Below are 68,296 nucleotides of genomic sequence, written 5' to 3'. Positions count from 1 at the left end.
TATATATATATATATATATATATATATATATATACTATTTTAGTATACGTGTGTTGCACGCGTGTCTCGTGTCAAATAATAAAATTATATGTAAACCTGTGCGAACTAAACTTTACTTGAGTCAGAATCTTTCGAAAATAATCTCTTTATCTCCGTAAGACAGCTTTCTTTTGATTAGTGAGTTCTTGAGATTTTCCTTTAAGAGATGCAATATGAAATTGTATAAGAATCATATGAAGATGAGAGCTTACTTCTGGAGAAATTCAGTCTCATGCCCATCGAGATTATAGATAAGATGACTCCAGAGCTTTTATTTGCTCTGCAATTTTTAGACCTAATTCTTATATAGTAACATATATTAACAATAATACACATGATGAGTTGAATATTTTAAGAGCCGTATATTCTAAGATTCATATATTTCATGTATTTTAGAACTCTTTATTTTTTCCATATTTATTTTATATTTTTTTCATATATTTTAGAAATTCTTAATTTAATAAAGGAAAAATGCGAAAAGACAATTTTGTCTATTGCAATATATTTTAATGAAGGGCAAAAAGTTCAAATCACTTTTCTAAGGGCCTTCAGGCTTTTAATATATATATATATATATATATATATATATATATATATATATATATATATATAACATAAATAAGGATAAAACAATAACTTAGTGTATCCTCATTGGGTTATCGGTTTAACCGATAACTCAATAAGCTAAAACCGAAACCGAACCGTTTACCCAATAAATTTTCTTATAAAAATAATAAAAAATCACTAACGCAATAACCCAATACCAATAATTCAATAGCATATTTATCGGTTTGGTTTATCGGTCGGTTCAATTTTTGCACATCCCTACCCGTGAGGGCACTTGATAGGCAGGTTTGAAGGCTAAGAAATAAAGAGGTAGCGTTTGTAAAGGTTCTTTGGAGAAACAAATTGGTTGAAGAGGCCACTTGGGAAGCTGAAGCAGACATGATGACCAAATATCCTCATCTCTTTTATTCCAACTCTGTTCCTACCGAAGGTAAGTAGTTATTTTTCAGCCAAAACTCTTTCTCTTTAAGTCTATTTAAGTATTTTTAAGTCATATATTATGCTGTGAGCAATTGGATCCTTGTGATATGTATAAGTTTGGCTATAAGTTTGGTGTAGAGGTGTTGATTATTTTCCAAATCCTAGGTGAATCACATTCGAGGACGAATGTTTCCAAGGGGGAGATATTGTAATACCCCGTGTTTGAAAGCCACTGCACAACATACGACTCAAGTTTACGAGTCATGAAGCTAACTTATATCTTCACCATACGAGTAGTATGTTGGACTCGTATCGATTGGTGGTCAATTTTTTTGTAAGTTCAGTTGAAGGGATTTTTGGTCTTTTCCCCTTATATAACTCCCAATCCACGACCTATAACTGCAAAGAGACGTTATTTTCCTTCACCCTTCAGTCAATTAACAATATCTTCTCTCATCCCATCTCCAAGAGTGACAAGATTAGGGTTTTCTCACAAATTATCTCTCAAGTCTCAAAGTTTTAAGTCTTTTTCATAAGTGAAGCAATTCCAGGTATGTGGGGGGCATTGAACAAGGTTAATCCTCCAACCCCAAAGCATGATTTTTAAGATTGAATTTACATGTTTTATATTAAGGTTCATCCCTCAAATTCTCATATATTGAAGCAAATTATTATCTTGTGATTTAAAGGCTAAAGATGATTAAAGATTTCATGTATTCATGTTTTGAATTTTAAGATTGATATTGTGATTTGAGTTTCATTACTTTGATGTGGATTCTAATGAAAGATTTCTAAATGGGTGTTGAGCCTGTTATTTTGTTATGAGTGTTATTAAAGAAAGTAAGAGTTTCAAGATTCAAGAAGAAACATTAAGTTTACAAGAAAGTTTAAGCTTTTAAAGTTCCACTCATATAAAATATAGCATGATTCAAGAAAACTTGGTCTTTGCTGTGTTTATCTTGATTATGATTTAAAGTAAAGAGAAGCATAACTGGTTTTCAGTATACAAATTCTTATGTTATTTTAAGGCGGATTTCTTAAGTATGAGCATAAATATATTCTGGGAGTAGTATTTAGCACCAAAAAGAGAATGCGGGTGAGCTTATCCAAAATTTCTGTAAACTAAGAGCCACCGTAGGTTCAGCTTTTTCCCAATATGGATGAAGTATAGTGATCACTTAAGTTAAGGTTCTATTCCAATGGCAAGGGTAGAACAGCTCTTCCCAACGTGGGTAAGTCGTTGGACTCTATGATTGCTCACATAGTTTATGTTGGTTAGAAGAATCTCCTATAAGAAAGAAATAAAAGTAAAAAATTTAGAAACTAAGTGTTGTGGCTTACTAAGCTTATTCATATGCTTTGTTATACATGTTTTATGATCATGCAGTCTTTATTTTACTCAAGTCCAAGGTGAATTACTTACGCTTAACATGCATTACTTGAAAGTGTACGTATATATTCAGTCCTTATTTTATCTGTCCATTCACCCCCACATACTCAGTACATTCCAATAGTACTTACCCACATATATGTCTATGTGCTACATTGTCTTATAATGTAGGTTCTGGTGCTCGTTTCCAGCAGGACGGTTGGTCACAGGCATCATCCCTTGTATCTCGACTGTTGGTGAGGCCTTATAGTTCGAGGACCCAGTTTATCAGACTCATGTTTATAGTTAAAAGTTATTTTAGATCTTCGATTTTTACTTATGTTCGAGTCAGCTGGAGTCTGTATCAGTGGCTCTCTAGTTAGTAGAAGAGGTTCGTCTGACCGTGTATGTTTTAAGTTCAAGAAATTTGTTTACAGTTTTCAAAGTTAAAGATTTACATTACAATATGGATATGTTACCTTCAATTTATATACATGTTAGTTCACTTTTCATGAGAGTTTTGAGCTGAATAGATACCATGGGTTAGCTTGGGACTATTCATAGTCTTAAGCACCGTGTGGCGTCTAGGGGGTACTTACGGGGCATTACACATCTACGTGACAATTCGCGTGTGATTGCCATATAAATGCCACGTTGATGACACATAGATTCAAGACATAATAATTATCGAAGTACTTTAATGTATTAAAAATAAACATAGATTCAAATATTATGAATTGAGCGACCTTTCAGACTAAAACAACTACTTCGTTAACGTTTGACAATTTTCTTATAAGTAGATTTTTAAAAATTATTTTTAAATATCTATTTGATCAAAAAATTTGATTAGATTAAATTATTTTCACTTAAACTTATAAGATTAAATAAGTAGACATACATCCTACGTAACATCTACGTGACAATTCATGTGAGATTGTCATATAAATTTCACGTACATGCCACATAGATTCAGAGCATAGTAATCATCAAAGTGCTTAAAAGAGTTAAAAATAAGTATAAAATTCAAATATTCTCGAATAGAGAGATCTTTCAAGCTAAAACGTCATATTTAGCTAGTGTTTGACCATATATTTTAAATATAGATTTTTGAAATTTATTTTTAAATATTAGTTTGACTATGAAATTTCACCAGATTTTGAAAATAAGATCTTCAAATATTTTTAAATTTCAAAAGACATCCAAATTAGTTTTTATCTATTGAAAAGAATCAAATAATTGTAGGTAATGTATCATTTTGTTATAATAATAAGACATAATGCATAAACGTGTCTTTTAACTTGGCCTTTAGTAACATTTTTGTCTTCAAACATTGAATGGGCGCAAGTAGGTGTTTAAACTTGTATAAAGTTGAACAAATAGACACGTATATCCTACTTGACAATTCGCGTGAGATTGCCATATAAATACCACGTAGATGCCACATAGATCCAGGGTATAATCATCATCGAAGTACTTCAATGACTTAAAAATAAGCATAGATCCAAATTGAGTGACCTTTCAATCTAAAACAACTACTTTGTTAGCGTTTTACAATTTTTTTTAGAAGTAAATTTTTTAAAATCATCTTTAAATATCTATTTGATCCTAAAATTTGATCAGATTTTAAAAATATGATGTACAAATATTATCAAATTTCCAAAATTAAAGAATCAAATAATATTAGGTAATATATGTTTCTATTATAATAATAAGACTTAATACATAAATGTGCCCTTTAATCTGGTCCCTACTGATATTTGTATTCTTCAATTTTGAGTCTGCACAAGTAGATATTTAAATTTGTATAAAGTTGAATAAAGAAACACATATATTTTACATGACAATTCGTGTGAGATTACTATATAAATGCCATGTAGATGCCACATAGATCTAGGGCATAGTAATCATTGAAGTGCTTGAAGGAGTTAAAAATAAGCATAAATCCAAATATTCTCAAATAGAGCGACTTTTCAAGCTAAAACAGCTATTTAGCTAGTGTATGATCATATATTTGATAACGCTCAATCTACAGCTCTCGTGGGAGTGTAAAGCGGTCGTTAGCAAATATAGAACCCAACCTGGGTTGGGTATCGATCCCACAGAGAATAGCTTGGCCAACAAGCAAGAGAAATTACTAGACTTTTAGTGCAAGTCTCGTAGGAAAGGGGGGATTGTAGTATGTAACCAAAACAAGAATGTAAGAACTGAAAATAGCAAAATAAAGAGAGATTGTCACGTGTGTTGTAAACAATGAGAATTGAGGCGTTGGGGTTATGTCCACCTTCTGAGGTATACGTCTCTATTGGCTATGAGTGTGTAGAGTCTTGACATGTAATTGCTTATAGAGAATTGTAGTCGATGGTAAATCCAAGCGTCTCTCGACCTAAACAAGGACTATTTCACTTTAACTCTCTCGAGCTTAAAGCGTGACTAACGGTACGAATTCTCCAAGAAGTTAGTCCAGGTACGGCACTAGCTTTTTAATAGGAAAGGGTGTCCTACTACCTTGACATTATCTCTTTTCCAGACAAATAACTTTTCTCTCGAACAAGTCAGATGTTAGACTGGCGTTGGTCTATGCGTCTTCTTTTCTAGACAAATAACCTTTCTCTCGAACAGGTTAGATGTTAGAATGGCGTGTTCTTGTGTTTGAACCGCAAAGAATGTAGATTTAAGATGAAGAGAATAATGATATAAGCAATATACTTGTCTTGAACTCACAAACTCATAGCTATAGATAGTAACTCATTCGGCTTCCATAACCCCAACTAAGAGATTTAGTTACCCGTGAATGCGAAGGATATCACGTTTTGCATGGTGGATGGCGTGAATAGTAGGTGTTTGGCGTGTGGTTTTAGTGATTCCGTAGCAAGTAACGATTCTCTTGTTGTGGAATTTAAGAGTAGAAGAATGAAGAATTGAGAATGGGTTGTAGGAAGATGTCTTAATTGTAAGGAGATGAATGAATTGTCAGAATGTCTCCCCCCCCTTTAAAATCTCTAACATGATAGGGTATTTATAATACTCCTATCCTACTCCTACTAAACTAATAAAATAAATAACCAAATCCTAATATACTAATGAAATCCTTGACCCAATTGTACTAGGGTAAGGTTACAAAATTATAATCCAAATAGAATGATGAAACACATAACCTAATTGCACTATGTTAATGTATTATGGCAAAAATCCAGCTTTGTGTCTGTAAGTCCCAAAGTCTTCAGAAATGCTGTTTTAGCCCGGGACAGATTTTCCATGCAGCAGATTTAGTCCTTTATGCGTCCAGCTCCTTTCCATCTCGTTTGTGAGCTTTCTTTTGCGTCAAGTAAGCCATAAATTGCTGTATTTTGCATCATTTATACCTGAAACTTTCCTAATCACATTTGTTAGCTCATTTACAGGAAAAAGGACTAAAAGTGTACGAAATAGATAATTAGTTCTCGAAACTAGGCTAAAATATGGGCAAAATATATTGATATAGGCGCGTAATTTCGCCTATCATCAATATTTTAAATATAAAATTTTAAAATTTATTTTTAAATATTAGCTTGATCATAAAATTTCATCTTCAAGTATTTTCAAATATCACCTAAACTAGTTTTTATCTATTGAAAAGAATCAAACAATAGCAGGTAATATATGTTTTTGTTTTAATAAGGTAAAATATATAAATTTGCTCTTTAACTTGACCACTACTGATATTTATACCATTTAACTTTGACTGTACACAAGTAGACACTTAAACTTGTTTAAAGTTGAACAAGTAGCACGTAATTCGTGTGAGATTGCCATATAAATGCCACGTAGATACCACATAGATTTAGGCCATAGTAATCATCAGAGTGCTTTAATGAGTTAAAGATAAACATAAATTCAAATATTCTTGAATATAACAACCTTTCAAACTAAAACGACTACTTCGTTAGCATTTGACCATCTTTTTGAAAGTAGAATTTAAAAAATTATTTTTAAATATATATATTTGACCATAAAATTTAATCAGATTTTAAAAATGTAATGTTTAAATATTAATAAATTCTCAAAATGAGATTAAATCAGTTTTTATCTATTGTAAAGAATCAAATTATATTAGGTAATATATGTTTTTGTTATAATAATATGTATAATACATAAATGTGTCCTTTAATTTCATCTCTATTGACATTTATGTCCTTCAATTTCGAGCTTGCATAAGTAGACTTTTAAACTTGTACAAAATTGTACAAGTAGATGCGTACATCCTACGTTTACATGATAATTTATGTGAGATTGACATATAAATGCCATATAGATACTGCATAAATTCAGGGCATAGCCATCATCAAAGTGCTTCAAGGAATTCCAAATAAGCATAAATTCAAATATTTTCGAATTCACATGAGATTGCCATGTAAATGCCACGTAGCTGCCACATACATCTAGGACATAGTAATCATCGAAGTGCTTCAAGGAGTTAAAAAAAAGCATAGATAGAATAATCTTGAATAGAGTGACCTTCCAAACTAAAACAACTACTTATTTAGCGTTTGACCATTTTCTTTAAAAGTAGATTTTTAAAATCCATCTTAATTTGACTCTATAATTTGATTAGATTTTTAAACTATGATATTCAAATATTATCAAATTTCCAAAATGATATTCAAATTTTTATCTATTGAAAAGAATCAAATTATATTACGCAATACTCCCATTAGTTTTATTTTACTTACCTTCCATATGAAATATAGTTGTTTCAATTTCTTTTTCTAATTTATGAAATTAAGAGAATTTTATTATATTTTTTCTATCCCTACTATTATATAATTATATAATATAAATGTAGTTAAATTTAGAGGTTCAAAACATCATTAATAAAATTAGATTGGTGAAATACACCATTAAAATTTCTTAAAAGATACTAAGCCAATAAAAGTGAAGTAAAATATATGACGAATGACTTCATATTTCAAAAGGGTATTCATAATGTTTTAGAAAAAGTACATCAAACTCAAATATCATTCCAAACACAACACTATCTTGATCTTTAACTCCAACAACTCCATAAATTTACTTCCATAAATTATAAACAAAATGAAAAATATGTGTAATCTATGACTAAACTATATTACATCATATATATTTATTTTTTATTATAATAATATCCTAGTTTGATACAGCCACTAAGATTAAAAAAAAATAAAAATTAATGATAAATCAGAAAAAAGAAAAATTCCATCTTCAACCTCCATTTTCTCTCTCTCCATACTTTTATTTTCTTCTTTCTCCAAACACACTAAACTTCACTTCTCTCTACACACCCAAAAACAAGAATACCACCAAATTCCTCTAACCTTCCTGTTATTCAATTTTTCTTCCTATATATAACGAAAACCCTATTCCTCTTTTTTCATTTTTTCTCTCTTTTTCTTTACTCTTCCCTTCTCTCTCTTCACTTTTTTTTTTTCTTTTCCCAAATGGGTCTTTATCAATAAACCCATAGATCATCAATTTACGTTTTTTAACAAAAAGGGGTTGTTTTAATTTATCTATATTATATAATTCTACTGTTTTGTTGAATTTTAAGGTTGTTCTCTTTTTTTTTTGTGTGTGGGCTTGTTCAATGGCAGCTGGTGCTAAGGAAGTGTCCGGTGAGACAGCAACTACAATAGTAGTTGTTGAAACTCCTATAATACCCAATAATTCGGAGGAGTCTAATGAGGTTAAGGATTCTTGTTCTGATTCTATTTCGAATGGGAAATCGGAGTATGAAATTCAAGATTTTGTTGATATGTTGAAGAAACTCAAGCTGAATCCTGAAGCCAAGGAGTTTTTTCCTTCCTCTTATAATAATAATAATTATAATAACCGTGTTGGTGTTGGTGTTGGTGTTGGTGTTGGTATTGGTGATCAGATGGTGCTTGCTAACTTTGTACCAGCTGCTAACAAGATGATGATGACCACTCTGGGTGTTGTTGATGGTTTTGGAAGTAATCGAAGGGTATTGATTTTCATTTTTCTTGATTCTGAGTAAAATTGTTTATCAATTTTTTCTAAAAAAAAAAAAGCTCGGTGCACTAACGCAAGTGCTATGCACGGTATTCGGGAAAGGGCCCACCACAAGTGTGTATCGTACGCAGCCTTACCTTGCATTTGATTCGTGTGTGTTTGTTTTCTTGTGTGCATAAAGTGTATCTCAATAATTTTTGTGCCAACTAACAAGCTAACAGGATTCGGGGTGTTGTTGTTGGTTTTGGAATTAACAGAAGGGTATGGATTTTCATTTTTATTGATTCTGATTAAAATTGTTTTTTTTTTTTAAAAATGATTCTTGAAAATGAAAATTGATGTTTTTTTTGACTGTTTTGTGTTGTGGGTCGGTTCATGATGTGACAATTAGTTCACAGTTTCAACGTGGTAATCTGTGCGTGTTTGTTTTCTTGTGTGCATCAAGTGCATCTCAATAATTTTGTGCCAGCTGACAAGCTAACAACACTTTTGAGTGTTGATGGTTTAGGAAATAATAGAAAGGTATATGTTTTCATTTTTCTTGATTCTGATTAAAATTATTTATTAATTTTTCACTATTCTTGAAAACGAAAATTGATGTGTTTGACTGTTTTGTGTTGTGGGAGGGTTCATGATGTAATAATTAAGTTCAAGAATTCGATGTGGCGAATTTGTAGTTTTGCTATACTAGAACTGATTGTGATGGAATCCATAGTGGTTTTGTGGTAATCTGTGTGTATGTTCGTTTTCTTGTTTGCATCAAATGCGTCTCAATAATTTTGTGCCTGTTAACAAGACTTTTATGTTTTGATGGTTTCAGAAATGACAGAAGGGCATTGGTTCATTTTTCTTAATTCTGATAAAAATTATTTATTAATCTTTTATGTTTCTTAAAAAAGAAAACTGATGTTTTTGACTATTTTGTTATTGTGGATCGGTTCATGACTTAACAATTTAGTAGTTTTGCCATACTGGGACTAATTGTGATGGAATCCATAGTGGTTTTTTGAGGTAATTTGTGTGTGTGTTCGTTTTCTTGTGTGTATCAAATGCGTCTCATTAATTTTTTGCCAGCTAACAAGCTAACAAGAATATGGGTGTTGATGGTTTTGGAAATACTAGAAGGATATAGATTTTCATTTTATAGATTTTCATTTTTCTTAATTCTGATTAAAAATTCTCCATTAATTTTTATGATGATTGAAAATTTGATTTTTTTGCTTGTTTTGTTATTGTGGGTTGGTTCATGACGAAACAATTTAGTAGTTCTGTCATACTGGAACTTATTGTGATGGATTCCATTATTGTTTTTTTGTGGTAATCTCTGTGTGTGTTTGTTTTCTTGTGTGCAAGTTTTCCTTTTCAAGCATTTTCTTGTTTTTATTACTTGGTGAGGTGTGTGTTTAAGCATTAGGTCGTTTGTTGAATTGCTGTAATTTATGAAATATTACTGTGGTTCCAACTTTTGGTTTGGAAACTATAATATTTCTTTGTTAAGAAATGAACTTTGGACCTTTTCAGTAATTTGTTTAGGTGTTGATCTTACGAAGGAATATAATTAATGTTGAATGGACTGAATGTATTTACCGGTTTTTGCAGTTATCAATAAAATCTTCGAAGGTTTATGGTAAAAAATCTTATGTATTTTTACATCTGGTTTATTAGTTGGGGATTCGTGGCATTCCGTTCATTAAGAGTGAAAGTATGACATTCAGATAGTTGAATGGGATCATTGGGTTTTTGTCATTACAGATACTTAGGTGGTACAAGGTGGATGGGTATAACTGGTACAATACATGACATGAAAATTTGTCGTACTAAATATGAATATGAACGTGTGGTTTGGAACTTTCAATTACTTTGGTTTTTTAGATGATACTTAATTAGAACCTTTTGCTGTATGTGGGTGAAATACATTATTATTTTGTTGTTTTCGTATGCTTGAATCCATGTTTTAGTCAGTTCATCTAAATACAAATATCTTCGTAGAAGATAAATTGCTTTGTGATTGCTTAGAATGCTTCTAGAGCTTAAACCTTCCTTACTGGTCGGTCCAAGCATCTCTATATGCTTTGACTGCATTGGCTAACTTTAACATTACTAGATCTATTTTCAGGAATGTGAACAGTATGCTTATGTGCAATTGTCATTTTATCATTCTGAGCTTTTTTTGGAATAGTTATGGAGGAATTGATAGCTCCCTGACTGTTGAAAGGTGGTAACTATTTCAAAATACTAAGAAGACGTAAAGTAAAATTATCAGTGTTGGATAAGCTATAAAAAGAAGTTACCAAGTTTGGAGAAATGTTAAACTGAGCATGTTAGAGTAATGCATCTTTTCCCTTTTCATTCATAGAATATAACTTATGAAGATGGTAAAATCAATTTTCTGAAGTCAGACACTAGTAGTAGCTGCTACTTTTCTTCCATTGTTTAAATTATGAAGAACTCAAATAGTTCTTCATTAAGTTTGTCTGTCTTTGCCAATTTGAGTGGAGAAAAGTTATGCATTGTCAATCACAATTTGTGATTGGCATCAGTTGTCATGTAAACGGATTGCCTTCAGGAAGTTAATGGCACTTTGAATTTCCATCATTCAATCTGAGAACAAAGTTCTAGAATAAACTGGCATGATCAGTATTACCAAAAAGCAATATACAGTGAACTTGTCCTGCTGAAAATGAAGCTAAAATCATCCTGTTGGAACTTGACTTCTGCACTTGTAACATTCCATATTTATGTTTCTCAAGTCAACATGGGATTAACACGTTTTAGTTGGTTAATTTAAATGCAGTTTTATTTGCTTGAGCCTTGAGTCATATCAGTCGTCATCTTTAAAGGTTACTTGTTAAACCAGTGATATTGTTACCATTTGACTTTATCTTCTCTTTGGTTAATGGTAGTTTCCTAATTGGGAATGTTTATCTATATGCATGTTAGAGTTGGCAGTTGTTCACATATTCTTGAGAACATCAATTCAGATGATTTCCTAGCCTCATCAACTTGTCAATGACGTACTTGACATTTCAGTTATATCTTGCATGGATCAACTTGGTCTCAGTTTATATGCTAACCAGAATATTTGAATCACGGACAACCATCTCCATTTTCTTGTTTTTAGTATCTCCTAAATTTTCTTTTCTTTGTTTCCACAGAGAGGCAACAACTTTAACCAGGGCAAGAGGAGAATGAACAATAGAGCTTATAAGGCTCAAAGAGAAGATAGCATCAGGCGAACAGTATATGTTTCTGAGATAGATAACAATGTAAGGATAGATTCACACTTATGTCTTGTGAAATTTTCTTATTAGTAATCATATTGTAATCTTTGGTTTTGCCTTCTCGATATCTAGGTCACTGAGGAACAGCTTGCTGCTTTGTTCACTGCTTATGGACAAGTAAGTCACTTTCTTCTTCAACATTGATGTTATTCACTATATTATATGTTTGATGCTCTTAAGTTCATATAGTTTCAGTTATTTGATGCAACTAAACTAGATATAATGCATTCCTTTTCTCATCTGCTTGTGGAGTGGTAGCGTGATACATAGGTATGCATTTCTGTGCTACTTGCTATCATAGTTTAGCAGAATAAAATATTTAGCTTGGGAATCCGATACCATATATTTTTACTCCCTTTTGGGCTTTAATATTATGTTTTTATCCTAATTATGCATTATAGAGTCTCATAGTACTTGACTATTAGATAATAAATAAATAGCTACATAATTTATGACATCATATGTGCATTAGTTATCTGGTCTGTTAAGATAGCATTAATTGACGAAATATTTTATCAATCATAAGTTATATAAACAACATGTTGATGCTGGCAGAGGCAGATGTAGCATACCGATACCGGGTTCATCTGAACCCAGTGCAGAATATAGATTTATGTGTAAAAATCCACAATAATTGCAACAAATAGTAGATATATGAGCATGGACTTGAAAAATGTAATGGGTTCAATTCTAAGAACTTTAATTATTGAACTCATAAAACTTAAATTTTGGATCCGTCTTTGATGTTGATATGTGACAAATAATCTATAAAATATATTTAGCAAAAGAAGATTACATTTGCTTGTCAAAACAATTAGGAGAAATGAAACATTTTAAAACATGTAGGTCATTAGTCCAAGGTGTTCATTTTTTTTTCTTTCTTTATTTTTCCTGTCTTACTCCGTGAACCTCGTGAAAGACAGACAAGTCGCTGCATACTTCTTTCATAAATTCCTCTTATTTTGCTGGAGTTAATTAATACCTGGAGCTTGGAGTAGTTTGTTTAATATATAATGTGGACAGACCTAGAATAAGCATGAAAGAGAAGATTACAGGATCTAGATTACTGCCTAGAACATAGAGAGAGACATATGATCAAAACAATGAAAACAAAGACTCTGACGTGAAGTGCTTAGAGCATAATGAAAAAACAAAAGCTTCATTACACACACATCGGAAGCTGCCAGCTTTCTTTCTCCCGCATGCACATATGCTTTGCATGCTTACTCTGAATGACAATGAAACTTCTTTAGCTTGAGTTCTACTGTATGTGAGACTTAAAATATTGAAAGAAAAATCATGATATTGACTTACTAACCAAGCAGACTCCCCGCCCCCCTACCTTTTGACCTAGAAATACATTACATAACCTAAACCTGATTAGCAGTTTACTGATTGGAAAAGCTCTTAAATGTGAATCAATAAGATGACATTCATGCTAACAACGTGACATAAGAAGTTTGTAATATTCTTACCTAATAAGATGACATTTGTAATATTCTTACCTAATAAGAATGTGACATTCGCAAACCACTATAATGGTGTACAAATTCTCATTTCCTCATGTATCGAATGTACCCATCTGAATGAAGACACCTACCAGTGAATGTTGCTCTATTCAGTGCTCTCATTGAATTTACTGGTGACCATATTAAAGAGGGGGCTGGGATTTGTTGTGCTACATGACCATGGTTTCTGGCGAGTTAGCACACGGGTTAGTTCGTAAGTAGCTTTCTGCAGCCAGCAACATAAGTTACATTTAAAATTTTTGTATATTCCAGAATATCATCACCTGAACTCTTTAGCCAAGTAGAGGAAGCATTGTCGCCAGGAGGAATCTTACCCTGATGTTTAGTGAGGTTAAGGCTTAAATTAGTACTCTCTCTGTTTCAATTTGTTTATCTAGTTTTGACTTAGCACGGAGTTTAGGAAAGTAAAGAATTTTTTGAATCTTGTGGTCTTAAACATGTCATGTGGAAAGTTGAAATTAAAGAGTTGTCACGAAAGGAAAGAGATATTCTTTTTGAAATCGACTAAGTAAGACAAACAAATTGAAATGGATCCTTAGCCTCCTATCAAGAAATTTATGTCATTGGTTCCGGTGGTATGCTAACTTGTGTCAACAGACTTAACAGTTGGTGTACAGTTTGGTCTGTGGTTTAGGCATCCGATAAAGATGTATTTCAACTGTCTTCATGGTGTCTTTCCGAAGGCGCTTCTTGTGGAAAGTTATATTTTCATACAGCTGATCAACTATTCATTGTGGGACCAAAAATCTGCCATGAAGCTCGGAAAATCGAGCTGCTTGTCTTGGGACTGTGAAGTGTGATGAAGGTTGCAATGGAAGTTCATGATTTTAATGTCTATTTTTGTCAGCTTAAAATCTGAATTTTATGTCATATGCATGATGTCATATTGATGTACTTCCAAAGTAACAAATTTTGCCTCATAGTGACAGCAGATTTATTATCTAACCTGTCAATCAACCAATTTGACCTCAAGTGCTGCCAGCATATTTTCTTATTTATATGTCTACTTGTTATGCTCAATGTGAATGTTTCCTCTTTTGTTTCTCAAGGTAGCTCGTCCTCATGTCCTGTGCTCTGAGAAAAACTAATGATGGTTGTTCTCATTTTTGCTGCTTCCTTTCCAGGTCGTGGACTGCCGAATTTGTGGTGATCCACATTCCCGTCTTCGTTTTGCTTTTGTGGAGTTCGCTGACGAGTGTAAGTTGGATGTTTTGTCTTGAAATGTTCTTAAGACAGCTGAATATTCAAAAGCTAACGTGGAATTGATCCTGGCAGACTCTGCAAGAGCAGCACTTAGCCTTTGTGGGACGATGTTAGGTTTCTCTCCATTGAAGGTCCTGCCTTCAAAAACTGCTATTCTACCTGTGAATCCTACATTCCTTCCAAGGGTACGGATAAATATTATGCACCATGTTTTTTATCAAATAAAATGAAGAACTTTGACATTTTGTGTGCTAGTATGTGGATGATCTTGAGAAATAGTTTTATGTTGTTCTATCTCATCCTTGTAGAATTGATGTCATAGATCTAAATGCTTAGTTCTCAATTCGATGTTGATGTTTTGTGCAGTCGGAGGATGAGCGTGAGATGTGTGCCAGGACAGTCTATTGTACAAATATTGATAAGAAGGTAGAAAGTTTCATCTTTTTGAGATCTAGAAAAGTTTTCTTTCCATGTTTGCATCTTTCTGTCGAACGCTTGTTCTGATGCACATTTTAGTAGTTATTATGATCTGGCTCATACTCGGTTGTTTGTTTAATAAATATTTTTCTGTTGTAGTATCCATTTATTTTTTTATAATTATTCAAAACCAGTTACTCTATTCTAAACAGGTTACTCAGGCTGACGTCAAGAATTTTTTTGAAACAAGATGTGGTGAGGTCAGTATCAAGTTTAAAAGTTCGCATTAAATTTGGAATGTTGGCGTAAGAAGTGATATTGAACAACACTCTTATTTTGCAGGTTTCTCGTCTGAGGCTTTTGGGGGATCATGTGCACTCAACCCGCATTGCATTTGTTGAGTTTGTAATGGTATGTCTTCTTATCTATGGTGGGGATGAATGTGTTAGCTTGTTGTATCAGTTACCCTTTTATCCCTGCGCACATGCATTTTGTGTTTGTATCCATGTTGTACCTGCATCGGATGATTAGATATTTTGCATGTACCTACGGATTCAAATGTCATGAGACAACTTTTTTTTTATTTTTTGACTGGTTTCTTGTGTCATGGGATTATTGAATGCGGTATGCCTCAACTTCCTTGGGATTATTTTCTCATGTTTGGTTGGTTAAAAATTTTTGAAAATATTTTCTTTTGGAAAAGAAACTATTTAAAATGAGGAAAATGACTTCCATAGTGAAAGTAAGAAAAACAAGTGGCATTGTCTCCTCTCACCCTACCACCCGACCCATCCTACCCACTCCCACAACTAGGCCTGTGCATGAATCGATTCGGATCGAATTTAGCCATTATCGAATTGAAATTTCAAATTTCGATTTGTTAAACTCTTTATCGTAACTCGATTCATTATAGGTCCAATTCGATTCATTTTTTGCTATTTCAATTCAATCTTATGAATCTTTTTGTTTGAATTTGAAATTACAACAAGCAACTATTTTCATTTCAATTTTAGAGCAAACATGAGGAAAAACAACAAAATCTTAAATATTAGATTAATTAGCATAGAATCAACAACAACAACAAACTCAGTGTATTTCCATAAAGTGGGATCTGGGGAGGGTAAGATGTACGCAGACCATACCGCTACCTCGAAGTAGAGAGGTTGTTTCTGATAGAGTCCCGGCTCAAGATAACGCATAGTAAACAAGGAGTTGGATGACATAACAGAAATAGGGAATAGAAAATAATAAGAATAAAAATCAGTGAAATATGAAAAATACGAGAAATAAGGGCAACACTAAAAGAGAAAATAGAAATTAGGAAAAAAGGAATAGGACACCCATCTAGTAGCAACATACACTCACATACCAAAGATACCTATGCATAGTCCTAGGATTACTAACCTGGCTACACACATTCACACTAGCCTTCTATCCTTATCCGCGACCTACACACCTTCCTATCTAGGGTTATGTCCTCAGAAAGCTGAAGCTGCTTCATGTCATGTCTAATCACCCCCCTCCAGTATTTGTTCGGCCTACCTCTACTCCTCCTGAAGCCATCCAAAGCTAGCCTCTCACACCTACGAATTGGGGCATCCGCGCCCCTCCTTATCACATGCCCAAACCATCTCAGCCTTCCTTCCCACATCTTATCCTCCACCGAAGCCACTCCCACCTTCTCTCGGATAATCTCATTCCGAACTCTGTCCCCTATAGTAAGACCACACATCCAACGCAACATTCTCATTTCTGCCACCTTCAATTCTTGAATGTGGGAGTGCTTGACCGGCCAACACTCCGCTCGATACAACATGGCCGGACGGACTGTCACTCTATAGAATTTACCTTTAAGCTTAAGGGGCACCTTCTTATCACACAACACTCCTGAGGCGAGCCTCCACTTCATCCAACCTGCTCCAATACGTTTAGAAACATCCTCATCAATCTCACCATTCCTCTGAATCACAGACCCAAGATACTTAAAACTATCCCTCTTACAAACATCCTGGGAGTCCAACCTCACCACCACCTCGTCCTCATGCCTCAAGTCACTAAACTTGCATTCCATATACTCCGTCTTGGACCTACTCAACCTGATCCCCTTAGACTCAAGGGTTTGCCTCCAAACCTCCAATTTATCATTTACACCCCCCGTATCTCATCAATCAGCACTACATCATCCACAAATAACATACACCAAGACACTTCACCTTGAATACTCTGCGTCAATACGTCCATCACCAACGCAAAAAGGAATGGACTAAGAGTTGATCCCTGATGTAACCCAGTCTCGACTCCAATATTGTAATTTCAATCTCTTCATTTATTTTTTTTGACAATACTGTCTGTTTAGATACTCATCAGTTGCAGCAGACGTTTTATTTATTGAAGAGAGACTAAAGAGAGAACATTTATTGAAGAAGGATTACCATTCTAAATGATTAAAGATAATACATAAGAATATGATTGTCAAAACTCAGTTTCTTAAGGGATGTAAAAATAAAAATGCGACAAGTAAATTGGACCAGAGGGAGTATTGCTTGGGTATCTAAGGCCTTTAGTCTGCAAAAATCTGCAGCAAAATATTCGAAACAGCCTCTCTACCTCCGAGGTAACAATGTTGAGGGTAATAAACTGTTTTTCTTGAAGCAAGGGTCTAGCAGAAACAACCTCTCTACCTCCGAGGTAGGGATAAGGTCTGTGCACACTCTACCCTGCCCAGACTTCACTTCTTTGTGGGACTATTTTGACTGCTTATTGGCTTTTTTGAACTATTTCTTAATATGGAATGACATTTGAAACGAAATCGTACGCTTGCAAATTACGCAGGCTGAGAGTGCAATTTTGGCGTTGGACTGTTGCGGTGAGATATTGGGATCCCAACGTGTCAGGTAAAGCTTATTTAAAAGTGGCTATGGCCCCAGCTGATCCCCACTAATTTTCTTCTGCAAAGTGTGTTTCATTGTTTGTTTTGTATTGCATCTTTCTGAGATTGGTATATTCTCATAGTTGTTTTCTAGGAGGAACCACATCAGATCATGCACTCTAATCGTTCTCATCCTGCCAAAAATTTTCCTTTTTTTTTTCTACGTCTATGTCTTTCCTGAGCCGGGGGTCTATTTGTCTTCTCTACTTCATCTGAGGTAGTGATATGAACTACGTACACTTTATCCTCCCAGAACCCATTTTTTGGGAATACGCTGGGTATACTGTGTTTTTTTTTTTTCTCTAAATTATTATTGCACCATTCCATCCTTCCTACATTTTTGATATCTGAAAGTCGAATTGAGAAATAATGATTACGACTTAAGATCAGAGTAGTGCATGCTTGATAGTTGAGATTAAATCAGAAAATCTAGTTTTGGTAGGTGAATGAATCATGGCAGTGTCAGACTTGTTCAAAGTAATTTGTTTAGAGGATGCCTCTTAGTAGTAGTGTCTATGGCCTCATGCATTTGTCGTGGCTTGGTTTTATACATTATTGAGATGGAAGTTAGTAAATCTTAGTTCTTTTAACTGTTGATGTTACTTATCATTGAAATACATGCATTAACTTATGTTTTACTAGGTGTGACTAGAATGTGCATCTTGATTCTGATTTCCTCTCTGATGATTTAAAGTACCTTCTTCGTACTAGATTTGCTAAGTATTTGAAAATAGATGTTTTGCAAGAGTTGTCTTTTTACAGTTATGGAAGTTCATTAACTTTGTAAAATTCTAATGATTAAAATGTCAAACATACTCATTTTAGTGTCAAACGTACTTGAAATTGAGAGTAGGAAGTCTACTAATCACACTTTTTTAAGAGGCGGCTGAAATCTTTGGTTTTGAAAAATCTCATTTTCTTCTCAAAACAGATTTAAGTTGTGTTCATGAGCATTTGCCTTCAACCTGAGTGGTTCATGAGGCACGTGTGTATGATGAAATCGCGCTATGCAGCCCTTTTATGTGGATCGTTGTTATCAAAAGTACTTCTAGTAATTACATTTATATAAATAGTACTTTGTCCTCCCTTGGCTCTTTTCGTTGTACTCTTCTTCTCTAGTACAATTAGTAGTCGATTCTATCCAATTAAGTCTTTTTTCTAACTTAGCAACTTTATTTATGTTGTAGGGTGAGTCCTTCAAAGACACCAGTGAGGCCACGATTTCCGCGTGCCATGATGCAGTAGCTGATGTGTGTGCTCATGATCTGGAAAGAGTTCAGGCAAGCCCTCTAGGGAAGACTTGAGGTGTCACCATGGGAAAGCGAAACAAAATTCCTGTTTCAGTAGTTTCCATGTTCTTTTCTTTTTATGTTCCTGTCTTTGCTGGCTACAGTAACTTTATTGGTACCAGACATGACATAACGCTGCTTTTTAATCGGAATATCTGCACATTTAGTACTTTCTGCTTGATCATTCTTTTATGAAGCTCTTGCTGGTTGCAACGCTGGTTCACAATTTGATCTTTCGTCTCTGGTCACAGCGTTACATGTTTCCTGTTGAGTACTCAGCCATGATTGAGTACAAAATTGATGTGAGATTAAGTGATGCATGTCCTGTTGAGTACTCAGTGATGTGTGATGCAAGTGTATGTCGCGAGGTGTATCATATATTCATTGGTTTGATGTAAACAACTTAAGCGATCAAATGTGATTGCAATCTGCAATAACCCCACAAAGAAGTCCCTGATCATTTCAGGCTTATCAAATAGGCAGTTTTGGGTCCCAAAGCTCCAGCTGCTGACCTATTTTCTAAGAACCGAGATCATAATAATATATGATCAGAAATATTTTTCGTAAGAACGATTTGAGATGGAGGGAGTACCAAACTTGGCTCAAATCACAACACTTTCGTGGTGATGAATGAGAATGTAAGGAAATTACATTCGGAAACTGTTTGGCCGCCAAGAAGGAAAATGTCTTTTAAACCTTATCCTAGAATGATGACCGTGTTGAGTGCGTGGCCCAGATGGAAACCATCATATATGGCGCAGTTTGAGAAGTCGGAGGAAGGGGAGGATGATGTCAAGTCGGCTCACTAGCCCTATAATGGAAGTCAGACTCAACCTCACTCTATTCTTTATGTGCCTATGTTGAAGCATCTGCACTTGTAAGTCAATAGACTAAAAAGGGGGCAATACATACCAAAAGGTTCGAAGAAGGCATAGAAGATGAAGCATCTGCACTTGTAAGTCAATAGACTAAAAAGGGGCAATACATACCAAAAGGTTCGAAGAAGGCATAGAAGAGTATATAACCAACTTATCCTTCAGTATAATCTATTCACATTAGTGAAGTGGAGTTGTTGGCCCCTCCTCGGTACGAAGAAGGGTTTCGGGTTAACTCGGTTTTCTATCATAATTATATCATATTAAACCGATAACACTTCAGGGCAAAAGTTAATTTACTAATTTACTCATCAAACTATTGCATATTAATTTTGCCCTTCTATGTATTATAGGTATAGAAGGGCAAAATTATCATACAAAATTGTGATGAGTAAATTATAAGAAAATAAACAAAAAAATTAAAATTTGGTAAGAGTTGGGCCGGTTCCATTAAGAAAGATTTTTTCTTAAAGCTATCAATTTCAATTCAGGTGATCAACTCATCCTATTTTAACTGTCCAAATTCAGCTTAAGAGATGAAGTTAGAGAATTTGCTAAGGTTGTTAAAAGTTTAATGTGAATATAAATTAAAAATAACTTTTGAATTATACACATAACATAATCTTTTTATGCACATTATAATTTTTGGATGAAGTTAAAAATCTTTTTATGCACATTATAATTTTTGGAAGGGTGTTTAACCACCCTTCGTTCTGATTTTTTTTCTGAGGATGAAATATATTCATTACGCTGCAGTGTATACAAATTGAAAAAAGTCCGTAGAAACTTTTTTAACGCTAGGAAATTTTAAAGCCTATTAATAGTAAATTTCAATTTTTAGTTGCTTTTTTTTAATTAAATAAATTATAATTATAAATAATGATAATAGTTATAGAAGGCAACTTGAAGGGCAAAACTTATCCGCACTGAGTATTTAGACCGATGTGTCAGTTTTTAAACTACAATTATTTATTCTTATCCACAGTTAACTATTATGTATTTGCATATATCTCAAATATAGAAAATACTATTAAAATAAATCAAGTAACGTCAAACATGATTGCAACTTAACTTTACCTAAAATTCCTTGCATCATCTTTAATTGAATTTTTGTTCTTTAGATTAAATTGGCTAATTCTTAAGAAAAAAAATATGAACATTTGTTAAGTTCGTGAGAAATCTCCAGATTGGAGCGAAATAATTAGATTGTTTGTGTATACATTCAAGGTACATCTATACATTTACTTAACTCCTTCAACTCCTCCCCTCCCCCCCCCCCCCCCCCCCCCCCCCCCCCCTTCCACTTTTTTCCTTCACCCCCCCCCCCCCCCCCCCCCCCCAAAGTTAGGAGCAATGAAGATGTTCTTCATGCCTAGCTTGGACAAAAAATGTGAGTGAGGACCTTGCCCAAGAGCCTTGGTGGTGCATAAATATTGAGCAGTAAGTAAACCATTCTGAATCTTCTCTCTTATAAAATGACAATCGATGTCTATGTGTTTGGTCCTTTCATGGAAAACAGGATTAACAACAATTTGTAGTGCTAAAGTACTGTCAGAATAGAGAGGGACCGGAAGAGTAAGATCCACACCAAGCTCCTGAAACAAACCTGTGAGCCACGCTACTTTAGCAGCTATAGAGGCCATTGCTCTGTATTCATCCTCGGTAGAACTCCTAGAGATTGTCACTTGCTTCTTAGACCTCTAAGATATTAAAGATGAACCATATTGAACTAAGTAACTAGTTATGGACTTCCTGCTGTTGATACAAGCTCCCCAATCGGCATAACAGAAAATATTAAGTGCAGACCCTCCTGCCGAGGACATGAATATACCTAAACCTGGTTCCTTCTTGACATATCTAACCAGTCTTAAAGAAGCCTCCATGTATGATTGCTTAGGAGAATGCATAAGCTGACTCAAGCACTGTACACCAAATGTAATGTCTGGTCTAGTAGTAGTGAGATACAACCACCTTCTAATAAGCCTCTGAAAGACAGCTGGTTCTGTGAGTGGAGGATCAACCTGTATGGATGGCATGTATTGATCAAATTCAGTAGTAGTAAACTTTTTGTTCAATTCCATGGGTGTAGAAACAGGCTTAGCACCAGATAACACCATATCTGCAATAAGCTCAAGAGCATACTTTCTTTGGTGAAGCAATAAGCTCAAGAGCATACTTCCTTTGGTGAATGAGGCTGCCATCCTTGTTCCTGGAAAATTCTAAACCAAGGAAATACCTAAGCTCTCCAAGATCTTTGATTTTAAAAGAAATCTGCAAAGTATCTTTGGTATCCTGAACCATGAGTGGATCATTCCCAGTTATCAACAAATCATCAACATATATTAAGACAACCACTATTTTATCACCATCTTTTCTAGTAAACAAAGAGTAGTCTCTAGTACTTTAGGAAAAACCTAAAGAGAGCAAAGTAGTGGTGAGTTTAATGTTCCATTATCTTGAAGCCTGTTTTAAATCATACAAAGATTTCAATAGTCTGCAAACTTATTTCTTGGTTCCATCAGTACTGAAACCATCTGGTAGATGCGTATAAACTTCTTCATAGAGATCACCCTGTAGAAAGACATTATATACATTCATTTGATGAATTGACCATTGTTTTGCTGCTGCAATAGATATGACAGTCCTTACAGTTGCCATTTTAACTACAGGAGAAAATGTCTCTTGATAATCAAGACCTTCCTTCTGATTGTATCTTTGGCTACCAGTCTAGCCTTTAGCCTTTCCATTTTACCACCAACTTGGTATTTGATCTTGAACACCTACCTACAACCTATAGCCTTTTTACCTGCAGGCAAGTCCACCCACTCCCAGGTCTTGTTATCCTCCAATGCTTGGATTTCTGACTGCATGGCTTGCACCCATCTAGAATCTTTAGCTGCCTCAACATAACAACTAGGCTCAACCTCAGTAGAAAATTTAGATAGAAAACTTTGATATATAGGTAATAAACCACTGTAGTTCATGATAGTGATGATGGAGTATATACATCTAGTGGATGTGTCACACCCCTTTTTCGTCCGAAGGATCGAAGATCAAAGGATTTTTCTAATTAAAGTGATGGTTTTGAATAGGAATTATTTTAGTTATAGATTCGCCACTTGGAATTGAGTTATGATGTTTCAAGTCACCTTATTGAATCCCTAATCAAAAGGAAATGACTCTTTGTTGGTCTTGAAAAATAGAAGACCGGGTAAGAAATTCTGTTGACCGAGGGGAAGGTGTGAAACACCCCTCGAGTCCCGTGGTTCTAGCACGATCGCTTTTATTGACTTATCTTGACTTAAACTATCTTGATAAATATGTTAAAACATAAATTCGCTCATTTTTATTATACTAAAACTTGTCTATTATCTTATATTAAACAAATCAATGAAAATTAATTTTAGAAAAATATTTGTCAAGGTACATACATTATTGCATCACTGAAATTTTAAATGTCTCAGAAAGATACATATGCTGCATTCTAAATTGAGACGAATATTTTAAACATACCTAAAACTTGTCTAGCGTTAAAGGCGTAAGTTAATCTTGATATAAACTTGAGACAATTTTGTCTATCCAATTTTCACTGTTAGTCATCTAATATCTTATACTTAATTAGCACAATAAAACTACAACAAAAAAATCTATTAAATAACAGGTTACAATCTAACTTATCGTGAATGAGAAAACAATCAAATACTTTACACTTGATAATTTAAATGAAATTAAATAAATAGTACATAAACCCACCGAAGAGAAACAAGAATTATATTATCCAAAATTACATGTTACCTTTATCTTGAATGAATATATGTACTATATTTTTGTTCCCTTAATTAATAAAATTAATTAAAACTTATTGAAAACCAGATCTTCATATTCTTTACCATCTTCATTAACTGCCACCAAGTTCGTCTTCCCAAGTCCCTTAGAATCACAGCCTTTAAAAAGAAATATATGTTCCATAAAAATAATATCTCTGCTAGTGAAGAAAGTCCTTTTTCCATATCATACAACCTGTATCCCTTTTGATGGGCACTATATCCCACAAGTACTGCTCGAACAACTCTAGGACTGAACTTGTCCTTCTAGGTGAAGTTGGTTGCAAAACACAGACAACCTAACACTCTCAGGTGGTTCAGGGATGGTGAGGTACCATACAACCTTTCAAAAGAGGATTTATTAGCCAACACAGTAGAAGGTATTCTATTTAGAATGTAAACTGCACCCAGAATGCACAAGCCCCAAAACTTATCAGGAAAACATCCTTGAAATTTAATTGCCCTTGCAATTTCAAGTATGTGTCTATGTATTCTTTCCACCACACCATTCTGTTGTGGTGTGTATGGACAAGAACTCTCATGGACAACACCATAATTCTGGAAAAGGTCTTTGCAGTTAGAATTAAAAAATTTGGTTCTATTGTCTGATTTAACTTTTTGTACTTTCTTACCAAATTATGTTTCTACTTCAATAACGAAATGTTTCAACAATGTAATTACATTAGATTTAAGCCTCATTACAAAAATTCAAGTCCATCTAGAATAGTCATCAACCACAGTAAAAAAATATCTCATTCCATCGAAAGTTTCCATCTTATAAGGTCCCCATACATCTAGGTGGAGTAACTGAAATGGATGAGAAGAACTGCTAGTACTGTGTGAGAAAGAAAGTCTATTTTGTCTAGAAAGGGGGCATGTTTCACAATTATTCTAACTAAGAATATTGAAAGTAGGAATTTTTTTCAACACACTCATAGGATCATGACAGAATCTTTGATGCCAAGTAACTACACCATTCGTATGTGTGTACTAAATAGTTGTGTGTATTGGTATGCTTCTCTGCTATTGGAGTATTCAGTATGTATAGACCTTCTGCTTCTTCACCAATCACCCTCATCTTCCTAGATGAGAGATCCTGAAACACACAACATTTGGGATAAAATGTGACACAAAAGTTTAAATCCTTAGTCATTTGTGACACTAACATAAGGTTAAACTTAAACGTTGGAACACATAGAACTTGTCTAAGAACATCACCTCCTCCGACATGACAATTGCCAATATGTGATACTTTGGTAGAAGCCCCAGTAGGTAGTTGAACCTGACCTGCATTTTCTATTAAACCTTCATTTTGTAAAAAATCAGGATTACCTATCATGTGATGTGTTGCCCCTGTATCTACAATCCACTTCACAACAAAATCTTTGTTAGCAAAGAAATAGTTACCTGCTAGATTGGCACTGGCATTTGATTCTTCAGCAATGGATTTGTCAAGTATCTTGAGATGTTGCTGATGTTTATTAGGTGTGAACATTGGCATAAGTTGTTTCTTCTGTAAGTGCTGCATTTCATAATGAGAAGATGCCTGAGGAATATAATGTTGAGAGATCTAGTTGTAGTGTTATTGGACATAGCCCTGCTGTTGGACATGACCATATTCATAGACAGTATTACCAACAATAATCTTCCCCTTTTTACCTTTGAAATCTGATGGATAACCATGTAAAGTGAAGTAGTTATCTATAACATGTCCAATCTTGTGACAATGATCACATTTCATTATTTTGAAACAATCAGCTCTGAGATGCCCTTTCATGTAAAAGTAGTCACAAAATACATTAGGTAGGTAAGGTTTTTTTGATTGTGTGAGTTTTCTTTGGATCTGGAAGAGGTAAACATGGATGTAGGGATAAGATTCTCCTATAATATTCTTCTTGTCCCAGCCACAATCTTCTAATTCTCATCTTGATTAATCATAGCATATGCCTGATTAATACTAGAGAGTTGTGGCATCAACAAAATTTGGCTCCTAGACTGACTGTATTGATTACTTGAACCCATAAGGAACTACAACAAACATTGATACTGCAAATGGTCACTGGACTCTCTAGACTTAGGACAGTTACATGAAAGTGGAGGCATGATAGGATCCTTGAGTTTAGAATAGTATATTGAAATAGAGGATACACCTTGAACCAAAGTGAAAATCTCCTTATATAATTGGTAGGTCCTAGAATAATTTACTTTGTTAAATCTCTCTTTTAGATCCTCCCATATGAGATGAGAATCAGAACAAAAAAGTATTCCACCCATCAAATCCTTACTAACATTATACATAATCCATGAAATAATAATGACATTACATCGATCCCATAAATGTTCGAAATCACCAGCATAATGATCTCGTTTTACTGTTCTATTAATAAAACCCAATTTATTTTTACCTAAAAGAGCTAATGACATTGTTCAACTCCATAAGGTATAGTTATCAGTACCTGTAAGCATAATCCCAACAGAAAGAGAACCTAGTGCATCTGAAGGATGCAAGTACAAAGGATAATGATGATCAATAATAGTGGTGGCACTTGTGATGGTCTCAACTTCATTTCCAGTAGCTGCCATTATAGATAGAAGAAGAAAATTGTTGATCCTTCAAATTGAGTGGAAAAGAGTTGTCAAATTGCTAGTGTAGGTTGAAGCTCCACAAATCCTTGAGATCACAATGCAAATTTTCAATGAAATCACAGGAAAACAAAGATATAAAAGCATAAAAATAACCAAAAGCACCGTAAATTGAAAAATTCACACGAAGAACACTCGATTCCTTCACCGCGTGTGAAGATTTTTGTGTAAAATCATCAATTACATAGCTCTGATACCATGTTAAGTTTGCGAGAATTCTCTAGATTGGAGAAAAAAATACTGCAAACATATGAGGAGAAATGAAAATATCTTCATTAGTTGGTCAAGTTGCACCTTGTGACTATATATACAAAATGACAACTCATGTGTTTGTTGTGCTGTAACAGAATGTACCCCATAAGTATATAGTCACCATGACCAACCCTCATGTCGGTAAACATGAGTTTCCAGTGTCCGTATATCAGACTCACACCTTTACGGTCAGCTATCACACCCCACCATTATTAACCAATTAAAACCTTTATCACATAACCAAACCACCAATTCCAAAAGTTAATTACCAAGGCCTTATGAAGTGGTATTATCATACCGACTATAGCTTGCAATAAATGTCATTAGCCAACACTTAGGGGATTCTCATGTACCCCATAGATTCCATTATAAAGATCACTTGGAGGATTCCCGTGTACCCCATAAGATTTTCAAAACCAAAGCCATGGACACCAAGGACACCAAGGACTTTCTAAACAATTTAAAACCAACCAAAACAATTTAAGTTCCATTACCATATGATGCAATGCAAAGATTTCAATAAAAGTCAAACTATGTGACAAAATCATTCTTATAGGCATTTTAACAAAGATGTTGAGGGCATATAATTTTCAAAGCCAAAATCAAGAACCAATTAACTATTCCCATAAAACAACATGTTCAAACCAACATTATAACATAAAATACAATAAATAGAACATGGGAAATATTATCCAAACATTAGTAACCAAAACCCCCAACATATATATCAAAACCAACATAAACCCACAATTATGCCATGAAAACCATTAAGTAAAACATGCTTTTAGTTGAACTAACAATGAGGGAGGAGTAACATACCTTAGAAACTAGATAATACGGAGAGAAACCACCTTTGAAAGCCTTAATTGACAACCTTGAGAAAACCCTAACCTCTTTTTGAACCAAAAGCTTGAGAGAGATTTAAGAGTATTTTGAGTGTGTTTGATTGAGAATAGTATGGTAAATGAAGTCCCAAAAGTATTTTAAGTCATCAGGTCAAAAGAGTTAAGAGGAAAAATGTCCAGAATACCCCCAATTTAAATTGTAAAAATTCTCGTAGAAGGGTACGGTTTGGACCTCTCATCCGTACCCAATCATACGAGTGGTACCATTCACTCGTACCTTGATTAGAAATTTGGACATCACACATTGTCCATTATACGACTCCCTTTACCCCATTCGTACCCATACCATACAACTAGTACCCCCTTCAAGTTGTACCCTAAGCAAAAACACCTAGGCTAGACACTGGACAACATACAGTTTTACTATACTACTCGTACCCTGAACATACGACTCATTACCATTAAATGTAACCACAACAAAAACTTGACCACCAAGCACTGGAGATCCTACGAGATGGGTCACCTAACCGTACCCTCACCATACGACTCGTATGGTGAGTTGTAACAAGAACAATAATCTCAAAAGCTCAGGAAATTTTCAAGGGCCAAAACCCAAGGTGTTTCATTTTGGCTGAGTCATCATTATATTATCAATATGGTGCATTAATATTCAAACTCAACGTCTTATCCATATAAAGGCGTCTTACGCCAAAAATTAATGGAACTTAAATTCAACTTCTTATAATCATGGTGCATCAGGACTCTTAACCCGATGTCTTACCCTCTTAATGGCATGAGATTAAATCCATCATCACACCCTCGGTCAATAACATATTAGGCCAAAATATAATAAACTCAAACTTGAGCATATAACAATATCACCACTTTGTGATTACCAATATTCTTTTCATACTTAATTAAAGAACACGAGTTAATAATATACTTATCTTATAATAAATAGTAGAAAGGTAAAATCCAAATCATGATGACCACATAGTTCTTGCAGTCTTGCCTTCTCTACTTTCTGATCCAATTTTCTTTTATTAGCCTTCAAATTTTGAGACGGTAGAGTCTTGTGCTGATAACGTGTTATAAAATAAAGATAAAATATCAATATCAAACTTAAAAAAAGGAGAGAACTTTAGGAAAACTTTAGTAATACTTTTGTTTTACTACTTTAACATGTATAAAAGTGTACAAAAGGGTGGCTATTTATAGACCGCCAAACTTACTCCTTAAGGTTGCTAAACTTGACATCAAGTTGGCAATTTGACCTACTATTTAGGTATTCATATTCAAATTGAACAAGTAACTTTGATATTTAAATCCAACTAGACTACTAACTATTATCTCTAATAAATGATATTTCACACACATACATGCCACATGACATCCACATTATATAACACATTAATTATATAACAGTTTGTCGTAGTTATGTTTGTAATTTATTTAATTACTTGACTACATGCTAATTAATATTTTCCTTTATTTTACATTAAGAAGTGTTTAATGTATTTTTGAATTGTCCTAATTTAAAATAAGACTCCTAATAAATTGTAAATTTTCTTCTATGATTATATTAGCTTATGCACTTCCGGTGTATACACCAAGCCAATTCAAACAATTCATGTGTTTGAATTTAGAGATCATTTACTTAATCATAATTAATTAATATGTAATTCTATTAGATCACTTAATGATGATAAATTTCATTAATTTGGTGTATAACACCAGGTGTGAATAAGTTTTTTCCCAATATGAAATGTACTTTTATTCACCCCATAGGCCTGTTATTATATATTACGGCAAAACCTAGTCCAACTTTTTGGTCTCACATTTCACATGAAGGAGAAAGAATATTATTGTGGCCATGGGTAATTCTTACATTTCGCCGGAGCTCTTTTTTAAAATTCTAAAAAAGTGAAAATTATCCTAAATAAACTTATTGGATTGTTTATTACAAGTTATAACAACACTTTTCATTAATTACTAGACTAAAAAAATAATTACAACTTATAGCAACTTTTTAGAAAAATCCATTTTTCTTAAATATCCAAAAATCATATTTTAAATATTTAATGTTCATATTATTTCCTTATTTATAGCATGTAATCTTTATCACTTTTCCTTAAATCTTTTGATAATTATAGCAAGTTATATTTTTGGTATCAATGATTTTTTCTGTTATTTTAATAATTGAGTTTCAAAGTTTGTTCATAATTTAAGGAGTCAAATATGGCAAATATATTTTTTAAATTCATACTTGATTTTTGACTTTTTATTTACTTTAATAATTAACTTACTTTCTATACTATATCACGTTATACAATGTTTCTTTACCGATAAAACTCTTTAGTCTTTACAATATTTTTTTTCATCGTCTTTTTCTCTCCTTTTGATTCTCATGCGTATGAAGTTGGGTTTCCCAATATTCACTCATTCGTTTGGGTTTACCAACAGTCACTCATACACATGGATTAAGAGTTCTTCACTTTAGTTTGTATTTTTTGTCTTGAAACATGTCAGAAAAATGCAAATTTAATTTTACTCCTAATAGAAAAAGCCCTAGATTAATACAAGAAATTGGTCTGATTGTTCTATATAGACCCTCGTTTGATTTGGGGGTATTTTACCCCTTTTTCATTATCAAAGAACAAGAAGATGGTAATAAAAGGTGAGTCTATTTCGCATAATCAATACGAAATTTTGTCGGTCAAAATCGATTTTTCAAAAAATTCACCATCCTTGAAGCAGCCGCAACTCAACATAAAAAGCTATTTAGTGTCAAAAATGGTTGTTGTTCCACAATATAAGATGGTTGATAAGAGAAAAGGTTGTTGAATAAGCTTCAAATTTTAATTTTGAAGATGAAATTTTCGCTCATATAACGAAGAAATCAAAAGACGTGCATTTGTAGATTTGTATGCACTTTGCATTTTTTTAATAAGAAACGTACAATCTCTAAATTTTCATGTAGACTTGGTGAAATAATATATGACCACGTAGAAATATGCCTTTCCTTTTCAGTTTCTATTGTAGGGGTGTCTGTGCACATATTCTCACTTGGATTGGGAGTTGTTTAAATCACAAGTTTCTTATGCTAACAGTAAGGAATATTATGTATACCAATATAAATTTATTTGTTCAGATTTTCATTTGATATATGTTGTTCTCTAGCAAATTAATTCAGTAGATCAATTAGAGAAGTTGCAAGTTCATGAAATATATAAGTCAACTTAATTATTACTTGCACACGTTTTATCTTTGATAGTTTATATTATATAAATTATTATTAAGTTCATGTTAATATGTATATGTTTTGATCATCTTATATTATCTTTTTTCAACATTAATTGTTGCATTCAAATTTATTATTATATATCATATTTGACTTTATAAAGACAAATTGCACAAAGTAGATGAGTTTTTTTAGTCGTATTTTCATACATAGTATACCTTTTCATACTTAAATATGTAATTTTTTTTCATTTGTAATTAAATAAGTTTAGTTATTTTTTCGTTTAGAAAAGTTAATCTGTAGTAAAAACACAATTGATAATCACAAGCATAGATAAACAACCCTCCACCATTTACTCATCTTTTTCATTCTTATCTAATTGAGATTTTTGGTTCTCCATTGACATACTCAATCGCACTAAAGTTTTTTTTATTCTTCTACGTCTTGTTGTGATAGATGTTCATGAACATACTTTATTGAAAAAAGTCATCATTCACCAATGATTTCTTTTCTTTCATAAGAAATTCTCTTTTTTCTAATTTTACTTTTGTTCTGTTAAAAAATATGATATAAGGAGTATTGTCCATTTTTTCATTAAATACTCATTGTATATAACAATAACAGATATGTCAATGGATATTAGAGAAAAAATATTGAACGATCAGTTTGTATTGGTAACAACATAAATGAGGATTTGAATGTAGATCGGAATCTTTCATAAGAATAATATAGTGAAAATTATCTTGTATATACTTATTAAATTGTTTCGTGTATGAATTCTATATAAAATCAGTATGAAATGAGTATAATGATTATATAAGTAGACATGTAAATTAATGTAACTTATCGTTTGGTTCTTTCCTTCCCTAATAGAGGATAAAGAATACTTTATATTAAAAAACAACCTTGAATTTATTTTTAGAAAATTCAAAGTTTTTTTATCGGATTGGGAAGCTTGAATGTCTGAGAGCTACTTGGAGTTCCCCTGCAATAGGATGTATGATGCTACTAAGAAGCAGTGGACTGGATAGGAATGCTGAGCAGGTACACTAACACCTAAGATCTGATAACACAAAATTTGTTTCTCACCAATGCCTCTCAACATTCCTTGGAACCTGAGAATATGATGGTTGGCCATGAAAATGAATTCGACATGATGCAGGATCAACTTACCAGGGGAGAGAGTCACTTAGAAATTGTCTTAATCGTAGGGATGGGGGCATCCGTAAGACAACTTTGGCTTGTCGATGCCTTCTATACCTACAATTGAGATGATTTCCAGTTCACTTTTTGCTCTAGAAGGTTGATCTTGCATCATCTCAAATTCGTTATCAAGGACAACCATCATATTCTCAGGCTTTAAGGCAAGTTGAGATTTATTAGCAATGGACAAATTTTTTGCTTTCAAATTTTTGCTGTTGGTATACCTCTTTATCATGGAATCATTGTGTCCTGCTGCTTGTTTCAAGAAGGAATGAATTTCCCAAGAATCTATTTGTGTTGTGTCACTATGTTCTGGCACTGTTGATGTTAGTTGTATTAGTTGCCTAGTTATTTCATAGATCTGCTGTAATTTATATTTATGGCTATATTTTTGCTTAATATTTGAAAGATTTTCTGGTAAATAACATTATTGATTTAGGTATAATTTCCATGTGAAAGTGTAACGCCCCAAATCTGGTACCCAGAATGCTACATGGTTATCATGACCCCAAAAGACCATAAGCTAACCTATGACTGATAACTGTACCTAAACACTGCATACTATACCATATAAATATGAAAATAAAGGCTGTAAGGCCATAAGGTTCAAAACTGATAAAATAATCTCTGAATGATATGGTATCACAATACCAAAACAAAACCTGAAATAAATTGTCTGAACATGATAGTCCAAAAAGCCTCTAACTGACTAAACTATTCGAATAAAGAGTTGATGGGACATGTCCCCAACTAACTCCAACTACTGAAATAAATTAATTAGTGAGATAATAAAGTAATGGTCATGTCCTTGAAGGATGAGGACTCACTGTTAACTCTGACTACTGAAACTGGAATACTAGTGATGCTCTAGAGCTCGTGCTTCTGAACCTATGGTATAAAAAACCATAGCGCAAATATGTCAGCACGTTTGAAAGTACTGGTATGCATATGAGGTAGGCTGAATACAAAAAGGTTCACATGCATGAACTACACTAACTGACTACATAACATGAATGTGAGAATACATGCATGATTACATAATAGCTATAACTGAGTTCATGATAATATGATTACTGAGTCTGAGTATTGATAACATGAGATACTGATATCTGTATAACTGAAATAAATGATACTGAGCGACTGTATCTGACAGTTTAGGTTCTGATAGAACTAGATGAGTTTCGTACTATTCTGAGTTGACTGTATTTGACAATCCTGAATCCTATAGAACTATCTGAGTTCTATTACTGAGACTAAATGACTTTATCTAATATTCCTGATTCTATACTAAAACTGTGGGAAGTAGTCATCTAACCGACATGCCCCAATTAAAGCAATATTGCTGAGTTGGGGTCTAATTTATAACCCCAATTGGAAGGGTATCAATACCGTGCCACTGGTAAGGACAAGCTGTGGGTGACCCTCATCTGACAGTGTCCCCAAAAGAAAATGGTGGGACCCTCATCTGACAGTTTTTATCCACCTCATCAACCCTCATTTGACAATGTTGATGTCTCAACCTATGCTGGCTACATAGTTCTGGAACGGAAGGATGACTTCTAAGAATCACATCCTTATCTGACAGTGTGTGTTCCCATCCTTGGGTTCACTCGGTGCTAATTCCTACTCCCATCTAAATAGACACTAAACATAGATTACTGAACTCATCTGGACTGAATTAACTGATTTCCATTGACTGATGGAATACTATTGAGATTACTGAGTTTACTAAGTTTTCCTGAGTCACATGACTGACTGAATTTCTATGAACATGGCTCGGCTGAGAGTATCTTGAAAATATGACACTGGCTCTAGACACACAACTAAATTGTTGGGTACAAGTACCCCAAGACTCGATAGCATAAAACTGACAAAGCATGACTTTCTTGAATACATGACCAACATCACAATCCATAATACAAGAAGTTGGAGATTTCATAAAGTAGAAGTTCTAAGGCACTACAAGGGCAACACATGAATCCATAATTCACTGACTAAGACATTTCATCAAATATTTGACATGCATAAACTTGTACATGAATGGGGATTTCATATTATCATACTAGTATGGAACTTTTCCTTCACATAGGCATTTAATCGAACACATGGGGAGCATATTTTGGTTATACAATCATCAACACATGTAATAATCATGGATATATTCATTAACGTGTACATTTAAGGGTTTATCATGATTATTATGGAAATAATCACATCCTAGGGTCAATCCTTGGAATATATAATTTCAAACATGAATCAAAACCTCACAACATCATGAACATGAATTTCAATTCATTTTAAATCATGAACATTCATAAATACACAAATCTTGGATTTTGAAAATAGATTCTTGAGCTTCATAGGTGAAAGGGACCCATGAATCAACACATGACATACCTGGATTGTGAGTTTCTTGAAGTTCCTAGACTTGAAGAACTTGGAATCTCTTAGTTTATTGAAGAATTATTTGGATCTTGTTCTTGGGGATTATCATTGAGAGAAAACCCTAATTTGATGTTGTAGATGGATAATGAACTTATAAGCCTTGGTCTGATATAATTAGGGGTTTAAACGGGTGAAAAGACCCAAATAACCTTTTAAAAATGACTTTAAAATAACAAAATGAACTATGCGATGGTGGGTCGATGGTCCTTCAGTCCTGACCGTCGCACCTAGGCAGAATAGGGGTTCACTGCCTCTGCTGCGATAGTTTGGGCGACGGTCTGTCGCTAGCTCGACGGTCTGTCGGCCTGAGCCGTCGCCCTTAGGTAGAAAGCGGTCTCACTATCTCTGCTGTGATAGTTTGTGTGACGGTCCGTCGCTAGCTCGATGGTCCGTCGGCCCTCATCGTCGCACCTGGGCAGTTTTGACTGCTTTCTGTAAAATAGCTATAACTTTCTACCCCGATACCGGATTTGGACAAAATTGGTATCGTTGGAAAGTTAATTCAATTTTCCACATGAAAAGAAAGTGAAATCTTACAAATTCCATATATATATAAAAGTGGATTCATATTTCAAAGTTAGTTTCTAACTAACTTGGGGTGATTTCAAGCTAGGTAGAAGTACGGGGTATTACAGAAAGCCTATTGCTAGGTTTTCTTTTTTAAACAAGAATAACTTTGCAAATTTAATACTTCCAGTTAAGCTTAATGTTCATCAAGCAACGACTTTTCTTTTTCCAACCCCACATCTGATTAGCCATAATAGTAACAAGTAAAAGCTTCTGAACATTCAAAAGGGAAGTCCATGGAAATGAAACTGCTAAATAGCACATTAGCGCCTGTTATGTGATATATATGATATATAATATGTACAGGATAGGCACTAGATAACAGATTATATATAATTATACTACAAGCTTTAGCCTTAGCACCATAATCAGGAATAAAAAATACAAGGAACAATTAATAAGAAGTAGACGCAAGGACGAAGACGTCTTACCAGCGTAACGACTTTGAACCTCAATAGAACTTGCATAGTTGTCTTCCATGTCCTGTTGAGTCTACTTGGATGAATTCCCAATAGACGAGGAACAAAGACATATATCGATTAATGAGTGGTTATATCAGCAAAATCTTGAGGGATTGAGTCAAATAAAAGAAACCTTAAAGAAATAGTTGTTTGAGGAACGAAAAGTGATCACTCTCACACCCCCTTTTTACTCCAAAAAAGATTAATTTTAAGTTCGAAAGGGTTTTATTATTAAGTGACAAAAGATAAGAATTTGTTTTGAAAAAGATTATTTATATTCAAAACTCAGAGTCTCCACTTGGTATAAATCGGGTGTGCCAAGTCACCCTTGGATATTCTTTTTTAACACAGTTTTGACTCTATAAGACCGATCCACGAACAGAGATTCCAACTAAGGAATTTTGTTGACCGAGGGAAAGGTGTTAGGCACCCCTCAATCCCGTGGTTCGACCATGGTCGCTTGGTGGAGCATATCGACTAATTTGACTCTACAAATGTATAAACCACACAAAGCATGAAAAACAATCAATCAAGCAAAACAAACAAAACAATCCAAAATTTAGTTTTCAGTCCAATTATACAGTCCCGAAATAATAAAAAAATGCGGAGATATAAACCTACTCTATTCTAGGCTAATCCTAACTACTCTCCATTACTTTCTCCACCTGACGTTTTGGGCCTTGATTGTGAGTCGTCTTTAAGTACATGATACTTCGGGACATTCTCCGAATAAATCAATATAAATCCCTCGGGGCATTCCCTGACCAAATGAATACAATAGATCCCAATGCATAAATCAAAACCACTCCACAAATATTTCATCACTCAACAATCATGGATCCTAAACTTTGCTTACCAAACCTACATTTTGCCTACGCTTTTAATGGTATTATCATGATACTATCAAATTCATCAACATTAATGAATCAAAACGGCAATATTCACTTTCTCAACCTTCAATTCCCGCTGCAAATTCCCTTTTACTACATAATTTCCACAATTCTCAATCATTCTTTATTAACGAAATCAAACAATAACTCAACATCACTCAAATTTGATCATCGAATTCATAAACATCAACAAAATTAAACAATAATAAATAATAAATACATAATCATAGCCAATTCAACAACTCAAGATAAAGAAAATAAGATGGGTTCAAGAAATGGACCTTAATAGAAACTTGTTTTTGTCGATAATAAAGAAAATCTGCAACCAAAATCCTCTTACGGGAACCTCCACAATGATGGACTTGGTATAAAAAAAAATAATAATTGGATTGCTCCAAAACAATGGAAAGAAAATTCTTAATATGAAATTCAGATCATGGACGTTGATCCAATTTGACTTCGAAATCCCAAAGACCCAATATCAACAACGAAGCACGAAAATAAGATGAACCCAACCCAACAACACAATGGAAAACCAGAAACCTAGAAACCCAGCAGCCCTAAGCTCCGAAACTACAAAAGGGAGAAAACTGATGAGCGGGTGGATTTTGGTGCATTTTTGATCTCTAGATGGCGAAATAAAGACGATTTCAGTGAGTCTATTATCAAAACAATAAACCACTCCCAAAACCCTGTGTTCTCTCTCTTTCCGTGACTCTTTCTCTCTCTCGATCACTCCATTTCTGTGTTTAGTGTGCGATTTATGATTCTTGTGTGTGCTATTGTATGCGTGTATGTGAATATGGTGATGGAAAGTTCATTTTTAGATTGGCTATGAGTGTGTGTGTATGATTTTTTGAGAGAGATGTGTGGAGTTTTCGTCTTTACAGAGTGATGATGGGGGGTCACGTGGGTAGGTAGGGTAGGAGGGTATTGGGTGGTGATGTGTCCTTTTTTAATTGTAGAGGTTGTTGGGATGTTTAAAAGAAGATAAAATTTATTAGGATTTGTTAAATGGGATAAATATAAAAATAAATAAATAAAATGATGAGGTAATTATTTATTGTGTTTTCTTGTGGAAAAATTACCACGCGGATAGAATACATGGTAAGATGGGGTAAAACGGTAAAATCCGCTTTTGGAGAAGGACAAAATTAGTTGTCTACAACATGCCCCCTTTGAATGTAAACATTAAGTGTTTTCAGACAAAGAAGTAGACATCAGACAGAATTTTGTCCCGACCATTATTCAAAAGAAATAGAAGGAATAAGGACAATCTACCTATACCAAGTTCTATAGGTATCAAGTTCCCTGTGGTTCAAGGATTGAAAAAGAAGGGCTGTACCAAGTTGGAGAGTTGAGTGAGGCCCTGTTGAGGTTCTGGTCTACGGCTCTATCATTTCATCAAAAATGAAAATTACAAGTTAAATATAAATGAAATTACAAAATCCTATATATGTAGCTTCTTTTAGAATCTTGACTTGAGTTTCATCACCCTATTCTTCAAGCGGGTTCCTGACTTTGCAATTTCTTCAACTTGTTGCCTAACTTTCAGTTTCTTCACCCTGTTCTCTAAGTTTCAATCTGTTGACTTTCAATTTCTTCACATTGTTTCTTGACTTTCAGTTTTTTCACCATGTTTCTTGACTTTCAACTTCTTCACCATGTTGCTTGACTCTCAACTTCTTCACGATGTTGCTTGACTTTTCATTTATTCACCCTGTTCTTCAGGCGGGCTCCTGAAATCACATCAAAACTAAAAAGAAAATTATCCCAAACAAAGATCATTATAAAGAGATTTCATTTGCCAGAAAGGTGAAGTCCAAACACAAGAATTAAATTTTTGCCCTAGTTTACCATCAGAAAACTTTTGCTAAAGTCAGATCTAATCATAACTATTTGCTTGTTGCAACGATGAATCAAGACACTGACCAAGAAATCCATCTCTTGAGAGTAAAATTGATTGACCAAGACTAGTAAGTGCGTCTCCCAAGAATTAAAATAAGGAATTCTGGCTAGAAAGTGCGTCTTCTAGAGATACAAATTTAAGTTAAAAAATGTACCACCTAACAAATGAAAATTATCGAGGAAGTGCATCTCCTAAGGGTTAAGTGCAATAACTCGACTAGAAAGTGCCTTTTCTAGAAATCCAGGGGATTGACTTAACTAGGAAGTACATCTACTAGGAATCAAGGGGACTGAATGAACTGAGAAGTACATCTACTAGGAATCAAGACTTAAGTTAGGAAGTGCATTACCTAAAAAGTAAAATTTGAATTACCTAATCAAGGAAGTGTGTCTCCTTACCAATGTTGCTTGAATTATCAAAACAAGGGAGTGCGTCTCCTTACCAATGCCGCTTGAATTACCTAAACAAGGAAGTGCGTCTCCCTACAAATGTTTCTTGAATTGCCCAAACAAGGAAACGTGTCTCCTTAAAAATACCTCTTGAATTACCAAATAAAGAAGTACGTCTCCTTACAAATACCGCTTGAATTACCAAATAAGGAAGTGCATTTCCTTACAAATTTTGCTTGAATTACCAAACAAGGAAGTGCGTTTCCTTACAAATATTTCTTGAATTACCAAACAAGGAAGTGCGTCTCTTTACAAATATTGCTTGAATTGCCTAAACAAGGAAGTGTGTCTCCTTATAAATGTTGCTTGAATTGCCCAAACAAGGAAGTGCATCTCTTTAAGAATACCTCTTAAATTGCCAAACAAGGAAGTGCGTCTCCTTATAAATACCGCTTGAATTACCAAACAAGAAAGTGCGTCGCTACAAATGTTGCTTGAATTGCCCAAACAAGGAAGTGCATCTCCTTACAAATGTTGCTTGAATTTCCCAAACAAAGAAGTGTGTTTCCTTGAAAATATTACTTGAATTACCAAACAAGGAAGTGTGTCACCTTACAAAGATCGCGTGAATTACTAAATAAGAAAGTGTGTCTCCTTACAAATGTTGCTTGAATTTCTCAAAAAAGGAAGTGCGTCTCCTTACAAATGTTGCTTGAATTTCCCAAACTAGGAAATGCGTCTCCTTACAAATAACGCTTGAATTACCAAACAAGAAAGTGCGTCTCCTTACAAATGTTGTTTGAATTACCAAACAAGAAAGTGCGTCTCCTTACAAATTTTGCTTGAATTACCAAACAAGAAAGAGCGTTTCCTTACAAATATTGCTAGAATTACCCAAACAAGAAAGTGCGTCGCCTTACAAATGTTGCTGGAATTACTCAAACAAGGAAGTGAGCCTCCTTACAAATGTCACTTGAATTACCCAAACAAGGAAGTGCATCTCCTTACAAATGTCTCTTGAATTATCCAAACAAAGAAGTGTGTCTCCTAGAGATATTGGATGATGAGTTTTACCATAGTTTTGATTACCAATCCTGTGCAACAGTATTGTCTCCTGCATTTGTGGAAGTGGGGCATTGTAACTTTTGATGTTTAGGCTTTGAAATCCTTGATTCGAAGGTAACATGTATTCCTGTTTCATACAAAGAAAACTTATTAGTTTTAAAACATGGTAGATGGTTTGTGGCTTTGGCTTTTGTGGAAATCTCTCTTGGCCCTGTCACATTAATCTTACTTTCAACCATTAGCATATGTCATTGACTCGCTACATCATTGATCCAAACTCAGATTATTAAGAGTGACTCTGAAACAGATATAATATCTCTGCTTTGTCATGTTTTTCAGATAAACTCTTTGAACCTTGGTATTTCTATGAGTTTCCAGACTTATCGGTTGACAAAACTTTTTGCATGCCTTTTTCGGCTCAAAATCATGTCTCATTTATATGTTGGCCTTTTGTCTTGCTTTGCACTATTGAAGAAGCTGGTAGCCAATTTTGAAATCTTTTCTGACTTGTTTTGACATGGACTTAACTCAAAGACAAGATAAAAAAATGACAATGATTTTATTTGGACAACTGACTAAAGAAAATAAAATAAAAATAAAGAGAAGAAAGAAAAGACAATGAATGTCAAGAAAAGACAATGAATGTCCCCATTTGAAATAAAGAAATGAAAAATTTATCTAGAAATGACAGTCAACTCTAATGATTATTCCATGCATTTTGGATCAAGCTGCCTGATCTTTCCATCCAAACTTTTTACCAATTGTTATTGATTTAATGACTCTGAAACTAAGTTACTTGCTTGAACCCATTGCATTCGAAGAGCTCATTCGGCTAGTGACACATTGAAGGATTTTTGCCAACAAGCGTCTCTCATTTGTCTCTCAACTCACCATCACCTTATGGCGCTTGTGAGGGTTTTCACCAATAAGACTCTCTTATTTTTATCTATCTCAACTTACCATTACCTTATGGTGACCAATAGGGTTTTCACCAATAAGACTCTTTCATTTTTATTTTTCTCCTGACTTCTTATGCTGAGGAAGACGAGTAGTTCCTAAAATGTGTCATCACATCCATTGCATGCTTAGCCTTAACATTCTCAAAGATTGATCTGAAGGTCTTTATTTAGTTATAACTTTGATTTTGAATAGGGTTAGAAAGAAAAAATAACATGGAGCCCAAATGACACTTGAAATGGGGTAGGACTTACAACTTTTAGAATCGACTCAAACAATGAGAATCAACTCATGCCCCAGTTTATTTTGACTGGGCAATTCTAAAATTATTTATTTAGTTGGACTGATCCCAGAGTAGGGCAGCCTACGTATCTCAACCCCAAGAGAGGAGAATCAGGTCACACGTAGTTCTGGCAGCTTGTTCTTTTGATTGATTCTGATTTTTTCTCTTTTATTGACTTTTCTCTTTGAAATTTTCTGACTCTATTTTTCTCGACACTCTTCTCTTTTCTTTATTTTTGGACATATTTGTTTTTTTTTTTGAAACTTTATTGTTTTGCTCGACACTTTTCTTTTGAGCTTTGCTGACTTTATCTTGATTCCAAAAGAGGGGTATGAAAGAAAATAGGACTAGAGCTCAAATGGGGTAAACAAAGGATGACACAATGTTTGGATAGCATAATGAAATGCCTTCATCATATCAATCTTTGAAAATGCAAGTACATATCATGCAATATGAAAATGAGAGATGAAGATCATTTGTGACATCTTTATAAGCATTAACTTTGACTGAGTCTGTGCATCACTACTTCTTCTGCACTTTTTCAGCATACAACTCCACTTTTGTTGTACATTCCTCACATTGAATGACTCATGATTTTATGGAGATGATTTCTTTCTGTTCACACAGCCACTATTTGACCTAATTGAGCTATGTCTTTCAATTGATGACCAAGTTATTCTTGTGATTCTCAAAATAAGAGCCTTAGTTTTCAAAGAAGGCTTCAACTTGTTATCAAATGTCTCAACACTCTACGTGTTTTCTCAGATGCACTCTTTTCTAACTTTAACCCTCGAATTCAATTTTCATACTTAAACTGGATTTCAATATCTGGATAAAAATTCCGCTAGCATGTCATATCACTATAATAAACATAAAATGTGCTATGTAAAGAAAACAAACAAACAACACATATTTAAAACACAAAGAAAAATGGGAAACTTTATTTAGTTGAAACAAAAGATAGAAGGGTTTGAACATAAATGACAAAAGGAAAAAATGAGATAGATCCCAAACTACAACACTGAAATAATTTGGACAATGAAAAATAAAATAAAACAAGCTACCAGACCTCTTCCTAGTAGGGAGAGGGGTGACTTCTCAATTTCTCAGCCTGACATCTTAGCCACTGATTTTCATATCAGTATGACTAGAGCTTTCCTTACAGTCAATGTTCTGCACCATAATTGATTTATCTTGAATCATCTTTTCAATTTCTCTTTTCAAAGCACGACAATCTTCAATACTATGACCCTGAACATCAGAATGATATGCACATCGTACATTAGGATCAAAACTTCTTGAATATGGGTCAAGAGTATACCCAAGGAGAGGAGTGATCATGCCCTGCTATCCTAATCTCTGGAATAAACTTGCATATGACTCTCCAATTGGTGTGAAGCTATCCCTCGACTTCTGCCTTATTTCATTGTTTAGCTTGGACCAAAAATCTGGCCTAGAAGAGCTTTGGTATATTTGTGGAGTTTGAGGATGACTCTGAAGAGTGGGTACACACCATTGTGAGTAAGAAGGGAATTGACCATAGGGTTATGCATTGTATATTGGATATGGAGGTAGTAGAATAGAGTATAATGGATTTTGGAAAAGATTCTGTGGAGCTTGGGAACAAACTTGGGTTTGACCCTGTTGGTAATGATGGTGTGGTCCTCTTGCTCGTGCCTGTTATCCAACTATAATGGCAGATGCATATTCCTCACACTTCTTCCCTCCGACACTTCTCGAACCTTTTTGAATTGCTTGAGTAGTCTCTTTCAATGTTCTATAACTCTCTCCCATTTTGAGGACCTCAATAAATGGCTTTCCTAATATAGGTAATAAGTGTAGATAATATGTTTCATCCTGTGCTTGAATAAACACCTCCACTATCTTACTTTCTTTCATTGGCGGTTTCACCCGAGCAGCTTGTTCATGCCATCTAATCGCATACTCTCTGAAAGTTTTAATGCTTTTTTTCTTCATATTAGTTATGGACTTCTCATCAAGAATCAACTCCATATTTTATTGGAATTGTTGCACGAATTCATTAGACAGGTCATCCCAACTATTCCACTTGTCGATGTCTTGGTCAATAAACCATTCTGAAGCTAGCCCTGAAAGACTCTCATCGAAATATGCCATGAGTAATTCTTCCTTCCATCTAGCGCCCCTTAGTTGGTTGTAATAGCGTCTCAAATGTGATACAAGATCTCCATGTCCATCATACTTCTCAAACTTTGGCATTTTAAAACCAAGAGGAAGATGAACATCTGGAAACATGCATAAATCTTTATATGAGACATTTTTGTACCCCCCAAGTCCTTGTAAGTTTTTCACAGTCAGTTCCAAACTTCTCAATTTTCTGGTTATTTTCTCTTGTTCTTCTATCATAACAGGCTTCTCATTGTTAAGAGGAAATTCAGGCAGTTGAGTCTTGCTGTAAGGACCAGTCGACTTAAATGTGGGCTCAGGAGCATAATGCTGATCACTAGAAATATTCAATATAGGGTTGCTTGTAGAGTGAGGAATCATAACCGTTTGATTGACATTAAAAGTAAGAGTTTCAGATGGGGGTTGTGCCGAAAAAGAATGAACAACAGGTGGAGCCGAGTATGTGGTATTTTTTTGTTGAGGAGCGAGGAAATGAATATTGGAAGTGTTTGGATATTGCTGCCCTGGAGCAGGTCCTGATGTATGTTGTGGCGTGTCAACATAAATAGGAAACTGTGTATGTGAAATTGGAGGCAAGCTAGAAAGATATTCAAGATTATTAGCGGGAAATGGAGGAGGTGGAAACCCATTATCCCAAGCTCGATGCATTTCTATCATTTGTTGCCTTAATTTCTGAATCTCTTCATTAGCTCCAAAATTCTCATTGCCCGAACTCCCTATCTGATCAGTGACAACAAAATTGGTATCCTTATTGGCCATAACTTTCTCAGTGACTTGGTGCAATATAGAGGACCATCCTAAATGCCACAAACCAACCACCTTAAACTAACTGAACAAGAGATGGCAAATGAGTTAGAATTCAACACTTTTTTTTCAAAACCTTTTATTTTTAAAAAGGTCACCGAACCCAAGAGGGTCGCCTATGCATCTCACCCCCGAAAGAGGAGAATCAGGTGTGCGTAGTTCGTGAAGTCTTGCCAAAACGGCCAGTTAATTCTTTTTCCTTTTTTTTTCTTTTTCAGAAACTTAAAAAATAACAAATTGTCAAAAGAATTGACGAAAATTGTTTTGCATTTTTCAGGTTTAAACTCCCTATACAAAACGAAACCTATGATTACTAAAGAAAAGTCTTTTTGGGTTTTCAATTTTCGAATTTTATACGAAAATGAGACTTGAAGCTATTAACAAAACATCTTTTTGTGATTTTGTTTTAAAGATGTATAGGAAACACCTCTTTTAAAGGAAGAGTGAAGAAAATCTTTTTTTGAATTTTTCAAATAAGATCCCCGAACCCACAATAGGCTGCCTTTGTATCTCACTCTTGAGAGAGGAGAATCAGGGGTGCGTAATTCGTCCAGATTGGACAATTAAGGATTAAATAACAAACTGAACCCAGAATTGAGAGACACGACTAAAGACAAACGACGAACAATGTCAATAATTTTTTTTTATTAGATACTTCATATAAAATGACACCAATAACTATGAAGGAAAATATTTTGGTATATTCATTTTATGAAATATACAAAACTTCTACAAATTTTTCATTTTTCTTTTATAAAAAGCTCTTAAAAATCATTTGAAAATTTTTGAATTATGAATGCATGCTAAACGAGACAAAGGGAAAATCTTTTTAATGTTTTTTTTCTGAGTAAATGAATGCAAAAGGTAAAAAATCTTTTTGAATTTTTGGATTGGGAAAAACAAAATCCATAGGAACCTCTAAAACTACAAAACTCCCTTTTTGACTCACTTTCTTTTATTTTTTCATTCCTTTTTTTTTCAATAATTTCTCGCTTACACACTTTACTTCTAACACATGCTTTTGCCTAAATCAGTCTGTCAAATGGCCACGTTACCCTCAAAGATGCAACATTTAGCACGTAAGGATGCTTTAGAGGTGAGTCTTCTACAAAGGACCACATGGGTCCCGCTAGGTCTCAATATGATACAGATAAGCATGACCTAAAAGCTGACCTATGCTAGGGTCCACTAACAAGGCTGTTCGGGGGAGCGTATGGTCGATAGTGGATTACTTTAGCTATCCACCTACTCCATACAACCCAACAGATCCCCCTCCAAAAATAAGGGTGACTCAACTTTAGGTCGTGTACACACGTGTACTTCAGACTTGTTGCAGAAAAAAAGACTCGGGTTATGCACATGATGCTAGATATAAAGTGGTAACACATAAAGTAAAAACTGTAAATAAAGAGCACATAGGCACTCAACAATGATAAACAATAACACAAAACAACACAAACAAAATATCTATACACCTATAGTGCCAAACTAAGCCGATACAACTCCAAAATAAGCTAGAATTCTGAAAAATTCCCAGTAGAGTCGCCAGAGCTGTCACACCCCTTTTCACTCTAAAAAGATTAATTTTAAGTTCGAAAGGATTTTATTATTAAGTGAAAAAAGATGAGAATTTGTTTCGAAAATGATTATTTACATTCAAAACTCAGAGTCGCCACTTGGCACAAATCGGGTATGCCAAGTCACCCTTGGATATTATTTTTCAACACGATTTTGACTCTATAAAACTGATCCATGAACAGAGATTCCAACTAAGGAATTCTGTTGATCGAGGGGAAGGTGTTAGGCACCCCTCGATCCCGTGGTTCGACCACGGTCACTTGGTGGAGCATAGCGGCTAATTTGACTCTACAAATGTATAAAACACCCGAAGTATGCAAAATAATCAATCAAGCAAAACAAACAAAACAATCCAAAATTTAGTTTTCAGTCCAATTATACAGTCCCGAAATAATTAAAAAAATGCGGAAATATAAACCTACTATATTCTAGGCTAGTCATAACTATTCTCCATTGCTTTCTCCACCCGACGTTTCGGGCCTTGATCGTGAGTCGTCTTCAAGTACATGATACTTCAGAGAATTTCTCGGATAAATCAATACAAATACCTTAGGGCATTCCCCGGTCAAATGAATACAATAGATCCCAATGCATAAATCAAAACCACTCCACAAATATTTCATCATTCAACAATCACGGATCCTAAACTTTGCTTACCCAACCTATCTTTTGCCTACGCTTTTAATGGTCTTATCATGATACTACAGAATTTATCAACATTAATGAATCAAAACGGCAATATTCACTTTCTCAACTTTCCATTCCCTCCCTAAATTCCCTTTTACTACATAATTTCCTCAATTTTCAATCATTCTTTATTAACGAAATCAAACAACAACTCAACATCACTCAAATTTGATCATCGAATTCATAAACATCAACAAAATCAAACAATAATAAACAACAAATACATAATCATAGCCAATTCAACAAATCAAGATAAAGAAAAGAGGATGGGTTTAAGAAATGGACCTCACTAGAAACTTGTTTTCATTGGTAATAAATAAAATCCACAACCAAAATCCTCTGAAGGGAACCTCCACAACAACGAACTTGATATCAAAAAAATAATAATCGGACTGATCCAAAATAGTGGGAAGGAAATTCTTAATATGAAATTCAAATCATGGACGTTGATCCAATTTGACTTCAAAAACCCAAAAACCCGATATCAACGATGAAGCGCGGAAATAAGATGAACCTAGCCCAACAACACAATGAAACCAAATAGCCCTAAGCTACGAAAAACTACGAAAGGTAGAAAACTGATGAGCGGGCGAATTTCAATGCGTTTCCGATCGAAGATAGCGAACTGAAGACGATTTTGATGAGTCTATTACTGGAATAGTAAACCACTCCTAAAAACCTGCATTATCTCTCTCTCATGACTCTCTCTCTCTTGATCACCCTATTTCTGTATGTAGTGTGCGATTTATGGTTCTTGTGTGTGCTACTGTGTGTGTGTATGTGACTATGGTGATGGAAAGTGCATTTTCCGATTGACGATGAGTGTGTGTGTGCAATTTTTTGAGAAAGATGTATGGATTTGTCATCTATAGAGAGTGATGATGGGGGTCATGTGGGTAGGTAGGGTAGGAGGGTATTGGGTGGTGATGTGTCCTCTTTTAATTAGAGAGGTTGTTGGGATGTTTAAAAGAAGATAAAATTTGTTAGGATTTATTAAATGGGATAAAGATAAAAATAAAAAAATAAAAAAATAAATAAAATGATGAGGTGATTATTTATTGTGTTTTTTTTGTGGAAAATTTACCACGCGGATATGATACGTGGTAAGATGGGGTAAAACGGTAAAATTATTTTCGGGGAGGGACAAAATTAGGTGTCTACAATCACAACTGGCTCTCCAGTACCTAATGTCTAAATGGTCTAGTAACAAGAACTTTAAACAAGGAAATCCTTTCTCATCTACTTCCCATCCCTCATCTATGCCGATAATATATGATAGTTCAAGGGACTCGAGTTTGGGTAATTTACCAAGAACGATCAAATCCTTCCATGACAAGAAGAAATGTCCACTAAAACTTAAATTCTTAAGGTTTTGTGGAAAAGCATCTGGAGGAGATAGGATCAAAGGTGGAATAGGATTTCCATAAGGTCGCGTTTCTGTCTGAAACCTTGGAAGACCTAAAGGTGTTATGCTTTATAGAGAGCATGAAACAAGTGGATAACTAAGGGGAGATTCCAATTCCTCAAGTTGATCTAAGTAGCAAACATCATACAAGTCCTTGCGACTACAAAAGTCTTGTAGGACGTTGCAAATTCTTTAAATTGGAACGGTCTGAAGTCAGAACCAATACAATGCCAAGGATTCCATCTAGAGAGAGGTTCCAAATTTTCAAAACCAAACTTTCTAAAACGCTCATGATTTCACAAGTAATTCAGTCCAAACATAGCTCCTCAATTGCGATATTGTCAAAAATTTTGATAGTAAAAGGAAAGTATATTTCACGGCCCGGTCATGTGAAGTTATAAAAGTTTGTAGATAACATAGGTTAGATATTGATGGAGGAATGTCTATTGATGAGGGGACATTTTCTTCTTGACATATCTCTAAGCCAGGATAAAGAGTCAAAGCGAGGTATCTCAAGTGAAATAGATGAAGTATCAAAAGGGGGAAAGTACTACATGTTAGTAAAACAAGATCTAGTACTCTTACTATCTGGAAAGGAAATTTTGGAAGAACCGATATGCTCTAAAATAGATAAGAGAACAAAACTCATTAATAGGATACCTATCAAATATTTTCTCAACAATATGCTTGAACATGGCATATTGGATACGAATCCGACGTTGACTCATAGAGGAAAAATGCACGGATTCCACATCACTCTTTTCTCTGACAATATTCCCAAAATTCATATTTTGAGCTTCCCTCAGAGATCACGGGTCATGTCATGTATTCCATAACTCTCAATTTTTTCATCGAAACTCAAATTGTTGATGGAAATTAAATTTATATCTTTAAGCTTGTTTAGATATGTTTCTGCCACCTCGTCTATGATTTTCATTCTTCTACCTTAAAAAATCCCTCTACAGCCCATAACTCCACAAGTTTATCTACAAAAATCAGTTCATCTTCTGACTCATATAGGAAAAATGCATGGATTCCACATCACTCTTTTCTTTGAAAATATTCCCAAAATTCATGTTTCGAGCTTTCCTCAAGAAAAGCTCACGGGTCATGTCATGTATTCCACAACACTCGATTTTTCCATCGAAACTCAAATTGTTGATGAAAATTAAATTTATATCTTTAAGTTTGTTTAGACATGTTTCTGCCACCTCGTCTATGCTTTTCATCTCTTCTACCTTCAAAATCCCTCTACAGCCCATAACTCCATAAATTTATCTACAAAAATTAGTTCATCCTCTAGGAAAATGGCAAAGTATAGAAAACATGATTTTTGGTGAGAAGGCCGGTGATGGTAACTCAAAGCCAATATTCTTATGCATTGGGCTTCAACATTTGTGCTTACCACTGAACTTACATTCTCAGATACACTTTGCCACTCATCTAATGTTTTACCAATTTTGGAGAGAAGTCCGATAATTATAATAATTGCTAGAGGTAATCCTCCATATTTTAATGCAATTTGTTTCCTATTTTTTCATAATCAGGAGAAGAACATTCATTCTCAAAGACTTTTCTCTGCAGTAAATTCCAACTTTCATTAAAATTCATGAGGGGCAGGTGATAAGGAGGATTACTTGAGCCAACATATCCAACCACTTCCACATTTTGTGTAGTCAGGATTATTCGACTTCCATAGTTACAGTCTGGGAAACATGATTTTATATCATCCCAAGCTCCTGTAGTTCACACGTCATCAATGAATTCCAAGTACCTCTTACCTTTTAGAAGCTTCTAAAGTTTATCTACTAGTTACCGATCATCTTGTTGCTCATAAAATTTATCAGTCTTTCCATTATTGAATAAAGAAGGCCCAAGAGTACATTTTTGGCATAATACTCTTGTGATATAGTAGCTTTTGAACAAAGGACTAAGAGAGACATATTGAGTCGATTCCTTTAAACTTTTGAAGCCAAAGTTGTCTTACCGATGCCCCCTATCCCTAAAATTGAGACAACTTCTAAGTCACTCTCTCCTCTATTAAGTTGATCCTGCACCATCTCGAATTCATTTTCATGGACAACCATAATATCTAAGGTTCCAAGGCATATTTAGAGGTACTGGCGAGAGTCAAATTTTATGCTTCTAGACCTTTGTTGTTAGTGTACTTATTCATTATTCCTATCCATTGCTTCATGGTAGAATCAGTGCGTTCTACTTCTCATTTCAAGAGAAAGTGGAATTTTTAAATTGCAATTCTTTATGAAATTTGTTTTTTTTTTTTTCTAAAAGTACTTTTCTTTATTCCAAGTCAAACATATCTTCTTTTGTGTATACTAACCTTGTAATTTATGCCTCCAAGCTTGTCAATACCTAGAAATTACCTAATACTATAGAACTCTATGAGGGGTGGGGGAGGAAGGAGGGGAATATACTACACGAGAGGTCTCAAGGATTCAAGCTTTATAGGATGACTGCAAATTGTATCCATTAACTTGTATTGATTGTTGTATGGTGTTCATAAGACAAATCATAATAAACATAAGCCATGTCCTTTGGTATGTGAGTTTCTCCAATTCATAGTTCAAGGTCCTAGGGTGTCTATGAAGTCGTGTTAAGTAAAGTCCTTTTTATAGGTATGTATCATGTCACACTTATAAATGGGAGGCTACAAAACATCTAATAACCTTTTCTTTTGTTTATGTTCTAGTTCGTACTGGAGAGTCTAGTTTCAAGTGAATTCTTTCAGCATCTAAATTTTCTCATATTTCAGATTATGCCTCCACGAAGAACTAACAGTCAAAGTTCTTTAGCTGGAACCTCTACCTCATTAGGGTAAATGTTGAAGAGGTTTGCCTATTCATGGGATGCATACCCTTAATGAATCTCGTGCTTCTAATTCCTCTGATCCTACTAGGGTTTCATTAGCCCCGACTAGTCCTTCCTGGGATCCTAGGATCGATACCACTCGTACCCAGGCCCCTCAAGGAAAAGTTTCTAATGCTGAGTTCAGACAAACCATCCATATGCTTACATAGATTGTGTAATTTTAGTTTCTATTTAGGTAATGTTGGATCTGTTGTGGGTTCCTCTAATGTTACTCGGGTTGGTCAGTTCATGCGATTAAACCCATTGACTTTTACGAGATCCAAAGTTGAGGAATATCCTTAAGATTTTGTACACAAAATGGTAAAGATTTTAGGGTGATGCATGTTAGTTGTATTGAAGGGGTTGAATTTGCAGCCTACCAGTTGAAAGGGGTGACTTTTTAGTGGTATGATGAGTGGGAGTAAATAGGGGTGAAGATACCAAACCAGTTGTTTAAGAGGATTTTTCTAAAGCCTTTCTTAATTACTTCTTTCCTTAGGAATTAAAGGGAGACAAGGCTGAGGATTTTGTGAACTTGAAGCAGGGAAAGATGAATGTTAAGGAGTATGCTCTGAACTTTACTTAGTTTCTCGTTGTAAAATGAGTTCCTAGATGGGAATTTTGCTTCTATTTTTTTAATGATTTGGTGCTTTAATTTAAGGGGCTATGTTGAATAATGACATGGATATATCTAGTTTGGCAGTGTACATGCAATAGGTAGAGGGTGAAAGCAAGAAACTGGTAAAGGCAGAGTAAAAAGGCTAAGCTTGCAGATCAGGATGCGAGTTAACAACATAGTGGTAAAAGAGGCAGGCTTTGGTCCAAAAAGAAATCTTGGGTTCATGCTTATTAATCTGCTAATGTGCTTGCACCTAAGAGTGCGAACAATTAATGCCCCAATTAAATAATGGTTTAGGGATGCAGGGTAATCAGTCAGCTCCATCCTACTCTACTTTCAACACTCGTGGAAAACTTTACCATAGGTTTTACCACATGGGTAGGGGTGTATGTTATTTTTTTTTTAGATAACTCAACCATATTCAGCATGAATGCCTTTAATCAAAGGCTGCATTTGGGGGTAATAAATCCCCAACTACTACTTTTACAACCCTAACTACAAAGGGGATTACTGCTAAAAAATAGGGGTCGTAACCCTTTATATGCTTTATGTACTCGATAGGATTCAAAGGCCCCATCAGATACTGTCATGGATATGTTACACATTTTCTTCTATGATGTATATGTGCTACTTGATCCTAATTACACTCTATATTTTATGACCCCTTATGTGGCTTTTGAAACCTTCTCAATTTCTACCCATGTGGGTGAGTCTGTTATTGCTAGAAGGATCTACAGTAAATATGTTGTGTCTATTTTTCTTTAGGATACTATGGTGGATCTGGTCAAGCTAGATATGGTAGACTCTGATGTAATTCTGGGGATGGATTGACTCCACTCTTGTTATGCTACTTGGACTGTAGAACCCGGAAAGTCACTTTTCATTTTCCAAATGAACCGATCATAGAATAGAAGGGTAGTTCCTTGGTACCAAAATGAAGGTTAATCATTTACCTTAGGGCCCAAAATTTAATTTTTAAAGGCTATTTATATCATTTGGTTTGGGTCAAGGATTCTCGTGCTGAAAGTCCCTCACTCTAGTTCGTTCCTGTGGTCAATGAATTTTTTGAAGTTTTTCTCGAGGATCTTCCTGGGATACCTCCTGACAGAAAAGTTTTGGGATTGTTCTCTTACCAGATACTAATCTAATTTCTATTCCACCATATAGAATAGCACTTGTAGAGATGAAAAAGTTAAAAAAGCAATTAAAATACCTCATTGATAAAGGTTTCATCTATCCTTGTGTCTCCTCTTGGAGTGATTCTGTACTTTCTGTGCACAAGAAAGATGGGTGTATTTATATATGCATAGATGATCACCATTTGAATAAGGTTATGGTGAAAAATAAATATCCCCTTTCTAGAGTTGATGGCCTTTTTGACCAACTTTGGGTGCTAAATATTTCACAAAGATTGATCTCCATTCAGGTTATCATCAATTAAATATTAGGGAAGTTGATATTCCCAAGACTTCTTTTCAAATCTGGTATAACCATTATAAATTTTTGACTATGTCATTTAGTTTAACTAACTCCCCTTCAACCTTCATGGATCTTATGAATAAGGTGTTTAAATAGTTTTTGCACTTGTTCATTATATTATTCATTGATGACATCGTGGTTTACTCATGAAGTGAGGAGAAGCATGTCAATTACCTCTGGATTATTCTTCATACCCTTAAGTACAAGCGTTGTGTACCAAATTTTCCAAGTGTGAATTTTTGCTAACTGCTGTGAGTTTTCTTGGCCATATTATTTCTATTGAAGGGATTAAAGTAGACCCCCAAAAGATTTAGGCAGTGAAGAAGTGGCCTAGAGCCACAACTCTTACTGATATTAGGAGTTTCTTGGGTATGGTGAGCTATTATAGGAGGTTCGTAAAAATCTTTTCTTCTATAGCTACTCCATTAACAAGGATGACTCAAAGAAGGTGAAATTTCTGTGGTCCAATACGTGTGAGAGCAACTTTGAAAAGTTGAAGGATCGATTAGCTTTTGCCTTTGTTCTGACACTCCCCGAGGGTATCAAGGGATTTGTAGTATATTGTGATGTGTGTCAGGTGGGACTTGGTTATGTACTTATACAGAATGGGAAAGTTGTGGCTTATGCTTTTAGGAAACTTAAGGTACATGAGAAAAATTACCCTACCCACGATCTTGAGTTGGTGGCTGTGGTATTTGCACTCAAAATTTTGCATCACTATTTGTATAGGGTGCATCTGGATATATTCACTAATCATAAGAGTCTATGGTATATGTTCATACAAAAGGAACTAAGCTTCAGACAAACGCGGTGCTTGAGTTGTTAAAAGATTATGACGTGAGCTTACACTATTATCCAGGTAAAATTAATGTTGTTCCTGATGCTCTTAGCGAGTTGTCCATGAGGAGCTTTTCTCATATTGAGGAGGAAAAAATGGGTTTAGTAAAGGATATTCATCGACTTGATAATTTAGGAGTCCAACTTTTGGACTCTAAAGATAGAAGAGTGATTGTTCACAAAATGGCTAAGTCATCCCTAGGTGCTGAAGTAAAAGAGAAGCAAGATAATGATCCCATACTTATACATATAGGGGAAGATGCTGGTCAATAAAAAGTTATGGCTTTCGAGATTAAGGGATATAGTGTTTTACAGTATCAAGAGAGATTGTGTGTTCCCAATATTGATGGGTTGAGAGAGAGGATCGTGACTGAATCCTACGTCTCTAGGTATATTGTTCATCCCGACTCTTTAAAAATGTATCATGACTTGAAATAGATGTATCGGTGGAATAACATAAAGAAGAATGTTGTAAATTTTGTTTCTAAGTATCATAATTATGTAATGACCCTTATTTCCTCAATTTTCATGCATTTACAGCATTTTAAGCCTTACCACAATGGCAACAAGTCATTTATGACTTACCTGAACTGTTGGTTTAGTTATCGAATAGTTCATTGGATTTTAGGTTCATTTCCCTATTTTGGAGCTTTCACTGTTTCAGATTTTATCTCAGACCAACACACCTAGTATATGACCTTAAATGAGGATTCTAACAACACCGTCAGTCAAAATGTTGATTTTAGTCTAGGGGAACCCTTCATTCAAATTTCGAGTCTTCCAGACTTGTTTTAGGCTATTGGGCGGATTATATGAAAAATAAAACTATAGGTGTGGGCCTCATATTTAGTTGAAATGATCTCGAATGAAAGTTTTGATAGTTTTATCGAGTCTAGAATGTTGAATTCGGTATGGTGGCATATTTCATTTGTGTGCACGGGGTTCCTAACAAATCCTGAGCAACTCATTAAAGTCTTTTTTGGACTTGTTAAGAATATGATGCATGGCACCTGATAGGTCCTCTTAAGTACCTATTGGGCCGCTTTAGCACCTATGGGTCACTTTATCGACCTTGACACAATGATCGGGGTTTGCTTAAGCGGTCAATGACCGCTAAAGGGTGCTCACTTTATCGCCATTGGGGCCGCTTTATCAGTAATCGCTTCTGTTGCCAGACCACTTAAGCTATTATGTTGCTACTTTAGTAATAGGTGATTTAGCGCCCAGGTGTCCGCTTTATCGACACCTAATGCCCTTTTATCCTCTTTTTCCCTACTCAATTTTCCACCATTTCTTTCACTATTTTCACACCAAATTAAGAACATAAGGAGAGAAAAAAGTAGGACATCACCCATAGAAGCTAAGGTAAGCTAAACTAACTCTTCTTGGTCATTTACCATTAATTTTTCCTTTAATTTCCATCCTAGCTCATGGTAAATTCTTATAAATTAGGTCTTAAATTCCTAAACTTTAAGAGTTGATTTGAGACTCGATTTATGCATTATTTGTGCTCAATTTTTGAGCACACATCCTAGTACTTCGAGGGACCTTATAATGGATTCAATTTTGGATTCTGTTTGTGGGCCTCGTGGGTTCGTTCTTGACCAAAATTTTGACCCTACCCTTAATATAGAAATATGGCTTTCATTTTACTCCTAATAATGTGTAGATTACTATTTTGATATCATGATGATATTTCAAAATCATATAGCAGAAGTGAATAATTTATGGGCGATTCAAGGACTTGTGGTTCGGCATCAAGGTAGGCTTCTATCTACTCTTCTTTATAAGATAATGTATTATATATGTTTTCTATTAGTTAGGGATGTTAGGATGTGGTATTTGGTAGAACTCTATGACTTGGCTTAATTTATGAGTTTGGGGGCTAGAAGGGTAATTGACCCTTAAGGTGAAATGCTTATTATGATTCTAGGATCCTATTACCCTCGGTTGCTAGCTATTAGGCATAGTTGAGACTAATGAACCTTTAGTATAATGTTTACTATGATACTCGATGGATTGTGATGGTTTCTCGGACTATGATATGGTTATGTAGCATATATTTATTATTGTGTCCAAGGCTGTGATTATGATATTAGTTGGATTCCAAAAAGTGTCTTATCCTTGTAAAGAATGTCGCCGCAGCACATAGACATTTAGATGCTTATAATCATATTGTTTGAATACTGGTGATGGCATGCATAAATTAGGTACATTCATGCTCACTAAAACTGTAAATGGTACGATTCTATTTATTCCCACTTTTCACTTTTAAAATAGATTCTTTCATAATGGAAATCATACAATCTTAATGAATAACTTATGAGACTAAAAATAAATAATATTTTAGAGATTTGACTGAAATAGATTTCGGTCAGCTATTTTACTACTACTATTTACCTCGATCAAGAGAGATTCTGATCCTTTCTACACTTTTATGATGATTTATTGCTAGAGTTTACCCCGAGTAATAGATTTAAGGACTCACACTCTTTTAGCCACGGTTTTTGCCCATGCATATATATATATATATATGTATGTATATATATGGTACTGGATGGAGTGGATTGATGATGATGATGGTTATTGGAAATTCTAGATCGGGACCAGGTTGGTGTATATAGATACTCTCAAACTCTCTAGAGGACCCTTAATCCATGGGCCATCGTACCAGATAAGAAAGTTTGATGTAGGTCCTGCCTTTGCAACCCATTGAGTTGGAGGAGGTGTACACACTAGATTACTTTATGATACTTAGATTGGTTATGCTATTATGGATCATTTTGCATTTATCCTTTCATGGGCATTCCTATTACCAGTATGCACCTATATCTATTAGCTATATAAGGGGTTACATAGGTATGGGTGATGAGTTTTGCTCGTAGTGTGTTATGTCTTGATTGGACCTTTTGGGTTATGGGGCCTGGTTTAGGTATTATTTGTCCGAGCTATGTAGTTACTTCAATATTTTTGCTATTATGATTAGTTTGTGACATGGTGATTACTGGAGTGGTACTGAGATTCGGGTATGATTCTGATTCCTTTTTCATACAATTGCTTTATTATGGATAATTATATTATGTTTAGATATATTGTTAGAGGCACTGATTATGTTAGCACTAGTTCTCACTATTATTAGAAGGCCTTAAGATGCTAGCATGACTACTTAGGTGGTATCCTTGATTTAGCCTTGTTTATGTGTATCTATCTATCTGTCTGTCTGTCTGTCTGTCTCTCTCTCTCTCTCTCTCTCTCTCTCTCTCTCTATCTATTCCCATGTGGTCTTAAGCATCGTGTCGCGACTAGGGGGTACCCTCTGGTTGTGACAACCATATATAAATATAATATTAAAAGTATGAAGACTCTCAGAAAAGTGATTTGAAGTTTTTGCCTTTCATTAAAAGACTCTCCTTTAAAGAAAACTATCTTTTCACTATTTTTTAATTTATTATTTAATTATTTTTTATTATATTAATTATACTTCCTAAAATATATGGGATTTCTAAAATATATGAAAGGAGAATTAATTAATATTTTCCTTTCTACTGTTCAATTAGAAAAATAGGACTCTATTAAGGAAATTCTTCTACAAATAATAGGACTCTATTAAGAAAATACTTCTATAAATATTGAGATACACGTTAAACTAGAGAACAACAGACATTCGATTGAAGACAGCAACATGGATGCAGTTTGTTGCTGCTTGCGAGATGCATGGAAAGATTTTGCCAATCCAAATAACTCAATATATAGGAACTGCATATGCCTTTGATGTTTTGTTCAAAATGTCTTGCACATGGTATGCATGCTTTTTCTACTATTGTGTTGTACAACCTTCTTTTCTCGGATACCAGTATTTCTCCCTATTGCTAATCTTTATTTGAACTTTTCTTTGAATGGTCAACCCGTGTGTCACTATTCTAATTAAGAGTGGTTCACATTGAGCTTGTTAGTATGTTTAGAAAATCTACTTTTGTTTATTTCATTGTGGCTTAAACTTCTTTTAGAATTAGATATATTTAGTAAACTTTTAGATTCATTAAATCTCTTTATCTATTGGGAGAATATGGTTGATGTTCATCTAACTTGATTCAATTGCATGTCCAGATTGATGGATGCTTGATTTTCTAACCCTCAACTTCTTGACTATTTTTGTCAACATAATAGAATTCAACATGTTTGTATATATATATATCTTCTTTGTTTTCATTCGTCATTCGTCATTCTTTAGAGTCAAAATTTTTGCTCAGACAAGAATTAGTTTGATCAAAATCAAAGCTTTGTGATAACTACTATATTGTTTGTTGTAGTTTAGAGGTCGTAGATGAATGTCGGTTGGCTTTTAAGAATTTCTTGTATAAAGGTTAAGGTTAATTGTATTGTTTTGATATCTTTATCATCTTATTGTTTTATTTTAATTTATAGATGGTAGATGAATGTTGGTCTGCTTTGAGAAATTTTCTTAGGTAAAGGTTAGGTTTAATTATATTATCTTAATATCTCTATTAGTTTATTATTTTCTGGTAGTTCGCAGTTCATAGATGAATGTCGATCGGCTTTGGGAAATTTTTGTGTGTAAAATTTAAGTTTAATTGTATTGTTTTGATATCTCTTTTATCATATTATTTTGTTGTAGTTTATAGGTGGTAGATAAATGTTGGTCGGCTTTGAGAAATTTTTTAGGTAAAGGTTAGGTTTAATTGTATTGTTTTGATATCTCTTCTTTGAGAATTTTTTTTATTTAAAGGTTAGGTTTAGTTGTATTATTTTGATATCTCTATTATTGTATTATTTTGTTATAGTTTACAGGTGGTAGATGAGTGTCAGACGACTTTGAGAAAATTTTTGTGTGTAAAGATTAGATTTAATTGTATTGTTTTATTGCAGTTTACATATGGTAGATAAATGTTGATCGACTTTTAAAAGTATTTTTGGTAAAGGTTAGGTTTACTAAATAAATTCTCTATCTTTGCATACTCAAAATATATTAAATTTAATTATTATATTTATCTTTATTATTTAAACAAATATCCTATTTAGTGTAATGTTTGAACTCATTAAAGTGAGGTACACGTGCAAGACGCGTATATCTAAACTAGTATATATATATATATAGATATATATATAGATATATATATATAGATATATAGATATATATAGATGTATTGATATGCGCATATATATCGGACTAAAATCAAGATAATAACTAGAGGGATCCAACCTCACACCTCAAGGAACCCTGAGTGCCAGTCAAGGACCATCCTCCCACGAACTGCCATAATAACTAACAATAAATTAGCCGATTAGTCCGAACAAACAATAACTGGTGATAAGCACGGCATATGAATGAATGAATAAAATATAACCCTAAAATACAATGTCCAATCCAAGTGCCATAATATAACGAGTGTAAACACCTCCTCTATCTCTACAACTCACATAGGTGGGACCTAAGGTGATTTTCCTTCACCGGTATTGCAGCCCACAGACCAAGGAGCATATGAGGGACTTGAGTTCTCCGTATACGCTGCCTGATTTTGATTCAGGACTTCCAATAACCATTATAATTGATATACTCCATCCAGTACTTGAGAGATATAAATATAATATGTGCCTAGACTTAAACTGAGACAAAGAGTGATAATCTCTAAATCCATTATCTGAGATCAAGTTCGGACTGAATCAGTGTCATAGCATTGAAAGGATCAAAATCTTATTCAACCGAAGTAAATAGTGTGGTAAAACAGTGGATTAATAATGGACTGGGATCATCATTTGTCTAATATCCAAAATAGAACATTCAGTTCCAAAATCTCATAAATCATTAAATAAGGTGGTATGACTCCCATTGTAACAAAATCCATTTTAAAATTTAAAAGTGGAATTAAATCACTTTTTAGAAAATGGTACTAAAATTGAGTATTTGGTTGGAATCGTACAACTAGGTGTTCATAAATGCACCTAAAAGTATGCATTCCATCACCAGTATCATAACAATACAACCATAAGTGCCTAAGCATTCATAAACTAGAATCATGCCCTTTTTAAGGATAAAATATTCACCTAGAGTCCAACTGGTATTGTAACCACGACATCAAGCCTAACAATATATAACTAGCATAATAATTGCACCATAATCTGGGAAACTACTGTTTAAGGGAATTAGATGGATCCCAATTCACTAAAGCCAAATGGTAAGTCTTATACTACCATAATGTTTGGATGGTGGTTTTCCATGGTATGGTATAGTATGGTTACTAAGAGAACCACGTTTGTTTTGATTGTTTCTTAAAATGTATTGTATGATATGGTTCATGATTTGGTGACCATGAAAACCCTCACTTTATGTAACCACCGACTTGGTGGTATCCCATAGTATGCTTATTTTTCCCAATTATGCCCTTTTTAATATTATATAATCCTATTTTATCCTTTACCCTATATTATTTAACTCCATCTCCTACCCCAACCCCCACACCCCAAAAATAATTATTTTTTAAAATTCCTTTTTAGAAAAATTAAAACATTTTTCTTATCCCATCCCCTACCCCGACCCCACCCTTTACTAAACCCTACCCCGCAATTTTTTTTTTAAATTCAAAACTTTTTCTTACCCCACCCTTACCCCTCCCCCATCACTTATTAGCCCCCCTCCCGACACCAGTTTTTTTTTTTTAAAATATTTTTTAAAAAGTTTCAAGAAAATCTTCTTACCCCACTACCCCTCTACCAGCCCCACGCCACCCCCAATCCATCCACAATATTCTTAAAAAAAATTCAAAACTTTTTCTAACCCCACCCTTACCCCCCCACTCCACTACCCTTCCCCAAATATTTTATTAAAAAAATTCATAATTTTTCCATACTCCATCCTACTTATCCTATCCATTCTCATTGTTTTGTGTAAATATATACAAATTTTTTTAGAAAATACATTTTCCTATCAAGAAAATAAGTAAGAAATAATTTGTTTTCCAAGATTTTTTTTTCATATTCCATACTGAACACACCCGTAGCATACATAAAAGATGCACTCAAACTCTGTACTTGTGGTAGGTTCCCACGTTTCAAAACACCAAAAGGAAATAAAATTTATTACTATAAAAAATGAATCCAATTACATTTATTTTAATCTACTATTGTATTATTTTTGTTAAAATTTACATGAATTTAACAACTTAATATATTTACATAACATAATTTGTGACAAATTAGAAGGAAGAAAATTATCTTTATTAAAAATTATTGATAAATTTAACATTTTTAATAATTAAGGTCATTTTAGTAAACTTACTAGTTACGATACAGTACCAAACCTTCAAACCAAACAAAAGATTGTTATTAAACAGCAGTGAACGATACAGTCCATCAAAGCATGGTATTGTACTATACTGTACAATACAATATCATACAATACAGTATCCTAGATCATGAAACCATGGCAAACCACCATCCAAATAAAGTGTAAAGAATCATGGGTTAATTATGTCACTAATCAAGGATAATAAGGTTCTATAGGTTATAATAGGTATCCTATGCTAAAGTTCGGGTCATATTTTGATACCAAATTCCCTAAATAGGTAAAGCCATGATACACTAGTCATAAACATATGTTATAAAGCATACAATCTATACATAACACCATCTCATAGGGAAAAGTAGACCAAAGCCTAGCCAAACCAAAATCTTGAATCATCTATGGATCGCTCGTCTTTGCTCTACTATCCCAAAATATTAGTACTCCATCAAAATAATAACCTAAACATCAAAATGAGTACAACGAGACCCATATTGCAATATAAAACTAGGGGCCCAGACTAGGGTAAAAAATGGGCTCGTGGGAGCTGCTAATGGAATCCTATTATTTAATCTGTCATGAGGTCCCTCGAAGGACAAGAAATGTGTGACAATTTGGGGTAAAAATCAGCCCCTAACTTTAGTATTGTAAGACCTAATTTCTAGGAATTTACAATGAAAAAGGACGGAACATGATTGGGAAAATAAAGGAAAATGACCAAAGAGTATATAACTAGCTTACATTAGCTTCAATGGATGATTTTCCACACTTTCCCGCATCCCAAGCTCTCAAAAATAAAGGGAAAGGCCCTAGAGATATGAGGAAAATGCAGGTGAAGAAGGGGATTTTAACACCAGCAGTGATCTCTTAAGCAACCACTGAGTCTCTTAAGTGACTACCTCTTATGTGACCGGATAAGGATAGGCGGGGTTCTCTAAAGTAGATCCTGGCAGCTAAAGCAATGTCTGGAAAAGTGAAACTTGACCACTAAGGCGGACCTCATTCAAGTATTTAAGGATACTAAAGTTGCTTCTATACCACTTTAGCGGTCACACTAGATATCGAGGACCAAATTTTTGCTAAGTCCAAATAAATTCTGACAAGGTGCTCGGGATTTTCTCGAAACCCCGTACATGCAAATAATATATTATTTCATACAAAATTCTACTTTTTGAAATAAAAAAACCATCAGAACTTTCATTCGAGATTATTTTGATTGAATAAGGGTGCCACATAGAGTTTTGTTTTGACCGAATTCTACCCAATAGCTCAAAATGAGTCCATAAGCCTCGAGACCTAGACCAAGGGTCCCTTAGCCTAAAAGCAATGTTACAGAGCTGATGGCACCGTCGAAATTCTCCTATGAGATTGTTTACTAGGAATTTTGGTCCAAGACAAATTTCTTATTAGTGATAGCTTTAAAATAAGGAAATAAGCCTTAAATTCAAACAAACTATAGGTTAATCATACAATAGTTCTGATAAGTCATAAGTATCATGTAGTTGCTATAGGAAAGATCAAAATGCTGGAAAAATATGGAAATCGATAAAATGACCTAAAGTATCTTTACAATAAAGGACTTTCGTCTGCAAAAGTCCATAAATCAAGGGAGCCCAAAAACTCAAAGGATGAGGTACTGGTCCCACATGCTCCAATAAAGAATCTCCTAATAACCTCCAAGAAAAATCATTAATTTCAAGGGATTTCACCAAAGGTATTCCTTTCCACCAACTTTCTTACTTCAATTCCTAAATAACTAAAACTCAACCTCATAAACCAAGTGGATTCCATCTAAATCGAGAATGATAGATGCATGCAAGCCCAATAAAGAAACACTTGTATTACATGGATACAAACATAGACAAGGGAAAACTAAACCAAAATGAAGACCACCTAAGGCATGAACCATGCAACTAACTCTAAACTCCAAATCAAATATTCTATTGTCATTCCAAACCTGCTACCAACTCTGACTACACAAAATATCTTCTGAGCCTTGCTTCACTTTAACCTAAAAAGATTAAAGTTGATATACTAATAATTTATATTGGCGAGCATAATAACAAGGCCACAAGGTTCTACCTTTTCACGACCCAAACAACTGGATCGTGATGGCACCTATTCTATTTTACCTAGATAGGAGTACCTCATATAACCCTTAAGAAGATATGCAATAGACTTTATTAAATAGAAATTTAAGAAATAAATGCAAAACTAAACTATCCATGGATATAGTCTAAACTGGTAGAAGAGTTTCTATGAGCAAAATAAATAAGACACAACTTCAACGGTGAGAACAAAAATAGGATTTGCTAGAGGATCACTATTGCAATAGTATGTAAAAGACTATACCCCAAAATGTTTAGCATGTGTAACGTCAGCACAAACTACACGTACTTCTAAGCCTCATCGGTCGATCCGTATCAGATTACCCAATATAACATAAACATTCAAAGAAAACATGCATGATCTAGACTCATTACCCAGAACCCAACATCTATTCTACCCCTTATTATCTTTCACTTATGATTCTCGATAAACCACTATATCCCTCTTTCATGACCCTACAACCACAGACCACCAGGCCTGATCTTACACTGAGATTCGACATAACACCTAGAGGACAATTAGAATAAGGAAAATCCTTATACATATGTGAAAAACCTAACAAGTCACCAATTGTACCCGGGGAAGGCTCACTTGGGCATATGACCTTCTTACCTGGCTCCCTGGTCATCATATTGGATTTACATCATAACTATATATGTCCTCCTTCCAATCCTTCTATGCAACTCTCTAATTAGTCCCAACTTCATGAGGAATTCCACCACCAGAGGTAACCTTATAAGTTAGCCCTAACAAAAAACAAGGATTAAGTCATAAGAGGTTCATACTTTTCTAAAATATAATCCACCATTATATCCCATACTTAAGCCAACATACACACCACATATAAGAAATAATTAAATAGTTACGTTAGCATCATAAGTCAACCAAATACTACCATGTCACATTTAATCAAGCCAAGATAATATATGTAAACAAATATGTAGTTAAATCACAACCAATTCAACAACCCTTACTGCAATAATTTGCAACATATGACAAGTACCCTATATCACATAAATTTCAAAATTTGTACATATATACCAAACATAGAAGTATAGTCCCTAGTTCATTCATGGAATCATCAAAGTCACTTGACATTCGTACATAACCGCTAAAGGATATACAATCTCCCTCTAACCCTGACATATATGGGACAATTGCCATCCATGTTCTAAAATACCAGACACCAGTGTCAGCCATCTTTGTTCCATAAAAAGCATATGAGAACATTCTAAATACCAAACATTATACCTTTAGCAAGTGAGGTAGGTCAAAAATAATGTAACAACCGCAAATCATTGAAAAAGCAACACCAAACAATATCACTAACAAGTCATTCTACCTTGTAGTTAACATGAACATATAACACAAATTGTATTAAACTACAATACCATCACCTACACTGTCGGTGGGGCCTTAACCAAAAAAAATCCACAATGATAAGCTTTGAAGACCTTTACCAAGATTAACATCTTAGGTTGTTTGAAACCTTGGCCATACCTTACCTAGCACCATCCATTTATTTATAGTTAGCTAATACCAAATAATTTTTCCCTCCCATGATAACACATATAAGTCTATGATAGTGAAACACTAACTGATAGCACATACTTAATATAATGTATATTATTATATAGATAACCTATAATATATACTACCTAAATGTTAACAGGTTTCATCCATCTAAACTCCTTACCTGAACGCCTAGATGTGAAGCTTATCATCCATCTATGTTACATTCATGCTCTCTAACTTATGTCTATGCTACTGAATTAACCTTAGCTTACCTGGATGTCAAATAACTATTGGAAGGATAAATCAATGCCATTTCTAACCAAATGTATGGATTGTAGAAGTGTTAGTCTAAAAAATTAATGGGTTTGGACCCATCCACATCTCTATCTCTTCTTCTCCATAGTTCTAGGGCTTGAATTCATCCCATAGGGTTTTTGATACCTCACATGTTATTATTTCATCCAAGAGTGGAGAACAGAAATAAATCCAATTTTAGTAGGTTTTCTAGGTTGCATCACCATGCTATAGCGGTCTACTCATTTCAATAGAAGAATAAATCTTACTATAGTGGGATAATGATAACTTGAACCCACTATATTTACCTCCCAAATTTTTATGGACCTATACAATTTTTCTAACAAAATCACATCAATAATCACACTTTACCCTAAAATAAAGGCATTTCTTGGTAAACATAAATTCGGTCATTATAATAGATACCAATATACCCATCGCCCATTCCCGAGTAATCAAAAGAAGAAGGGTTCGAGACTACATATATATTTTGGCTTAACGCCCTCCCTAAAAGGACGTAGGCCACTAATTACTACTACCTATATTCTAATTGGAAACTTGAAATACCCATACTAAATGAATTACGAATACCAGACTGTTGTCAAAGAATCGAACTCAAAATCTATAGAGCTTGAGGTGGGACCCCACTATAGCAGTTATTACACAAGTATAATGTTTCTATAGTTGGTCACTACCTCCCTATGGATCAGTATATAGAGAATGGGAATGGGTTTATTTCTCATCTTCCCTCCTCTGCTTAAAAATAATCCTTCCTCCTCCGATCACTCCTATTTACTTATCAAAAATAAGTTACACTCAACTCTCTTACTCTCTATCTCTTTGTTACTCGCAAAATTACATGCATTAGACTAGAATTTTACATTGAAATAGAGGGTTAGAGTGAATTTTTGAGTTTTAGATCTTTAGGCTTGGTAGTATCAAAAAATTAAAGCATGGTTTCTCCCCTTACATTTATAATGCTTATATTGTATCCTGAGCGTAAGAAACTCAAAATTTTATTGTTAAAAAGGGTTGAAACTGAAAAATATGTGAACAGTTATTTTTGGTTTTGAAATGACAATTTAGGCATGATTTTGGAGTTATCATGCCTGAAATTTTGTATATATTAGGTCTAGGACATTGTTGGAGAACTAATATGGGTTCAAATATTGAAATAGAAAGATTTGGGTAAAAGGGATCCACTATTGCACCACATGGCTAATAGGAATGAGGAAAACAACTATATTGATACAAAAAAAAATTACCACTATCACAATAGAACTACTGCTATGAGGGAACAGACAGTGGCTTCCTAAAAAAACTGAACCTTCTCAAATTTTTGCAGCTCGATCAAAAAATGACATAAGATGATTTTTGATAGGTTTCTTTGTTATATTTTACAGGCTAACATATAGAATAGCAGGAAATCAAGATGATGCCATCATAGACAATCGATTTCTTGATCAAGCTAGTAGAGATCAGAACCAGAGGTACTGGAGGATGGAACTTTGCTTCGACTAAGGTTTTGACATGGCGATCATGGAGCAAAAAGTGTTGTAATTCTACAATAATCAAAGGCTATCTTATTACATAATAAGACTATACATAGGATAGATTATTACATAATAAAAATAACCACAATACCCTTAATGAAAGGGGTGGCCATGAAATGTCTTTCTAACAAAGTGCGAATCCCCAAAACACCCTTAATGAAGGGTTTTTCTTCAATGCTCCACAACCGTGGGGTCATTCTTTAACACTTGTAGTCTCGGGTTGGCATCAAGGTAAGCCCCCACGCAATCTTCCATACACAGGTTTACCTTATGTCATGCTCAAAACAGGTCCTCCATGCATGTTCTTGTGTACTCGAGGTGACCAAGTCTTGAGTCTTTTGCGTTGGCATCCAATGACTTCTTCAAAAGCATAGATGGCTATTTGGCTCGTATCAATAAGAGCATTTATACCTCTAATACTGGTAGCCTTAGATCTTAGCAACACCCTTAGAAGCTTCCCTTTTTTCCTATAAATACCACACTTCATTATTTCCAACTCACATGAGCACGTACATATACTAAAGTCTGGTTCTAATTACACATTCTTAACATATTCAAGCCTAACTCGGTGGTACAAGAAGCCACACCTAAAACAATCATGCTAGTCTAAATCCGATAATCTATTTCCCTTTTAGGAACATTCATCTTGATTGTTGACATTGCTCTTGGGTTTGTTCTAAAACTCAGCAAGGTCTCTTTTGCACCTACAGTTATCTATAAGGCTACTACTTCTTTTCATCGAAAAAAATTTAAAAAAATTACCATCCTCGAGTTCTAATTAAGAAGTCACAAATTTTATCATGCATTTACCCATATAGGTATCAATATGATATCCAGGTCTATTACTATAATTACATGGTATATTTAAAGTAAACATTATATAAAAGGAAAAATCTTCTTCGTCTACCCTAGAACCTCTTGACCCACTATTTCATGAACTCCTACCAGGAGTCACACCATATGACCTCATCTTACTATTACAAATAGCTAATCGTCATCTTGTATTTCATTCATACTTATGATCGTAGATGGAGCCACTACACCTTAATCATCATGATAAGGGCCATCTATTCACCTTCTTCTAAATAATTACTCAACTGATATCACACATCTATCAGGTTATAAGGAATATCACCGAAGGTCTAGAGTATGAGCATAAAAAATAAAAGGGATACTATTTAATCACTACTAATACTTATTGTGACCTTGCCACTCTAGATGAGGCCTGGGAATAAATAGGAATGAATACTTCATGTACCAAAACACATAAGGTGTGAATAGAGAGTCATTCTGGGCATAGGGATAACATAGCACAAGCTAAGAACATATCATAAAGTTTGGTTTCTTAGAACTGAACCTAACATAAAGCATGGGTTTTTGGCTCAGGAACAACATAACGTAGAGCCTAGATATCTTGAATCTTAGAATAATATTAGGATCGTGGTGTGAAGTTATTGTTTCTTATTCAAGGGTTAGAACATGGTCATGAGTTTGCACACAAAATTTAGATCATAGACATAGGCCCGACATGAATACATAAGACATGGGTATAGTGTCATCTTGGCTGAAATCATGAAATATGCTTGAATAAGAATGAATCATAATGAAACCCATCTTTCTTTCCTAAAAAACCCTCACTATCTATATTTGAAGACCCAATTTTTTTATTTACCAAATCATCTCCCCCTTAGGTCAAAGTTGACATTTAAAATATGCAGATCTATTCTCCAATCTAAGCTATCATCACCTTACTCCCCTGATAGACTATATCTTTAGGTACACAATCCTTGCTTGGACTTCCTCCCATGATACATCTCTTAACTTTCTCCAAATTTATCAGTCATCATTTTATTATTTATGCTCTCATTGGTATACATAACCACTTCTTCTATACCTTCCCTTCCCTTTTAAGTCTACTAACATCACACCTCTAAATTCTTATCCACCCACTCCAATGGAAATTAAAATTGTACTAAGAGGCTCAATATTATTCATTTATAATCCTCTCAATTCATCTCTCAAGAACACCATATACAACATACCTAGACTTCTCCACAGTTAATAATTCAAGGGTACTAAATATTCTCACATAGCACTTAATAACTTTGAATCTCCTATAACAGCACACTAACTTGGTTACCCCTTTTCTTCATAAAACCTAGGGCTTTCTTTATTTAACGACTTAGCTATAATTCACCATTCTACCAC

General features: G+C 34.4%; 2 protein-coding genes and 1 pseudogene across 3 annotated transcripts; 1 reads left to right on the top strand and 2 right to left on the bottom strand.

Moving 5' to 3' along the window:
* Window positions 1-7,584: 7,584 nt before the first annotated feature.
* LOC107842354 (polyadenylate-binding protein-interacting protein 9) lies at window positions 7,585-19,197 on the top strand. 2 transcript variants are annotated; one of them, XM_016686144.2, is made up of 10 exons: window positions 7,585-8,372; window positions 11,536-11,646; window positions 11,734-11,778; window positions 14,315-14,387; window positions 14,466-14,578; window positions 14,760-14,819; window positions 15,023-15,070; window positions 15,153-15,221; window positions 17,643-17,704; window positions 18,927-19,197. In XM_016686144.2, exons 1-10 carry the CDS (start codon window positions 7,995-7,997, stop codon window positions 18,982-18,984), a joined length of 1,017 nt encoding a protein of 338 aa, XP_016541630.1. In that variant the 5' UTR covers window positions 7,585-7,994; the 3' UTR covers window positions 18,985-19,197. The 2 variants fall into 2 exon arrangements, with proteins under 2 accessions (XP_016541630.1, XP_047253069.1); XM_047397113.1 differs by lacking the exon at window positions 7,585-8,372 and adding an exon at window positions 8,801-8,902.
* Window positions 19,198-21,603: 2,406 nt separating this feature from the next.
* On the bottom strand, window positions 21,604-22,104 carry LOC124887153 (uncharacterized mitochondrial protein AtMg00810-like). The gene has a single exon (XM_047396341.1). The coding sequence runs from the start codon at window positions 22,102-22,104 to the stop codon at window positions 21,604-21,606; it is 501 nt and encodes a 166-aa protein (XP_047252297.1).
* A 9,805-nt stretch (window positions 22,105-31,909) lies between these two features.
* Window positions 31,910-49,645, bottom strand: LOC107841266 (annotated as a pseudogene).
* Between the last annotated feature and the right edge of the window lie 18,651 nt (window positions 49,646-68,296).

This window comes from Capsicum annuum, chromosome 9 (assembly GCF_002878395.1).
Source record: "Capsicum annuum cultivar UCD-10X-F1 chromosome 9, UCD10Xv1.1, whole genome shotgun sequence".
NCBI classification, from domain to species: domain Eukaryota; kingdom Viridiplantae; phylum Streptophyta; class Magnoliopsida; order Solanales; family Solanaceae; genus Capsicum; species Capsicum annuum.
The sequence above is the reverse complement of the archived record's forward strand: the minus strand, read 5'-3'. Positions and strand labels throughout refer to the sequence as shown.

Excerpts from the sequence above, each read along its gene's own strand:
- LOC107842354 (XM_016686144.2), top strand. The coding sequence starts at position 7,995 with ATGGCAGCTGGTGCTAAGGAAGTGTCCGGTGAGACAGCAACTACAATA. Across the intron at positions 8,373-11,535 it reads GTTTTGGAAGTAATCGAAGG|AGAGGCAACAACTTTAACCA; the intron begins GTATTGATTTTC and ends TTGTTTCCACAG. Across the intron at positions 15,222-17,642 it reads CATTTGTTGAGTTTGTAATG|GCTGAGAGTGCAATTTTGGC; the intron begins GTATGTCTTCTT and ends CAAATTACGCAG.
- LOC124887153 (XM_047396341.1), bottom strand. The coding sequence starts at position 22,104 with ATGGCAGCCTCATTCACCAAAGGAAGTATGCTCTTGAGCTTATTGCTT.